Below are 65,572 nucleotides of genomic sequence, written 5' to 3'. Positions count from 1 at the left end.
CCCAGTGGGGCAAGGTCGACAGTAAAAAAGGTCGACATGGGGTTTTAAACTATTTTTTGAGCCGACGTGCTGACAGGCGGTATTTAAGACCTACCATCCACTAGGGCGTGGTGTTAGAATAAAATAGTGTGCCCGCAGCATTGCGAGCGATGCGAGGGGATGCTGTGCAAAACTGTGTCCATGTCGACATTCGGGCCAAAAAAAACAGAAAAAAACGCCATGTCGACCTTTTGACTGTCAACCTTGCCCATGTCAACCTAATGTCCTGTCGACCTAGACCCATGTTGACCTTGCTGCCTGTCGACCTAGTGGTGTCGACCCAATGCTTGTTGACCTAGTTGTTGTAGACCAATGATCCACACCCTAGAATACAACTCCAGGGAATATTACAACAAGAAGTACACTGTTATTTCTGTCATCACTTTCTACATACCTCCCAACTTCTGTGTTGGGGAAATAGGCGCCGCGCGAGCGCCCGAAAAGGGGGTGGGCGTGTACAAATGAGGGTGCGGCTTATGCTAATTAGCCGCGACCTCATTTTCATACGAGAATAGATGCTGTGCGCATGCGCACAGCGTCTATTCTATTAGATTGGGGGGTCTCCCAACTGCCACCCCCCGCAGCGGGACAATGCCTGCCGCGGGTGGGACAGCGGGACAGGACCCTAAAATCGGGACTGTCCCGCTGTAATTGTGACAGTTGGGAGGTATGCTTTCTATCATATAAACCTGTCACGTATGGGGCGGGGTGCCATCTTGTGAACAACAGAACGGATGAGCCATCTGCCCAAATTTCATGTGGCCTGGCACATTTATCTAGTTCCTATTGGATTGATACACCTCCATTCACACAAGTTTCCAGCCGTGAAAAAAAAAGTCTGTATCAACTATCAAGTCAAAAAGAAATAATGCTGAAAAGTTGCCAAAAGCTTCCAGTAAGATTCTAGCTGCCATTTGTATGATAAATGAGGAGAAGCTAATTGGTTTCTAAGGGCAACTTCTCAACCAAGGGTGTATGAATAAGTGCAGCAGCTATGGGGCCCAGAGCTGAGAGGGGCCACCTTCCCTGTTCCAGTTACATGTGTTATATACAGGGGTGTAGCTACCATAGGTGCAGGGAGTGCAGCAGCTATGGGGCCCAGAGCTGAGAGGGGCCACCTTCCCTGTCACAGTTACATGTGTTATATACAGGGGTGTAGCTACCATAGGTGCAGGGGGTGCAGCTGCTATGGGGCCCAGAGCTGAGAGGGGCCACCTTCCCTGTTCCAGTTACATGTGTTATATACAGGGGTGTAACTACCATAGGTATAGGGCAGGGGTGGGCAACTATTTTGGCTGGGGGGCCGCTTTACACTTCCAATAAATATTCAAGGGCCGCACACAAAATATCTGTCAATCAAAGCATAGTGCTGCCCCACAAGCCGCCCAGCGTCTTCCAGGACTGGCTCTTTGGCTCCGCCCCACCTGCCTCCTAGCATCTCAGCATGTCACTCAAATCACAGGAGGAGGGAGGAAATACCCCGGCTCTCCTTAGTGGCAGCACAGGTTGGCAGGGGCATTATGTGCTGCCCCCAGTGCAGTGGGGCCCCTACCTACACAACCATGTACATTATGTGTGTGTATGTATATACATATATATATATATATATATATAACGCTGCAGCACTGAGTTACTTTTACTGTGGTGGAGTCTGCCAGAGGGCAGTCAGGACAGGAGGTTCTGCCAGGCCATGCCTCATTTAGCCAGCTTCCCTTTTGCCCTCCTAGTGGCTTATATATAGAACGCATTGATGACTAGTACATAGGACAGGGGTGGGTAACAGGCGGCATTAGGAAATACCCAGCAACTACGAGGAGCCCATGGGTGCATATAAGAGTGTCCCCCACATCACAGCAGAAGGGGATGCTCTGTTTGTTAAAGGGTCCCTGTGAAGAGTCCCCCAAAGTATAATGGTAGCAGTGCTAAGAGATACGCATTGAGAGAAGGAGCCCCTGCAGAAGACAAGAGGGGAATGCATTTGGCTGTAGTGTACCTGCATTGAGAAGATCACAGTACAGTGTGATGTCCTGCAGCAGAACAGCGAGTACTGCCTGGTGCTTCAGTGGAAGGTGAGAGCTGTCCTGTGGACTGTGTGGAGAGACATCCATGTGTGCCAGAGGTTGAGACGAGTGTCTCCAACCAAGTATAGTGATGGATCCCTGATTACAAAGTCAGGATCCTCCTGTCCTGATCAAAGTGCCTTCGTTGCTGCTCTGTGCTCTCCTATCTAGTTCCGCTGCCGCTGATGCATGACAGCGCCGCGCGATCCCCGCACAGCACTACTGGTCACGCAGAAGCCGCCTCCCTGCCATTGGTTGGTGTGGCCACTGCGTGACCGCGTCCCCTCCCACACTCCCAGTAGTGCTGTGCGGGGATGGCGCGGCACTGTCATGCATCGGCGGCAGCGGAACTAGTTAGGAGAGCACAGAGCAGCAACGAAGGCACTTTACAAAGTCCCTGTGCTGTGTGGGGATGGTACAATCATGCAGGAGTGGCGGGCCAGATGCGAGCGTTTTGCGGGCCGCATGTGGCCCACCCCTGGTATAGGGGGTGCAGCTGCTTTGGGGCCCAGAGTAAGAGAAGGGCCACCTTCCCTGTAAAAGTAATATGTGCTATATACTTTTTTACCATTGGGTGGTAGAAAGGGACCCTTAAAAATCTGTTATGGGGCCAATGGTACCCATCTCCGACACTCATATGCAAAAGGGGGTGTCCTGCGCCCCTATCCAATAGCTCCCACAGTAAGCCACAGGACCCACCAGGAATGGGATCAATCCAGAGGGAAGTGGTGCAGAGAGCCGGCGGTACAGGGCTGGACAGAGTTGGGCGGAGACTTACTAGTTATCGATTACTATGTGCGGAATGTTACTGGCGACCTCTTACGGTTATGGGATACCAGCAGTCAAGATGCCGACGGGCAGAACACCGACTGGGACACAGAACTAACCCTAACTCTCCCCAAATGTGACAAAGGTTGGGCACCTCCTCCAAGCATGACGGCCCGTCTGTAGCCTTCGCTCCATGTATCTCTTACAGATGACCCTGTTGTTGCAGAAGACTTGGGAACTTGGGCACATGTAAGCGGAGGCCTTTTGAGCTGGGTACTGCTATTGTCACTATTAATATCAAGACTTCCCCGAATTCTATACTTTATAGTAGATAATACTCCTTTCACACATGAACGTGCCTCAACCTGGGATTTAGCTCAGTGTGAAAGGGTCTGGTCACCGCATCCCGTGTTGAGCATTCCGGAATTTCTACCCAGGTCCTGATTTTCGGAATCAACACGGCATGTGGCGAGTGTGAAAGAGTATTCCGTGTCAGCGTGACCCAGATCCCATTCACTGCAGTGAAAACGAGCCACTGGGAGGTGCTGACATCTCCCAGCGCCGCCCCGGCCAAGCCTCCAGATGACGCCACCCGCCCGACTTCATTCAGGGTCGGGTGGCCAGTGTGAAAGCACTTGCAAGCCGCGCAAGTGTGAAAGGGGTATCAGTGACAGGCTCCCCTACTATCTCTGAACTACTCATGACATTCCCAGGGAGGTTATTTGCGCACTGGATAGGCTGCACTCTCAGTGATGTCACTAGATACTAGAGACTGGATAAGCTGTACTCTCAGTGATGTCACTGGCTACTAGAGACTGGATAAGCTGTACTCTCAGTGATGTCACTGGCTACTAGAGACTGGATAATCTGTACTCTCAGTGATGTCACTGGCTACTAGAGACTGGATAAGCTGTACTCTCAGTGATGTCACTGGCTACTAGATACTGGACAGGCTGAACTCTCAGTGATGTCACTGGCTACTAGAGACTGGATAAGCTGTACTCTCAGTGATGTCACTGGCTACTAGAGACTGGATAGGCTGAACTCTCAGTGATGTCACTGGCTACTAGAGACTGGATAGGCTGAACTCTCAGTGATGTCACTGGCTACTAGAGACTGGATAGGCTGAACTCTCAGTGATGTCACTGGCTACTAGAGACTGGATAAGCTGTACTCTCAGTGATGTCACTGGCTACTAGAGACTGGATAAGCTGTACTCTCAGTGATGTCACTGGCTACTAGAGACTGGATAGGCTGAACTCTCAGTGATGTCACTGGCTACTAGAGACTGGATAGGCTGAACTCTCAGTGATGTCACTGGCTACTAGAGACTGGATAAGCTGCACTCTCAGTGATGTCACTGGCTACCAGAGACTGGATAAGCTGCACTCTCAGTGATGTCACTGGCTACTAGAGACTGGATAAGCTGCACTCTCAGTGATGTCACTGGGTCCTAGCGACTGGACAGGCCGCACTCTCAGTGATGTCACTGGCTACTAGAGACTGGATAGGCTGCACTCTCAGTGATGTCACTGGCTCCTAGTGACTAGCTAGGCTGCACTTTCAGTGATGTCACTGGCTCCTAGTGACTAGCTAGGCTGCACTCTCAGTGATGTCACTGGCTCCTAGTGACTAGCTAGGCTGCACTCTCAGTGATGTCACTGGCTCCTAGTGACTTGCTAGGCTGCACTCTCAGTGATGTCACTGGCTCCTAGTGACTAGCTAGGCTGCACTCTTAGTGATGTCACTGGCTCCTAGTGACTAGATAGGCTGCACTCTCAGTGATGTCACTGGCTCCTAGTGACTAGCTAGGCTGCACTCTTAGTGATGTCACTGGCTCCTAGTGACTTGCTAGGCTGCACTCTCAGTGATGTCACTGGCTCCTAGTGACTAGCTAGGCTGCACTCTTAGTGATGTCACTGGCTCCTAGTGACTAGATAGGCTGCACTCTCAGTGATGTTACTGGGTCCTAGCGACTGGACAGGCTGCACTATAAATAATGTCACTGGGTCCCAGTGACTGGATAAGCCACACTCCTAGAGACTTGATTTGCTGATATTACTCTACTAGACATAATGTATGGCTACATTTTTTTCCTGTATACAGACCCTTTGCAGAGACAGCATACACAAATATGACGATTGCAATACAGAGCTTCGGCCAGGTGAGGTATCTTTGTAACATCGTGTCCTGCGAGTACCATACATAAAAATGAATCAGCAATGAGACTCGTGCAGCTGTGTTTTCCTTTTATATATACAAGACACATTTATCCATTAAATTTAGAACACAGTACAAAAAAACACATCAACTAATGATTCGTACAATGCAGAATTCATAGCAATCCTTCCTAATGTATACAGAGGTGATGTGCACCCATCCCCTCTCTGACCTCTGCAAAAAGAGGTTAAAATAAAGGAGGGGGGGGGAGGAAGAGTGAGGGGGTATAACAAAACATTATAATAATAATAATAAGACCAGCCTTCTGCCAAAATAGGAAACATTTCATAATTCGAATGCAGAAAATGGGAGGATACAAATTCTATATTACATAAAAGGGAGAGGGGGGGCAGCACAGACGGATGGAGAGAGGGGAGGTTTATCAATGCTTTTGTGCCGATCAGTTCAGTTTTGCAATGTTCTTTGTTCGGGGAAACGTCCGTCACTAGTTGGTTCCCCAGCTATAGCTGTTGTAGGCGGACTTGCTGGCCTGAGACTTTTGCGGCATGGAGGCGCCTTGGGTTCGCTGTCCGGAGCCAGTCTATGGAGAGAAGCAATGCAAGGTGCCAGTAAGTAAGGTGTCAGTTCTTAAGGGCATCATCGTAACCCAGTTTGGTTGCAACTTGCAGAACGCTGCACTCTTAAATTAACCAAATATTTACTATGACACGAACAGCCAAGTGGAATTAAAATGCAATTTACACAGAATTTTACTGTACATGTATCCAAAAAAGGGGCCAAACTGGACAGCAACAAAAAAACAAAACCCTACAAAACACAAATTTGAAAAACAGCGCCAAATGCAAAATCTCTTATGCCCCAAAACAGCTAAAGCCAGGATAATGGGCATTTCCTATGACATTCGGATCTGCGCTCAACACTCCGTCCCATCACCAATGGCTCACCATAATATCACAATTCTAAATACAATAACGAACATTAATCCAAGATGTGGAGTACCATTATTATATACCCCTGAGTATAGGTCTGATCAGGCGAAACAACTGACAAGAGCATTCTGGGAAAGTGGGCTTCTTCCGCTAACAGGTAACTGGTAACACAACTCACGCACCTTTCACCAATCAGTGGCACAGAAGTGATTGTGAGTGGAGAGTGCACACTTCCCAGCATGTGAGTGGAGTGCCGCCATGTGCGGGCCATGTGCGGGCCTCGGTGTCACAATTACCTGTTCATCGTGCAGCAGCTGGTAGCACAATATCTGCAAAAACTGGTGCAAAGCGGCCGGATATGCAAAATAAAGGGATAGATTGATTTTTTTTTTAGCATGGGTGAGAGAGCACCAACCCAACAGTGGTGGAGGGGCTAGCACAAGTCTCTCGTCACTGTGATGGCATAACTATCTGTGCCACACAGGGAATAACAAGGGCATGGGAACCTCTTTAGACTTCAAAAGTGTACAACACTATGGGCCCGATTCGTGTGCAGGGTAAATACTGGCTGCTATGGCATGTAGCCCACAAGTTATACTGCTTTATGTGGGATCCGGTGTATAGCACTGATCACTGTACTGTAGGTGAGATATTACAGGTGACGTATACGGTGATCTCTCTCCCTCTCTGTGCCCTGGGGATCCGGTGTATAGCGCTGATCACTGTGCTGTAGGTGAGATATTACAGGTGACGTATACGGTGATCTCTCTCCCTCTCTGTGCCCCGGGGATCCGGTGTATAGTGCTGATCACCGTACTGTAGGTGAGATATTACAGGGGACGTATACGGTGATATCTCTCCCTCTCTGTGCCCCGGGGACCTGGTGTATAGCGCTGATCACTGTACTGTAGGTGAGATATTACAGGTGATGTATACAGTGATCTCTCTCCCTCTCTGTGCTCCGGGGATCCGGTGCATAGCGCTGATCACTGTACTGTAGGTGAGATATTACAGGTGACGTATACAGTGATATCTCTCCCTCTCTGTGCCCCGGGGATCCGGTGTATAGCGCTGATCACTGTACTGTAGGTGAGATATAACAGGTGACTTATACAGTGATCTCTCTCCCTCTCTGTGCCCCGGGGATCCGGTGCATAGCGCTGATCACTGTACTGTAGGTGAGATATTACAGGGGACGTATACAGTGATATCTCTCCCTCTCTGTGCCCCGGGGATCCGGTGTATAGCGCTGATCACTGTACTGTAGGGGAGATATTACAGGTGACGTATACAGTGATATCTCTCCCTCTCTGTGCCCTGGGGACCTGGTGTATAGCGCTGATCACTGTACTGTAGGGGAGATATTACAGGGGACGTATACGGTGATATCTCTCTCTCTCTGTGCCCTGGGGATCCGGTGTATAGCGCTGATCACTGTACTGTAGGTGAGATATTACAGGAGACGTATACAGTGATCTCTCTCCCTCTCTGCGCCCCGGGGATCCGGTGTATAGCGCTGATCACTGCACTGTAGGGGAGATATTACAGGTGACATATACGGTGATCTCTCTCCCTGTCTGTGCCCTGGGGATCCGGTGTATAGCGCTGATCACTGTACTGTAGGTGAGATATTACAGGTGACGTATACAGTGATCTCTCTCCCTCTCTGTGCCCTGGGGATCCGGTGTATAGCGCTGATCACTGTACTGTAGGTGAGATATTACAGGTGATGTATACAGTGATCTCTCTCCCTCTCTGTGCCCTGGGGATCCGGTGTATAGCGCTGATCACTGTACTGTAGGTGAGATATTACAGGTGATGTATACAGTGATCTCTCTCCCTCTCTGTGCCCCGGGGATCCGGTGTATAGCGCTGATCACTGTACTTTAGGGGAGATATTACAGGGGACGTATACAGTGATCTCTCTCCCTCTCTGTGCCCTGGGGATCCGGTGTATAGCGCTGATCACTGTACTGTAGGTGAGATATTACAGGTGACGTATACGGTGATCTCTCTCCCTCTCTGTGCCCTGGGGATCCGGTGTATAGCGCTGATCACTGTACTGTAGGGGAGATATTACAGGTGACTTATACGGTGATCTCTCTCCCTCTCTGTGCCCCGGGGACCCGGTGTATAGCGCTGATCACTGTACTGTAGGTGAGATATTACAGGTGATGTATACAGTGATCTCTCTCCCTCTCTGTGCCCTGGGGACCTGGTGTATAGCGCTGATTACTGTACTGTAGGTGAGATATTACAGGTGACGTATACGGTGATCTCTCTCCCTCTCTGCGCCCCGGGGATCTGGTGTATAGCGCTGATCACTGTACTGTAGGTGAGATATCACAGGGGACGTATACCGTGATCTCTCTCCCTCTCTGTGCCCTGGGGATCTGGTGTATAGCGCTGATCACTGTACTGTAGGTGAGATATCACAGGGGACATATACGGTGATCTCTCTCCCTCTCTGTGCCCCGGGGATCCGGTGTATAGCGCTGATCACTGTACTGTAGGTGAGATATTACAGGTGACGTATACGGTGATCTCTCTCCCTCTCTGCGCCCCGGGGATCTGGTGTATAGCGCTGATCACTGTACTGTAGGTGAGATATCACAGGGGACATATACGGTGATCTCTCTCCCTCTCTGTGCCCCGGGGATCCGGTGTATAGCGCTGATCACTGTACTGTAGGTGAGATATTACAGGTGACGTATACGGTGATCTCTCTCCCTCTCTGTGCCCTGGGGATCCGGTGTATAGCGCTGATCACTGTACTGTAGGGGAGATATAACAGGTGACGTATACGGTGATCTCTCTCCCTCTCTGTGCCCTGGGGATCCGGTGTATAGCGCTGATCACTGTACCGTAGTTGAGATATTACAGGTGACGTATACGGTGATATCTCTCCCTCTCTGTGCCCTGGGGGGATTCAGTATTGAATCCCGGCGTTCAGAATCCCGACGCCGGAATCCCGACAGCCGAAATGCCGACAAGGGGGGGACGTGGATCGCCCCCCCTTGCGGGCTCGCTGCGCTCGCCACGCAGCACTCGCCACGCAGCGGGCCCGGTGCCTCGCTACGCTCGGCACACTAATTTATTCTCCCCCAGGGGTGTTGTGGACACCCCAGGAGGGAGAATGTGTCGGCATTTCGGCGGTCGGGATTCCGGCGTCGGGATTCTGAACGCCGGGATCCCGACCGCCGGGATTTTAACTGCATCCCCCCTGGGGATCCGGTGTATAGCGCTGATCACTGTACTGTAGGGGAGATATTACAGGGGACGTATACGGTGATCTCTCTCCCTCTCTGCACCCCGGGGATCCGGTGTATAGCGCTGATCACTGTACTGTAGGTGAGATATCACAGGGGACGTATACAGTGATCTCTCTCCCTCTCTGTGCCCTGGGGATCTGGTGTATAGTGCTGATCACTGTACTGTAGGGGAGATATTACAGGTGACGTATACGGTGATGTCTCTCCCTCTCTGTGCCCCGGGGATCCGGTGTATAGTGCTGATCACTGTACTGTAGGGGAGATATTACAGGTGACATATACAGTGATCTCTCTCCCTGTCTGTGCCCCGGGGATCCGGTGTATAGCGCTGATCACTGTACTGTAGGTGAGATATTACAGGTGACATATACAGTGATCTCTCTCCCTCTCTGTGCCCCGGGGATCCGGTGTATAGCGCTGATCACTGTACTGTAGGTGAGATATTACAGGTGACGTATACGGGGATCTCTCTCCCTCTCTGCGCCCCGGAGATCCAGTGTATAGCGCTGATCACTGTACTGTAGGGGAGATATTACAGGTGACGTATACAGTGATCTCTCTCCCTCTCTGTGCCCCGGGGATCCGGTGTATAGCGCTGATCACTGTACTGTAGGTGAGATATTACAGGTGACGTATACGGGGATCTCTCTCCCTCTCTGCCCCCTGGGGATCCGGTGTATAGCGCTGATCACTGTACTGTAGGGGAGATATTACAGGTGACATATACAGTGATCTCTCTCCCTGTCTGTGCCCCGGGGATCCGGTGTATAGCGCTGATCACTGTACTGTAGGTGAGATATTACAGGTGACGTATACAGTGATCTCTCTCCCTCTCTGTGCCCCGGGGATCCGGTGTATAGCGCTGATCACTGTACTGTAGGGGAGATATTACAGGTGACGTATACGGTGATCTCTCTCCCTCTCTGTGCCCCGGGGATCCGGTGTATAGTGCTGATCACTGTACTGTAGGTGAGATATTACAGGTGACGTATACGGTGATCTCTCTCCCTCTCTGTGCCCCGGGGATCCGGTGTATAGCGCTGATCACTGTACTGTAGGGGAGATATTACAGGTGACGTATACGGGGATCTCTCTCCCTCTCTGCGCCCCGGGGATCCGGTGTATAGCGCTGATCACTGTACTGTAGGGGAGATATTACAGGTGACGTATACGGTGATCTCTCTCCCTCTCTGTGCTCTGGGGATCCGGTGTATAGCGCTGATCACTGTACTGTAGGGGAGATATTATAGGTGATATCTCTCCCTCTCTGTGCCCCGGGGATCCGGTGTATAGTGCTGATCACTGTACTGTAGGTGAGATATTACAGGTGACGTATACGGGGATCTCTCTCCCTCTCTGTGCCCTAGGGATCTGGTGTATAGCACTGATCACTGTACTGTAGGGGAGATATTACAGGTGACGTATACAGTGATCTCTCTCCCTCTCTGCGCCCCGGGCATCCGGTGTATAGCGCTGATCACTGTACTGTAGGTGAGATATTACAGGGGACGTATACAGTGATATCTCTCCCTCTCTGCGCCCCGGGCATCCGGTGTATAGCGCTGATCACTGTACTGTAGGTGAGATATTACAGGGGACGTATACAGTGATATCTCTCCCTCTCTGCGCCCCGGGCATCCGGTGTATAGCGCTGATCACTGTACTGTAGGTGAGATATTACAGGTGACGTATACAGTGATATATCTTCCTCTCTGCGCCCCGGGGATCCGGTGTATAGTGCTGATCACTGTACTGTAGGGGAGATATCACAGGGGATGTATACAGTGATATCTCTCCCTCTCTGTGCCCTGGGGATCCGGTGTATAGCGCTGATCACTGTACTGTAGGTGAGATATTACAGGGGACGTATACAGTGATATCTCTCCCTCTCTGCGCCCCGGGCATCCGGTGTATAGCGCTGATCACTGTACTGTAGGTGAGATATTACAGGGGACGTATACAGTGATATCTCTCCCTCTCTGTGCCCCGGGGATCCGGTGTATAGCGCTGATCACTGTACTGTAGGTGAGATATTACAGGGGACGTATACAGTGATATCTCTCCCTCTCTGTGCCCCGGGGATCCGGTGTATAGCACTGATCACTGTACTGTAGGTGAGATATTACAGGGGACGTATACAGTGATCTCTCTCCCTCTCTGTGCTCCGGGGATCCGGTGTATAGCGCTGATCACTGTACTGTAGGGGAGATATTACAGGTGACGTATACAGTGATATCTCTCCCTCTCTGTGCCCCGGGGATCCGGTGTATAGCGCTGATCACTGTACTGTAGGTGAGATATTACAGGTGACGTATACAGTGATATCTCTCCCTCTCTGTGCCCCGGGGATCCGGTGTATAGCGCTGATTACTGTACTGTAGGTGAGATATTACAGGTGACGTATACGGTGATCTCTCTCCCTCTCTGCACCCCGGGGATCCGGTGTATAGCGCTGATCACTGTACTGTAGGGGAGATATTACAGGTGACGTATACAGTGATATATCTTCCTCTCTGCGCCCCGGGGATCCGGTGTATAGTGCTGATCACTGTACTGTAGGGGAGATATCACAGGGGATGTATACAGTGATATCTCTCCCTCTCTGTGCCCTGGGGATCCGGTGTATAGCGCTGATCACTGTACTGTAGGGGAGATATTACAGGTGACGTATACGGTGATATCTCTCCCTCTCTGTGCCCTGGGGATCCGGTGTATAGCGCTGATCACTGTACTGTAGGGGAGATATTACAGGGGACGTATACGGTGATCTCTCTCCCTCTCTGCGCCCGGGGATCCGGTGTATAGCGCTGATCACTGTACTGTAGGTGAGATATTACAGGTGACGTATACGGGGATCTCTCTCCCTCTCTGTGCCCTAGGGATCTGGTGTATAGCACTGATCACTGTACTGTAGGGGAGATATTACAGGTGACGTATACGGTGATCTCTCTCCCTCTCTGCGCCCCGGGCATCCGGTGTATAGCGCTGATCACTGTACTGTAGGTGAGATATTACAGGGGACGTATAGAGTGATATCTCTCCCTCTCTGTGCCCCGGGGATCCGGTGTATAGCGCTGATCACTGTACTGTAGGGGAGATATAACAGGTGACGTATACAGTGATATATCTTCCTCTCTGCACCCCGGGGATCCGGTGTATAGCGCTGATCACTGTACTGTAGGGGAGATATTACAGGTGACGTATACGGTGATCTCTCTCCCTCTCTGTGCTCTGGGGATCCGGTGTATAGCGCTGATCACTGTACTGTAGGGGAGATATTATAGGTGATATCTCTCCCTCTCTGTGCCCCGGGGATCCGGTGTATAGTGCTGATCACTGTACTGTAGGGGAGATATTACAGGGGACGTATACAGTGATCGCTCTCCCTCTCTGTGCCCTGGGGACCTGGTGTATAGCGCTGATCACTGTACTGTAGGGGAGATATTACAGGGGACGTATACAGTGATCGCTCTCCCTCTCTGTGCCCCAGGGACCCGGTGTATAGCGCTGATCACTGTACTGTAGGGGAGATATTACAGGGGACGTATACAGTGATCTCTCTCCCTCTCTGTGCCCTGGGGATCCGGTGTATAGTGCTGATCACTGTACTGTAGGGGAGATATTACAGGTGACGTATACGGTGATCTCTCTCCCTCTCTGTGCTCTGGGGATCCGGTGTATAGCGCTGATCACTGTACTGTAGGTGAGATATTACAGGTGACGTATACGGTGATCTCTCTCCCTCTCTGTGCCCCGGGGATCTGGTGTATAGTGCTGATCACTGTACTGTAGGGGAGATATTACAGGTGACGTATACGGTGATCTCTCTCCCTCTCTGTGCCCCGGGGATCCGGTGTATAGTGCTGATCACTGTACTGTAGGTAAGATATCACAGGGTACGTATACGGTGATAACTCTCTCTCTACCACCCGTGGATATGGTGTAGTGTTGATCACTGTACTGTAGGGGAGAGATTATAGGTGATGTATATGGTGCCCCGGGAACTCGGTATATAGCGCTGATCACTGTACTGTAGGTAAGTTATCACAGGGGACGTATACGGTGATCTCTCTCTCTAAAACCCGTGGATATGGTGTAGTGTTGATCACTGTACTGTATGTGATTGATATTACCGGTGACATACACAGTAATTACCATTGTGTTGCTAATTAATCTAATTCTTCTACATGGTAATAATGACTTTGCATATCTCTGGAAACACACAATACAAATCACATTGGCCTGTTACCTCCCACAGTAAGGGGCCTGGGTTACCTGAACATCCTGCTGGAGGTGGTGGTGAAGTATCTGGGAGTGGGGCTGCTGATGTGGGGCCAGGATGTGCATGAATGGAGCCGGGGGATAGGCGGTTGCTGTGGCTGGGTTGATGGGGCCCCCACTTGCCAGCGCCGAGGGCAAGTTGAAGGACGTGGCCGGGGTACCAGTGTGGAAAGCCTGCTTCTCGAACGATTGCTGAAAGAGAAAGGATGAGAAGACAGAGGTGAGGGGACATTGGCAGCAGCCACTGCTGTGCTGTCACTAAACGCTGACCCTTCCTGGCTGCAGACTGAAAGGACAGTGGGAAGAATACGGAGGGGAAGCCGAATGCTAGTAAGATCCCATAAGCCTTGTGCAAACATGCGAGCCTCTGCCACACAGAAGTACATCTTGTGACATACCTGCGTCTTAGAATAGACGGAGCCCGAGATATCAGGAACACCGGTGTTACTGGAGGTGACGGACACACCTGCGGGGATAGCACAGCACATTTGCACATAGTTCTTGGCTGATTTTCCAGCGCAAAATTGAACCCAAGCCAGCTAGAAATAATTAGAATACTTTTTGGCACACCCCATGTTCTTCTACTCAGCCCATTGGGGTATGCTAAGGCAAACAGCAGCGTTTCAGGTAGGTACAAGACCTGTAGCACTTACACGTTATAGAGCTTGTCTGGCCAGCGAGCGGCTCCGTAGCCATTGTGAAACTTTACATCCCAGCATGCCTTGCCAGTTTTAGCCTTCCGTAAATGCAAATAGTGGTAAGACATGCTGGGACTTGTAGTTTCATTACAGATGGAGCGCCACACGTGGGCCAGACCAGCTGTAAAGGGAAAGTCATCCCGCAGATAGACCAAGGCTCCGGGGTACACAGCAGCGGACAGATCTAAAGGGAGATCCAGGAGCATTTCTAGTCTGTGCAGTTATGTGAGACAATGCAGCAGCAATACGAATCATTGCCTGCCAAGATAACAACCCTAAGGTGTCCGTATCCTTGGGGTGGGCCTAAGGGAGGTGATGGCCATTGGTCGCAGTTTCTCACAAGCTTACACCTCATTGGCGACACTCTAGGAGCAGAGAAAGAATCTTCCCTAAGTATAGGCTATTTAAATACTGTGTGTCGGGTTCTAAAACCTACTCTGCCAATCAGGTTAGTGCCAGCAATATATAAGGGAGTTATTTTTTACTAACAGCCTTTAGGCCAAGGAAATGATTGCCCTTTTACAGTTTGGGCATAAACTTTATCATTATCATCATGTTTAATACCTGAAGCCTCATGAAAAGAAACCCCTAAGTTTATTCCCTAATGCAATATATCCAAGTAATTAACATTAGAGCATCAGTTGGTGTAAGTAGGAAGAAGACATGGTGCAAGAGAGCATTAAAGCAGGTCACGGAGCAGGAATTACACACGAAGGGAGGGGGAGTGCAATAGAGGCAGGGGCAATGGAAGGGACATAGGGAAGTAAGGAAGGGAAGTGAGCAAGGGGGAGGTAAAGAAGTGGCAGACTTCAGGGAAGGAAGGGAGGTGGCAGTGAGAAAGAGGAGGAAGAGAAGTGGTAGGAAGCAGCTGGGAGAAGGAGGAAGGTAAGTGGCAGGGAGAAGGAAGGAAAGTGGGCAAGGGAGAAGTGGTCGGAATAGGCAGGCAGAAGGGAAGTGGCAGTGAGCAGCAGGGAGGAGGAAGGTTAGTAAGATTTAGGAGCAGGGGAAGGGAAGTGGCAGGAGGAAGTTAGTGGCAGGGGGAGGAGGAATACAGTGGCAGGAGGAAGGTAAGTCGGCAGCAGAGGGGCAAGGATGTAAAATGGAGCAGCAGAAGATATGGTAAAGGAAGTGGCAGTGAGCAGGCAGGAGGAAGGGAAGTAAGATGAAGCACAGAACGGGATGGGGTGAAGGGGAGATGTAGGGAGTAGGCAGGACCTGAAGTACATAAAAGACAAGGAAATTAAGCTGGAAGCAGAGAGAGCACTTACCAGCGCCTGGTCCATTGGTGCAAGCAGCAGCAGGTTTGATTTGAGCAGGAGAAGCCCCACTAAATGCACCCTTACAGAAATCCCCCACGCTGGAAACCTGGCCCAAGTCCTCAAAGCCTGTGAATAGACACAGCCCTCAGCATAGGAAGGGACCCCCAAGCTCATTCACTGACACATACCCAAGCATAACCACCAGGAGGAGCATTCTGTCAAACCCTCATCCACCCCCCCACAGTACACTGCTGGTATGTGAAACCTGACAAGTGGGATAGAAAGATTCCTGGGCCGGGTATCGCAGACATTGCTCCCTTTTCCAGGGGAATGAACAAACTAATCTTGTGCCTCTTGCAAGTAGAACCACGTTGGTGCCCCAGCTCCGGTTCTCATTTATTAACGCCTCCCAACAGTGACCCCCCTGGAATGGCTTTAAATGGACAGCTGCTGTCCTGCTGCTGCTCAGACCACCAGCGGGGGCAGATGCTCTGCTGTAGTGAAAAGTTAGGACAGAGGCAGGGAAGAGCAGGAGTGGAGGCAACTGGGGATGGGGGAGTGGTGGGGGGTGCACTGAGGAGTAAATGATTCAGTTCGCAGCTAGACCAGAGAGCCCGGGCCACAGGAGATCCCAAAAACAAAGCTTTGCATTGTCTGCTTTTAAGGTAAAACACTACATTGCTCAGCACCGTACAGACCACCAAGTGTGAGGCTACGGACCACTGTATTTATGTGTTTGCCTGATGAAAATGACCCCATCACTGACCCATAGTTAGCGTTTCCCTTACCAGTGTTGTAAGCGTGGGAGCCATAGCTGGGAGCTTGCTGGAAGGCCCCAGCCGATGTATTAACTCCGACATTCACCCCGTGCTGCTTTGTAGTGGTAGGCGCCACCTAGGGGGGAGAGAAGAGTGAAGTGTGAGCTCAACACCCACCGGATCAGCAGGACAAGTCTCTGTAGCTGCTAGACAACAGGTGACACTTCAGAGACATTGGCAGGCGAGAATGCGACAATTTGCAGCCAGGACTGTGTGTCCTCTTCACCCCAGCTGCAATGTCTGTGTCCTTACTGCATGCTGATCTGATACTACATAATGCTCTGCCCTCCCACTCCGGTCATCCGTTCTCATGTGTGGTGACATTGGCATGCCCGCAGTCCAGTGGTTATGGCAGAACTGTAAGTGTACATAATCAGTGTGGGGTCATTGAGGGAATGACTGACGTCTGCAGGACAAAAGCAGCGTGGCAGAGAGTGCCAAGACCACCAGTGAGAGGACCAATGCCAGACAAACAGAAGGCAGGCCGTGTTCTCACCTCAGCACGGAGAATTCGGGAACGTACCTGGAGAAGATCTCCAACATAGGGGAATAGAGTCCATAGCGGGCAGACACTCTCCCGGGTCTATAGCCGTGTGCAGGGAGACTAGAGTGCTGCAGTTCTAGCTACCAAACATGCCAGTCCTAGTAGACGCACAACTCCACCCACCATACGCCCATGTAGCAGGCACAGAAGGACCCCGCTGCCACCTTTTATCGCCCAGTCACTCTGAGTCTAGAATTTGAGTGTCAATTTGGAGAAACATCAACAGTCACAGACTTCGGACATGTCCTGGTACGACACCAAAACCACCTGGCAGGAGACTAACCCCTGTGTACAACCGCCAGGGGCCAGCGCCACGTCGGAGCCCAGAAGTAATAAGGAACGCTCAAGAGGAGCAGTTTGGCACAGTTTATTGAAAATACTTTTATTAAGTATTGAGATATTTACAATCAGGCAAAAAAATATATATATTTACCAAAACATGTTACAGCACAGGAAAACAGACAGCGTCAAATGGTCATATATACGGCTAAGAAATGGGGTGAGTTTAATTCGTAGTTTAAAAAAAAAAAAAAGGGGAACAGGATTCTCCATTGGTGTAACACAATCCAGGCGGTGACTGGCAGGTCAGGTTCTGTAAGGAAATCCTTTACATGTAAAACGCAGCCTTACGTAGGAGGTGTACCACGCAATATGCCAGGCTGACAAGCCTGCGCTCTCATAAGGAATATCTACAGTGTGCAGGAACCTAAACTATTACTGGTAAAACAAAGTCTTATTTGATGCCTGTGAGATTTTGAAGCTTTTATTGATTAAAATAAAGAAGAAGGATTCTCCCTTAAAAGTTCATGAAAATAAAAGGGCACCGGTTACTTAAGGCTGCGTTTCAAAACGGACTTCCCAGAAATACCGGGACCGGTCAGGGACCACAGTGAATAATGAATCGCTTTCCCTTCTCCAGGTGGGCCAAGGTACAAACCTTAAAAAAAAAAAAAAAAAAAAAAAAAAAAAAGACCCCCAACTACACTGACCCCCCCCCCCCCCCCCCTCCCCACACACCCACCAACGGTCGCTGCATGCAGAGTATCAGGTTAAATGGCGTCCTTTCCAAGTCTGACTGCAACAAGATCAAGACATGACAGTTTCGGAGCCCAGAAGTCCACAACCGACCCCTTAGGGTGGGGCCATCTTGTCCAAAAGAGAGGGGGAGGGGGTTTAAAAATAAATAAAATGATACTGTAAGGATTCGCTGCAAGGTCACATGTGTAAGGTGCTATGTTCAGGGCTTCCCATCTCCCCCTCCCAAGACAGTTATGTTCGGGTGTGACCGCTTACTAACGGAAATGCGCACTCACTGGGAACACGGCAGGCCCATACTGGAAAGTGCTGGGCAGGCCCGGTACCCCGGGGTAGTAGGGAAGACTGGTGTAGCTGTATCCAGGAGGCAGGGCCGGGTTAAGGAATGTTTGCTGCGTGGTGTGGTGGCCTTGGGCCTGGCTCTGCTGGGGCTGCGGCAATGTAGTGGCCGGAGCCGGGGAAGATGCATCGGCTCTGCCGAACTTGCTGAGGTCACCTGTGTGGAAGAAAGGATGGAAATATTAGTAATGTATAAGGTTACAAAGAACTGATGCTGAGAACCCCCCCCCCAAATCAGACTATAAGACACTCCTGCAGTCCGTGTGTCCCATATCCCCCACTGAGCGGGAGTGCCCTTGTGTCAGAGATGGATGGTTTAGAGACAGTTAGCAAATATGCCGCCAATCATCCGGTTGCACCTCTGTTACTCTCGCATGCTCTGTCCCCCTTCACTGCCACAGGATTGAGCGGGAAGGGTCAACTGGCATGCTACACCCCCCCCCCCCATGTAACAGGCTGAGCACTTACCAGAGTAAGGGTTACTGGTCAAACTGGCGTCTCTCCCGGTGAGCTGAGTGCTGGGCGTGGGGAACGGGATACTATAATAATCCTACAACACAGACACAATGAACACTGTAAGACATATGTTCTCCGTATGCAATCCATGGTCAGAGTGGAGTCCCAGTGACACAGCATTCCGGATCCACAGACCAGAACGTCAGTGACAGGTGTCAATCACATGCAAAGGATTCCAAACTCTGTTATTGTAGTCTAGGTGTTAAGGATATCACGCTTGAACACAGGTGATTTAAACACAATAGTCGGCGGTAACCACCTGGGCTCAAGCACTATTATCCTTAAAAGCTGAACTGCAGAGTTTGGTTCTAGACTTTTACTACCAGAGGTCCCAGAGTGACCGGAGAACTCTGTGCAGAACACACTGGTTCGCCTTTGGAAAGTCCACTCATCTCTGATTAGGGAACGCTATTAATGTGACACTCACCAAGGGGAACCGTGTCTGTAACATCTGTAAGTCATCGTAACCATAGACCTGCGGCTGGGGAGGAAAGAGAAACACCTTTACACTGCAAAGAACTCCTCAAATCCAGGGCTATCTTATCCATTACTGGTCAAATGCGAACGTTACTATGGGGCCACAGCTGGGGTAATAGCAAGGGAGCCCTATTTACGGAGGACATTGCTACAAGTATACATAGATCACACCCCACCCACCGACCCAGCTTGTACTTACGGGATAGGCATGTAACAGACCAGGAGCCATGATGTATGGGTTTGGTAACAGTGGGGCAACACCTGGGGGTAGGTTTGGAGGGGCTTTACCTGTAAGACACAAAAAGAGTCCCTTAGTTAAGTGCATATTACAGCCCCAAAGGCCAGGCCACAGCTGAAGTTATCGGATCAACATTTGGACTCTCCTTTATAAAAGGAAATAAGAAATATAAGTGTAACCTAGTAAGTCTATCATCCCAAGGGAATGATGACACCAAGATGTTGAGACGATCCGATACCACAAACATTGCAAACCTTTGCTACTGCCGCCACAACACCCTACCAAGACTGCTCTTCTAGAAGCTGTAATAAATACCCCTACTCCTTAGTGTCTAGGACAGGTGCCTTCTGTTCAATGCCCAGGATTCATCCTGGAAGGGGTCCGATCCATGTCTGCAAGATGAAGCTTGTGGTGCACGCCACTTTACATCCAGGATAGCGGGACACCAGCAGAAGCGGATAAGCCAATATCCTTTTCTGCATATTCCAGAACCAGATCAGGAATGAAGACAATCCAATAGCACAAACCAACCGCCAAAGCGGAATCTAAGGGATCATAGGAACATGTAACACCCAATTGTGTAGTGGTTGGTGCCTCACTGAGTCCCACCTCCCATTATGAACACTGAATGATGTCATTCCAGTTCCCATTCTTGGTGCCACGTGGATAATCACCAGTCAGTCACTTCGAACCGCAACCTCTCAATCCCTTCTATATCGCTTAACAAGATCAAGGTCACTGGCATCAAGTGCTGGGCATGGCAAGCTGCCTTGGCAGTATCAGCGGGGCTGTATTACACCAGCCGTGCATTATATAGGGCTGTGTCTGTTCAAGAGAAAGTGTTGTGCTGCGGATGGTGGCATCGGACTGGTTCCCTGCTGACACAGGGACCATGCTACCATGTGGAGCTAGAGCCGCGACTGTATGATGATCACAAGTAGCTGGGCTGCAGTCTACAAGACCTGTATCTTTATGTAAACAGATACCATCAAATTTTATTTAGTTATTGTACAGGATGGTTTGGGATAAATCATTAATATTCCAGAGCTGAAGGTCATTTCTGTGGGCGACATGGCACCACCAGTCATTCCCTAGTACCTTGGAATCTACATTCGGTACTGGAAGCATTGCAGCACCTCCCGCTCAGTCACTACGTCCCTGGCACACTGCACCGCGTGCCACTGGTCCCCACTTTCAGGAGGGTGGCGTCCTCTTTGAGTTGGTGCCAACATTACACTAGAACATGGTGATTCTGGTAACGCTTGGCTATTATTGGGCCCTCAAGCAACTTTCTAGGTTTGTTATTAGGATTTCACAGGTGTAATGTTTCTGCAGCCAGAAATGCCAGCTTTGGTCAGGAGGCGATGTGCAGTGTTTTATGGTACCACTGCTTTTGGCCAATACGCCCCACCCAAAATAACTAGCTGTACCCAGAGTAGAGAAGGAGACCAGATATCCAATATATTCTCATACAACACACACGCAGAAGACAAAAAGGCATGTACACAACACCGTAACCACCCCCGGTTCCCTGTACCTGACGTGGTAGCAATTGAGTTCCGGGTGGAAGGGGCAAGTGTGGAACTGGTGCCCAGGCCGAGCCCGAGGCTGCCAACGTTGAGGTTAGAGGAGGCAGGCGGAATGCTGGGTACAGTACTGGAGGCCATGGAGAAAGTGGTGACTGAGTGTAAGCTGGGATCACTCTCCACGCTGGTGTGCTGAGCAGAGGACAGAACAGAGATTAAGCATTCAGAAATCCACAAAGCCTTTGTAACATCAATACATCCATGGTGGGAGATTACAGCTAGATAATATACTGCAGACACACTCCTGTATATACCGCTACCCGCAGAGGCCGCCACACTCCTGTGTATATACCGCTACCCACAGAGGCCACCACACTCCTGTGTATATACCCCGCTACCCACATAGGCCGCCACACTCCTGTGTATACACCGCTACCCACAGAGGCCGCCACACTCCTGTGTATATACCGCTACCCACAGAGGCCGCCACACTCCTGTGTATATACCGCTACCCACAGAGGCCACCACACTCCTGTGTATATACCGCTACCCACAGAGGCCACCACACTCCTGTGTATATACCGCTACCCGCAGAGGCCACCACACTCCTGTGTATATACCGCTACCCACATAGGCCGCCACACTCCTGTGTATATACCGCTACCCACAGAGGCCACCACACTCCTGTGTATATACCCCGCTACCCACATAGGCCGCCACACTCCTGTGTATATACCCCGCTACCCACATAGGCCGCCACACTCCTGTGTATATACCGCTACCCACAGAGGCCACCACACTCCTGTGTATATACCGCTACCCACAGAGGCCACCACACTCCTGTGTATATACCGCTACCCGCAGAGGCCACCACACTCCTGTATATACCGCTACCCGCAGAGGCCGCCACACTCCTGTGTATATACCGCTACCCACAGAGGCCACCACACTCCTGTGTATATACCCCGCTACCCACATAGGCCGCCACACTCCTGTGTATATACCCTGCTACCCACATAGGCCGCCACACTCCTGTGTATATACCGCTACCCGCAGAGGCCGCCACACTCCTGTGTATATACCGCTACCCACAGAGGCCACCACACTCCTGTGTATATACCCCGCTACCCACATAGGCCGCCACACTCCTGTATATACCCCGCTACCCGCAGAGGCCGCCACACTCCTGTGTATATACCGCTACCCACATAGGCCGCCACACACTCCTGTGTATACACCGCTACCCGCAGAGGCCGCCACACTCCTGTGTATATACCGCTACCCACATAGGCCGCCACACACTCCTGTGTATATACCCCGCTACCCACATAGGCCGCCACACTCCTGTGTATATACCGCTACCCGCAGAGGCCGCCACACTCCTGTATATACCGCTACCCGCAGAGGCCGCCACACTCCTGTGTATATACCGCTACCCGCAGAGGCCGCCACACACTCCTGTGTATATACCCCGCTACCCACAGAGGCCGCCACACTCCTGTGTATATACCGCTACCCACAGAGGCCGCCACACTCCTGTGTATATACAGCTACCCACAGAAGCCGCCACACACTCCTTTGTATACACCCCGCTACCCACAGTATAGAGGCCGCCACACACTCCTGTGTATACACACTCCTGTGTATACACCCCGCTACCCACAGAGGCCACCACACACTGTATATACCGCTCCCCACAGAGGCCGCCACACACTCCTGTGTATACACCCCGCTACCCATAGAGGCCGCCACACTCCTGTGTATATACCGCTACCCGCAGAGGCCGCCACACTCCTGTATATACCGCTACCCGCAGAGGCCGCCACACTCCTGTGTATATACCGCTACCCGCAGAGGCCGCCACACTCCTGTGTATATACAGCTACCCACAGAGGCCGCCACACACTCCTGTGTATACACCCTGCTACCCACAGAGACAGACAAACTGTACGGACGATGGAGGCCATCAGTAACCACTAACTGATAAGACGGCCACCAAGCCCGCTTTAATATGGCATGTTCTGTCCCCCCTTGACGGCCATTGTAAGAAGGCTGGAAGGGTCTACGGACATGCAGATTATTGGGAACACGCTGCCTGCACTCACCATGGGAGCAGATGCTGAGGTCCTCACTGTGGACGCTACAGGCGCCTGGTGTTGGGAGGGTAACGAACTGCAGGAGGAGAAGACAGTCACATTACATGAAGTACCAGCTGGGGGCCCTGTGGGGCTCTCCCTGGCGTTATTATACACATACCTGCTGAGCTGAGTGGAGACAGCTGGGTTTGATAGTTCTTCGACGTGGCTCATACCACTCAGCTGCGAGGAATGCGGTCCAGCGGTGGCCAGCAAAGAGGAGCCCGACACAGGGTCGCTGAGTGAGGCCATGCTGGGAGCAGAAGACGAATCTGCTTTTATCGTGGGCGCCGACGGCACTGAACAAAAAGAGACAAGACACATGAACAGGGGAGAGAGAGAGTGTAGACCATCTTCCAACACCTGAACACAATGGAACCTGTGATGGCGTGAATGTTAATCACAGGTTTCTAATGATTCTAAATGCTCACACAAATGACATCAAGAATTCTCAGACCTTGAATTGCACAGGGAAGAAAGAAATGACGAACTCTGTACAGATCTGTCACTTATCAGATCACGGAAACATCTGATCATTTACACAGCTGTCTGGTTAGTGTAGCACACACTGTCCCCCCTTTAAGGCTACATGAAGTCTAAAAGGGTCTACGGGTGTGCTGGCGCCCTCACCTGGTGGACAGACTTACCTTCTCCTGATACAGGAGCCTGCATTGTGGAAGTTTGCGTGGAGCTGTAGCCGTTCTGCAGGAGAGGAGACGCCATTAGGAAAGGGACTGTTATAGTGACTCTTGTATGTTCTGCTCGCTGGTGTTAAAGAAAGAATATTGACTGGCTGTACCTTGGACTGGCTGAGATCCTTCTGTGGAGACGAGGTGGAGGAAGAGAGAGGATAGCGCCGGGTCTGAGTAGACCTCTGCTCATACATGGGGCCCTGAGAGTTGACCTGTGAGGTAAATGTTGCCGCCTGGATCCCGCTGCCTGGATACACAGCCTCTGGGCTCTGGCTGCTGACCGCATTGCTGGACAAGTCGCTGTGGAAAACAAGAGCGGATTAGAGGCGAACTCTTGTGACATCAGCTACGCTAGAACATGTGCGCTCACCAGGAAGAACCGCAGACACATCTGCAGCGTCGTTCGCAAGCGGCGTATTGATGTGGCACAAACTGTCCCCCCTTTGCGGCTATAGATGAAACTACAAAGGGTCTACTGTTGTGCATAAGGTGAGGAACGGAAGAGGCATAAGTAGATGACCACCTGACCAACCAGTACAACGTCAGATCACTAAACATCTACCCAACATTGAGCTGTAGTTTATTCCCAATCTCCACTGGCAACACAGTGTGCATCTATCACTGACCTACGGTTGTGAGGAAGCAGCACAGAGGAATACAGAGAAGTTGGGGGGAGTACTACCTGGCCGGGCTGGTGTACAGGCTGCTCTGAGACTGGCTCACTGCTGCATTCGTTGTTGGAGAGGGCTCGTACTCCTGGAGGACCGGTTCAGAGCCAAACTGCAAGGCCCCAAACTGCAGGTTCAGCCCAGCAATGTCAGCTGTCCCTGGCATCTCCACAGCCAGCGCTGGAATCTGGAGGCAGAACACAGAGCGTGAGACACACCGGACCCTGCAAACCTCACAGCACCAACGCCAGACCATAATGACACCAGACGCCAGTTACCTTGGACGTGAGCGACGCCTTCTTCTTCTGAACCTTCATTTTGTGGTGAGCCGGCTGAGGACTTCCAGACTGATTCTCAGAGGACACGGGTGACATCTGGGTGGGATGGCCGCCTTTGCCAGTTAACGGTGGCGATGGGCACACTTGCGTGGCAGATGGTGCACTTGCCACAGGTGCTTTCTCCTGTAGGTACACATCCATTGGAAAACTCTGGCGCTTGGTGAATGGGTCGGATGGGCTCTTTAGGTCTGGAGAGATAAAGCGACTCAGTCATCTACAGTATCTCCAACCCCTCATCCCATCGCTGTGTAGCAGATTTGGCCAGCGCTCTGGGTGAATGGAGACGCGGGGAAACATCTAGGCACAATCCTGCATATGTGCAGCCTCACGTGCCAGGGTTACACTTACGCTCGCTGTAGTAATGAATGCCACAGAGATGTCAGAATAAGCAGTCCTAGGAGAACTTACCAAACTGCCCCAGGGAAGGCGGCTGCGATGTGGAGCCCATGTCCCACGTGGTGTTACTGGAGGAGTCCGACTGGGAATGCTGGACAGCAAGATGTGCCAGAGCCTGCGCAGTCTTAAACTGCTCCAAGAACTGCGATCCGGTGGTGCTGCCACCCTTCGACTCCCCATCACCAAACCCCTTACTCAACATGCCGACCTGTGGAATAGAGGCCTTTACTAGGGATTTTCCAGAACTGGCGGGTTTAATGATTTAAGGCCATGGTTACAGTGTAGTTCCTGCACACAGATCCATCAGCCAGTAGAATAGACTGTTAGTCAGGACAGGAACAAGTAATCTGGCATGCGCTGTCCCCCCTTAGAGGCAACCAACAACGCCAGAAAGGGTCTACTGGCATGCCACAAGGCACGATAATACCCCAGGGTTCCTGGAGAGGAACCGCCTGGTCAAAATGCACATATTAAGATTTCAGATGTAACAATTATTATTCTACAGTTAAATATTCTCTAGTCAAGAAAACATGTAACATTTATTGGATAAGAGGAATTGAGAATATTGGTCTCTGCGATCTACCATGCTGTGGTGAGAGAAGGATGTGCTGTGACCGGCCTGGGACAGCGTGCCCTGCTTGGAGTTGCTGAAGACCAGGGGTTGGGACAAGGTAGGGTTCTGCGAGGAGTCCACATTGGCAGAATCATTCTCTATGGATGTAGGACTCTTCCCCAGTAAGACAGCCAGGTCAATCCTGTGGGGAGCAAGAACACACTGAGTCCGGGTTGAAGGTAAAGTAGCTGCAGAATTATGGGGGGCCGCCAAGTCCCATACACACCTTTGTCCTGCAGTGATGGTCACACTCTCCGACACCAGGGGTACGGAGGACACACTGGAAGCTGTGAAGATCTTGGTTTCAGAAAGCTGTAAATATAAGGAGTAGATAAGAAATAGGTGACCTCTAGGTGTCCGAAGTGGACACACCAGTCCTGCCACATAGGGGGCAGTAGAAAAAGTGTCTCAACCTCCTCCGTGGTACCTACATCTTCATTCCAGTCTTCTGTTCCCCACTCTTCTGTGGCGGTCCTCCAGGCACCTGGCAGACAAGAAGATGGAGCACAGGGTGTTACAAGGGGTCCCGAACACACAGTGGTTACTGACCATGACCAGTGATGGTCACATCTTATTTAGGATCACACCGATTCATATGCCTTCACCACAAGACCCATGAATACCTCACTATTACAGAACCGGCTTACTGGTATTACTGCTAGAGTTGTAACATTACGGCCAATGAGCACAGGGATGTACACGGATATACATCACAGGTCCCAAGCAGAATACAATCTATCTATGGACAATTAGGGTTTGAACAAGAGTGGTCTTCATAGATTACCGAGACCCCATACAAGGACGGGCCACAGAGCCCAAACCCAGTAACATCTCCGCAGCTGGTCATCCAGATCTATGTCAGGGTTTATACCTTTGCTGGTTGGTAGAAGCAATAGCTACGCAGAGTGTAATGGGATACTAAACGTAATATACATGATGCTGGAGACCGACTATAAGGAAGGAGTGACCATTATGGTGCTGCTCTCTGTTGTCAGCTAGACCACAGCACTGCAGGCTGCACCGATCATGGAAAGATGCACTCTCACTCCACAGTCTCCGCTCTCACCGGTACGGGAGGTTATCATCAGCTAAATAATGCATCTTGTCAGCCCATTACTGCCACTACATTACGGCAAGCTGATCTCCGGTCCGATCTCAGCACAGCAATTAAAATCTATAAAAGCAGATCACACAATAGATGACATTACAAGCTGGATTAATAGAAAGCAGTCGCCTACTTAGGAGCAGACACATAGGCTGGACAAGAGAAGCGATGCGGAGTGTGGCGGCCGCAAGGACAGGAGCCTAATGTTATTGGTTTATTCTTTTAATGAAGGAGTCATGAATGTAATTAGGCCGCCACAGCGAACCCGCTTATCCAGCCTAGGGTAGCGTTCCACAGCGATCAGGCCTCTCTCTGGACGCAGGCACCATGTGACTACATGAAGATATGGACCTTTACCATCAGTTCCAGGCAGTATAGTGGCCACCACATCCCCCCACCTCCCCCATACCGCACCGTGCAACCTCCCAGGCCAGGGGTTAGCTGTACACAACAATCAGATAGGAATAAAGGTTATCAGGGGAAATGTGAGCACCTGGATGTTTCATACCAGGAGCAGTGGAAATTTTTCGGGGATAATTTGACCCTTCACCCCCAATGTAATCAAGTCCTGAAACAAAAAGGGAAAACAAAACAATCACATTGAGTTAAAGTGCAGGCTGTCCCCGAACCTGCTCATACACCAAGTTTATCTATGCCCAGGAATAGCAGGTAACCCCGAACCAGGCACCCACAACCCTGTGGCCCAACCCAAAGCCCTTAGCCAGCCCCCAATATAACTCCCTGCCACTAGTGCGGACTAGAACAGAACAATGCATGAGGAAGGAAGGGGGGGGGGGGGGGGTGTTGGTTGGTAATCTGGATTGGTTGTGGCCTCTTATTACAAGGGGGGAAATACTATTTACATTAATCATTGCTGGCTAGGTGGGGTTAATGCCAGGATGCGAAGGGAACCTACTTGTTCCATCGTCAGGCTCGAAGCTAGCAGTGTTGTTCCATGTGCTGCTGTTGCTGTAATGGTCCTCGCCACTGGAAGGTTCTGCGTAGTCTGCAGGGTTAAAGGTTCTGGAACACAGGACGTGACAAAGTAAAGGGAAGGAACACACCAGCCAGTATATAGGAATATCAATTTTGTGTACCTACCCCATACCCTGTGCAGAGAAACGTCCACCTCTTCGTCCTGAACCCCCTGGAGGTCAAGAGGAACAAAGTCAAACTCCCATTGGATCATCAGCAGAGTTCTAATCGGCACCCGCCGTGCTGCAGGCTGGGCTGCTAAGCTCACATCACCATCTACAATTCCGCTGGTGAGACGCTTACCTCTGCCTCTCCCGCGCCCTCTGCGTCCCCTCTCTGTGCCTCTGCCGGAAGAGCCACCACTCTTACATCCTTCCAAACCGTTTTCCTGCGCCCGAACTGGAAGAGAAAGTCAGGGTGAAGATGAGAAATACAGACTCTGCCACCCCCCATATTAACGATGGACAGAAAGCAGAGGAAAGGGGCATCTTATCCCTGTAGGTCTGCGAGTACAATGTGGTGTAACATTGAAGCAGACAGAACAGAGGAACGACAGCCATGTGCACCAATCGTATAGAAGTTTCATTGGCTTACACTCTCTCCCGCGACTGCCCCCTCGGACCCTCCGGGTGGCTCCTCCACGTCTGCGGCTGAAGTCTCGCTCTCTGTTCTCCCGGGTTTCCTCGCTGGGTTCCGCTTGTCCCGTCTCCTTCTGTCCAGAAACCCCTTTCTTCTTACCCACCATCTCCCATGAGTGCTGCGGGCGAGAATGCAATTCTAGCACAAGCTGGTTGCATTTTACATTCTTTCAGAAGACCAGCAACACCACAAGATGGCCATACACTAGTATTAAGTATGTGTACCCGCGACCAGAGGAACACTGTTCATGGATAAACTCCTGTGCTGCAGACGCAAATCACAGAGAACAGTACTACCTAAAACAAATTGCACCCCCCCCCCCCCCCCCATGCATTGGGCACCGTGATGCCCTTAACCACCGATCAGCCGGTGGGCCGGGGAAATGAAGCATGGTGAAGATCTGAATTGTTATGCATGTTTTCTGTGTCTCCGTTGGGGATCATGTCATTGCTCCCAATACATCTGCGGCATAGGGGCCAGGATTCACGAAAAACATGGATTTCTCGATTCACCTATTCTAGAGGACATTGTGCAAATAGCATGTAGCCAGTAATTCAATCTGTTCCCTGAGGAACATTGTGTGCAATCCTAGTACTAAAGGAAGGAGGACTGGTCAGAGACATCGCTATGGAACAATAAGGAGGATTTCTGGGAGAAGCTGAATACAGGACACAATACCACCCTAGCTTAGCACCGCTTTGTTGGTAGGCTGCCAGGCTACAGGGTGTTCTAGAAATTAAACAGGAACACCATGCGGCCAGCTGTAATCTAATTAATCATGACCACTTCCTCAATTTCATATAACAAAATGGTGGCAGTCGGAGTTGAAGAACTTCACCATGAAAAACAGAGCAGAGATATAAAGTTACCTGTAAGTGTTATAAATGGGCTTATCACAAGTGGGAGCGGCCATGATTAAAAAGACGGCAGTACTGCACTGATTATGGACCGGCCTCTGCAGAGTCATGTCAGTCGCTCCTGTTCCTCTCTGGGCAGCCAATCAGTACGGTGTCATGCAAATCACATCCAAGCAGTCATGTGCATCAGCGAATTGTTTTATTATATAGATTTTAGCCAGTTGTGACGCACACACAAAAATATGGCAGTGTGAAGAGAGTCTAAAATATATTTATACCCAACAGCTGATTATGCTGTGCGCGTTATGGCACTTACGGTGTCTGGGTTCCCTTCCAACAAGACATTGATGGCTCGGTTGACATCCCCGTTACAGTCATGTAGCGCGATCACGCACTCATCCTGGTTCTTCCCTGTGATGTCAATCAGCTACAGAGAGAGAGAGAACACTCAGTGACGGAGCGGCTATTGGGCTACGTGACCTTATAATACACCCCTCATAGAATGTGTGCAGGAGTGGTAGATCTAGGAAAGGCCGCTCGCTCACCTGTTTAACTTTTTCTTCGAAGTCGGCGTCATTCTGGTCCGAGATCATCTGTGCCAGTCTGATCTGCTCAGCGGTGGCCTAGAGAGAAGACAGACAGAAACAGCATGAGCTCCACAATCGCCTCCTACCAACTGACTAGTCACTGCCCCAGGGGACCCATACCTGTGGCCTCTGCTTGTGCTGTGTCTGATTTTGTGTCTGTGTCTGTTCCCAGTTGCCCCGGGCACGGTTTGCCGCCACCGAGGTCATCATTTACAGTATATACAAATAACAGTATTTACAAGTTACAGCTCTGCAGAGAAAACAAAAGAAAATGATCAATGACGTTCACCATACGCACCTAATGAGATACAATACCCTGACACAGATCACTCGCCGAGACCATATATAAACTGGTGCAATACATATCTTTTAGGATCTAAGAAGCAATTCGGTAGCCAGTCACTAACCCGTTACCTTATGTACCTGTATTACTCAGCACTTGTTACAGTGTAAGCTCTTGTGGCCATGGCATATCAAGATTAATACTTTAAACCACGGTCCATTTACCCGGGTCCTATAGTAAACACAACCAGCTGAGCAAATAAGCTTTGTGTAGGATGGCAAAAGGGGCCTGGGCATTAATCAGTGAACAAGAAAAAAAAAAAAGACCCCAACTGAATGATGACTCCTAACACTGACACCTCAGAGCAGCTGCTCAGCATGCCCGACATGGGGGCCTCGTGTGTCACTGTGGGCTATTTCAGGGTATAATCTGTCCCTCTCCCTCAGTGTCACCGGCCATACTGTATATGAGGAGCAATAACGAAACAGCGCTGGATTAGTTACCAAGAAAACATGGCTGGCTGGGATATTAGAAAATGAGGTTTAGAAGATCATCTAGCATTCATTTATCAAAGAGAGGGGAGGGTGGGGTGGAATTAGGAAGAATTTATTGATCAACATGCCCCAAGCGGACACTAAAGTCCAAAATATATATATATATATATATATATATATATTTTTTTTTAATACCCCGTTGGAGGAACAGGGGACCCATAGCCCAAAATAAGTAGCCCAGGCTGTAAGACTACAGATGTGTTCCCTGGGGTCAATTCAGCAGATGAGGAAAGGCAAGCCCAGTATACTGCATGACCTGTGTGCCAGCAATAGGCTCCTACAGCGTGGCAGACATCAGATCTGGAAGACCGGCACAGTGACCGATTCTCACTACGCCGCGCCCCCCCCATCTGCTACACCTCATACAGCAAAAGCTCTGGGCCAAGGTTACAGAGGGGCAGGTTTTTAAGCCTGCTGGAAGTGACAAAGAGGCCAATCGGCTCCTGTCATTTGTAAAACACAGCCTGTAACAGGGCAGCTAGAAGCTGCTACTTCACCACTATCCTGATTAGAGTGCAAGCTCTGGAGCCCAGGTTACAGAGTCTCCGTGGTAACACCGCTTCCCAGATACATTGTGTAATGCACTGGAGGAAACATTAAGGAAGGGACCATCCTGTTCTCCTATGGCAGATGGGGGAACTACAAACCCCAGCATGCCCTGAGTATTGGAAGATGGGTTGGCTGGGACTTGTGGTTCTCCAGAGACTGAGATGGAGAGAATGGGCGGCTCAGACTACCCCTCAGTGAGCTCTCAGCCGGGCACTGCGACCGGCGGGAGTCCACGGGGCCAGAGGACACTAGCACCCGGCTCCCAGCACCCATCTGGCCAGCATCAGGCAAGGGAACACGCCCGGGATGGTGCTTACAGGTCGGGAGCCGGGCGACGGACAGAATTGCAGATAGACGGCGGGGACTCCTAATCGAGCCCGAGGCTTTGGCCGGCCCATAGGCCGCGGGGTGATATTGGCGCTGGGAGACCCTGTCGGACGCCATTCCGGTCCCCCAGCTGCTCTATGCCTAGCGGGACCCAACCCCATCCCGGATCCCCCCTCCACTCCCAGGGTTCCCCCCTCCCACCGTGCGGCAGCCGCGCTCCGTCCTTACCTGCGGCCCCTCCGCTCTCTCCTCACACCACGTGACCTCGCCGCCACTCCACCCCCTCCGTTCTCTGACGCACCACGTGACCTCGCCGCCGCTCCGCCCTTAGGCGCGCGCTGCGTTCCATCTCTCGCGCGGACGCTGATAGGCTGGAGTCGGACCATCGCCTCTGCGAGGTCACCTGACCTGGGGGGAACGCGGAAGCGCCGCTGTCAACGGGGAGATGGAGCCCAGTAAGAGCAACTGGCTGTCCGGTGTCAACGTGGTGCTGATCATGGCCTATGGAAGCCTGGTGAGGAGGAGGGAGTCGGGGGACCCCTCCATGTACACACACGTATGCCCCATACCATGCTCTGCTCCTGCCCTACCTCGCAGCATCACAGGAGCAGTGTATACCTGGGGCATGCTGGGTGGTAGGTAAACCGAGTACCCCAGCGTCCGCCTATACACTATATACAGGGCTCCCATGCAGTATATGGAGTATATAATGGGGCTATATACACAGAAAGAGAGACTCCCTTACAGAAATAGTCCCCACACAGACTATACAGGCCCCTCTCCATGTATCGATCCTCAGGCCCCCACACAGTGCATGTTTTCCAGGTCTCGTCACAGAATCACAAGGGAATAATTAGCTCCAACTGTGGATCTTTTAAAATGTGTCAGTCAGTAATGAGGGCACCTGTGCACCTGCCCGGTGACATGGACAATGTGAGGTGTGTGGGGTCCTGAGGACCGAGTTTAAGAACCCCTGTACTAGAGCAAGGGGTTCATACACTATAAATGGGGCACCCCGTTACAGTACAGTGTTCAGGTGGGCTCCCTTTAAGGCCCCCATCCACTAGTTCTATATGGTCACTATTAAGCCAATTCTAAGCTTCCGGATTGAGGGATTGGATGAAAAGTGGCCATATTGTATGTTATTTTCTTCCAACTCCGATCTGAGGCACATTCCCATTCACCTTGGATCGGAGTTGCAGATCATCATGACTGTCATGAATATTTATCAGATCCTGCACCCATGACTGGGATTGCATACGGTACCTTGCACTAATAGATGAGGGTCTTTACACTATACAGTGGGGCAGATATTCTATACAGCATCATATCTCACTCTGCCTGTCACATCCACCTGCTTTTAGATAACTGCTGAATGAGACATCGTGTGACTGGATATAAATGGTCTCTCCCTCACAAAGGACCCGATTCTCTACGCTTCAAAAGTGATAAAAGAGAGAGTGATAAGCAGCCAGCCAATGAGCTCCTTCCTGCCATGTCACAGACTGTGTTTAAGGAGCTGATTGGCTGGCTTTTTTTCACTCAACATTTTATACCTTTTGAAGCTTAGAGAATCTGGTCCAAAGGCTGGCTTCCCTTGGCTGAAGTGTGTGTCTCAGCACATCTGTTGGGGGGCCTCCCAAAAGCCTTTTTACACCACCGCAAAAACCCGGGATTTTCCCTCCTGGACCCGGGTCAGCGGCGGTGTAAAAGGGGTTAACCCATGTCCCTTTACACAGGTTTCTACCTAGGTCCTGGCAGTGTAAACGGGTAAGTCGGTCGGTACTTGTTTAGTTTCACGGCGGCAGCGCGAGACACTGTAGCTTGAATATTGGCAGCCTGCCAGACTGCCTTAAGCTGCGCTTGTAGCGTAGCGACTGTTTGATTTCTGGCAGCTTGCCAGCTGCCGAGCCGCCTTACATTATCAGGCTACTTGTTTAGTTTCAGGGCGGCAGCGCATACTGAGCGCCTCTCACACAGCGCTTGTGCCCACATGATATCCTCTCTTCTGTGGAGAGGGGATCATGAGGGCACCGGCGGAGAGGCGCTCCATGTGTGTGATACGTAGGAGCGTCTCAGACGCTACAGTAGCAATGCAATAATACGCTCCATGTGTGTTATACGTAGGAGTGTCTCAGACGCTCCCTCCTGCCTCTGACCTCTGAGTAGCTATTGCTCAGATGTCTGATATGGCAGGTGTGAGTGTGTTCCTGAAACACCCCCACCATCCCGAAGCGTGGCGAGTGCAGCCGTCCTACCGACCTTTTCATACCCCCACCATCCACGTCGGCGTGGAGTTGATTTTTTATAGTGTGGCGAGGGGACGCGGAATACATGTGAAGTTAACCACGGGCAAGCGCGGCGAGCAGTGTAAATTGTTCAAATACCAGATACGACCTGGCTTGGATCCGTGTTCCAAATGCTGGGTTGGATCCGGGATTTGGGTGTAAATGGGGTATAAGATGAAGGCAAGCAGGCAAATCAATTGGGCCAAGATGATCAGCATAGATTTTAGGGGGTGAGGCAGGAGTAACAAGGTTGCATAGTCCAGGCTGGAAGTGACTGGGCCTGAATGAGGTAAGTGGATGGGGCAGCAAGTAGGTTGGTTTCCCTGGATACACTATGGGCACCAGTGATGTGTCATATTACATTACAGGGGATCAGTGATGAGATAGCGGGGTAGATCTAGAGAGACTGAGCATTGTTATGTGCCTCTATTAAAGCCCTCCACCCCCTTCTCTTACTGCAGGTGTTTGTTCTTCTGTTCATCTTTGTGAAGAGACAAATAATGCGTTTTGCCATGAAGTCCCGCAGAGGACCCCACGTCCCGGTGGGACACAATGCCCCCAAGGTACACATACTGGGTGTAGCTGGTAATGGGGAGGGGGCTGCCATTGTTTCCCTGTCTTCTGTTCTCATTTTCTTCTCTTTTACACTCAGGGCTTGAAGGAGGAGATCGATAACCGGCTGTCCAAGGTCCAGGACATCAAGTTTGAACCCCGTCTCCTGGCAGAAGGGGATGACCGGATGCTCCAGCTAGACACACCAGGTCAGGACATTATAAGCCATTGCATGCGGTCCCCCTCCGTACACCGTGCGCGCGGTCCCCCTTCCGTACACCGCGCGCGCGGTCCCCCTCCGTACACCGTGCGCGCGGTCCCCCTCCGTACACCGCCCCTCTGTATACAGCACAATGTTTCTTCTGACCTAACCCCTGGTTTTGTTTTTCAGGCTGCTACAACTATCTGTACAGGATGAAGACGCTGGATGCTGTTAAAGATGCGGGTAAACGCCTTTGCGGTAAATGGGTTTGCAGCTCTTGGTGACACCTGTACAAAATAATGCTTGTTTGTTAATTCTGTACTTGCAATGTATAACCTAGCCATAGGGGGCACTGTTCTGTGGATACTGTCTCATCATGATGCCTTTGGCTCATCAGGTGTTGTGCTTGCATGTATTATCATAGACCCTTGATGGCTAACCTTGACACTCCAGCTGTTGTTGAACTACACATCCCAGCATGCTCTGCATCAGATTTAGCATGGCCAAATAGCAAACCTGAAGCAGAGCATGCTGGGATGTCTAGTTCAACAACAGCTGGAGTGCCAAGGTTAGACATCAAGGCCATAGACTCTCCAGAATCCTTCCCGATCCTGCTTCTCACAGGCCACTAGCTGAGCACCATAGAGAGTGAGGCAGATAACTCCTGAGCTATTATTTCTTAGTTACCGCCCCACTTGCCCTGTCTGCAGCATGCCCACAAGCCAATGGATGTAAATATAGTAAGTCCCCCCCATCTTTTAAGAAATTGTTCCCAACCCTTCAACCCCTACACTATCTCTATTGAGAGGAGATAACAGCATTGTCCCTACAACAGTGCACATTGTGTGTTGTCATTATGGAGATGGGGGCGATAGATGAGACATGGGGGCTTATACATATTAATTCGCAGCACGGGGGACCATTGGTGTGCATCTGTGTACACACGGCGTACCGTCTGAACCTGGTGCACGCACCGAGGACAGGGGGCGGAGAGGGGCGATGAGCAGCTCATTAGCATATGTAAGTGCCCTGAAAGTCACTTTTATATGTGTACACCTTTCACATGTTTCCAATTGGTCAGCGTCCCCCAAAACATATGAATGGATGTTTATGTTAAACATAAAGGGACAGAGGTTAGGAAGAGGGACAGAGATGAGAGACAGAGGAAGGGACAGATGAAGAGGGCCTATGTGGGATGGGGACAGAGAACGTGATAGGGACAGAGATGAGAGACAGAGGAAGGGACAGATGAAGAGGGCCTATGTGGGATGGGGACAGAGAACGTGATGGGGACAGAGATGAGAGACAGAGGAAGGGACAGATGAAGAGGACTTATGTGGGTTGGGGACAGAGTATGTGATGGGGACAGAGATGAGCGACAGAGGAAGGGACAGATGAAGAGGACTTATGTGGGATGGGGACAGAGAACGTGATGGGGACAGAGATGAGAGACAGAGGAAGGGACAGATGAAGAGGGCCTATGTGGGATGGGGACAGAGAACGTGATAGGGACAGAGATGAGAGACAGAGGAAGGGACAGATGAAGAGGGCCTATGTGGGATGGGGACAGAGAACGTGATAGGGACAGAGATGAGAGACAGAGGAAGGGACAGATGAAGAGGGCCTATGTGGGATGGGGACAGAGAACGTGATGGGGACAGAGATGAGAGACAGAGGAAGGGACAGATGAAGAGGACTTATGTGGGATGGGGACAGAGAACGTGATGGGGACAGAGATGAGCGACAGAGGAAGGGACAGATGAAGAGGACTTATGTGGGATGGGGACAGAGAACGTGATGGGGACAGAGATGAGAGACAGAGGAAGGGACAGATGAAGAGGGCCTATGTGGGATGGGGACAGAGAACGTGATGGGGACAGAGATGAGAGACAGAGGAAGGGACAGATGAAGAGGGCCTATGTGGGATGGGGACAGAGAACGTGATGGGGACAGAGATGAGAGACAGAGGAAGGGACAGATGAAGAGGACTTATGTGGGATGGGGACAGAGAACGTGATGGGGACAGAGATGAGAGACAGAGGAAGGGACAGATGAAGAGGGCCTATGTGGGATGGGGACAGAGAACGTGATGGGGACAGAGATGAGAGACAGAGGAAGGGACAGATGAAGAGGGCCTATGTGGGATGGGGACAGAGAACGTGATGGGGACAGAGATGAGAGACAGAGGAAGGGACAGATGAAGAGGACTTATGTGGGTTGGGAACAGAGTATGTGATGGGGACAGATATGAGCAGGAGACAGATGCGGGATGTGGACAAAGGTCATGGAGAGGGACAGGTGGAACAGAGATCAGAAGTAGAGGAAGTGACAGGTTAGGAGGAGGGACAGAGATGAGATACAGAGGAAAAGACAGATAAGGTGGACAGATGCAGGATGGGACTCTGGGGACAATGTCTAGCAACCTGTCAAATGACTGGTCCAAAATACTTAAATTGTTTGCCCCTGTTAATTTGTGAGGTGGTGAGGAATGTTATACGCAGATACTTTCTCTCAGATTCCCAATCCAGTTATTAGTTTGATAAAACAGTTTATTGCTATTGGATGAGTTACATCGGCACCACACAGTTGGGAGACCAGAAACCGAGTCGCACTCTCCGTTGCTGTCAGGGTTGGGTTTTTCTTCCTATATTCTTCTGCGCATGAGTCTGTTGCACCACGTATGCGTCCTAGTAGCACGTCCTGGAGCAGTGATGGAAGTGCATGGGAGACACACAGCCATAGAGCTGGTGCGACTAATGGTGCAGCACGTATGGATGCTGACAGCGGGCACCATAGTCCCTGCACATTCCACCACATGGCTGTACACCAGGCAAAGGCTCTGTAGCGGCATTAGCATGCAGTCACAGGATGGCAGATGCCAATAGACATATACGCAGCTGCGTCTGAATCAGGCCCTCAGTATTCATAATCATCAATGACCTGAATTACCAGAACAATCGGAGCATACAATTGTAACTACATTGTAAATAAACATCTGCTCTCCAGTTAGGGTTCCATTCGCCACATGGCCAGGGTGATCCGTACAAGCCACCAATTATTAGGATCCCCACATGGCCAGGGTGATCCGTACAAGCCACCAATTATTAGGATCACCACATGGCCAGGGTGATCCGTACAAGCCACCAATTATTAGGATCGCCACATGGCCAGGGTGATCCGTACAAGCCACCAATTATTAGGATCACCACATGGCCAGGGTGATCCGTACAAGCCACCAATTATTAGGATCACCACATGGCCAGGGTGATCCGTACAAGCCACCAATTATTAGGATCACCACATGGCCAGGGTGATCCGTACAAGCCACCAATTATTAGGATCACCACATGGCCAGGGTGATCCGTACAAGCCACCAATTATTAGGATCACCACATGGCCAGGGTGATCCGTACAAGCCACCAATTATTAGGATCACCACATGGCCAGGGTGATCCGTACAAGCCACCAATTATTAGGATCACCACATGGCCAGGGTGATCCGTACAAGCCACCAATTATTAGGATCATTAGAGAACCCCACATTAGCCAACTGGCAGCGCTGGAGTGATCGGTCACCCTTTCCATGTATTATATTGTACGGATGAAGACGCTAACGCTACAGAATTACATCCTTCTCTGTGTTGCAGACATCCCCATCCAGGAGAACCGCAAGTATCCCAAATCTTTAGTAGGAAAGAACTTCCGAGCATTCCTGCTGGACATGAGGAACGGTGGCTCGCCCTTCAGGAGCGTGCGAAAGACCTTGCTGGACACCTTGTTGGACCGCTACGACTCTGCCCGATACGGGACTGGGGTAAGCGCACCTGGAGGAGAAGTGGAGAAATGATAAAGTTCTTGGTGTTTTTCTAGCTTGCTCATTTGTATTCTCAGTATAACCATTTATCGACATTTACTATCTGGAGACTAGAGACTCGGTGTAACTCTTCCTTTTCTTACTAGGTGTATGGAAAAACTGATCATGAGAAGTTTGTGGAGGCATTGGCGGAGCTGTCTGCATTGTAAGAGGTCTTCCTCCTCCTCATGTGGTCTGAGATGTGGTCTTCATGATAATACAGATAATAATCTCTTTCCTGTCTTCTCTTTCCTCAGTGTGAAGTCCAGAGAGGTGGGAAGCCATAGGCAGCGCCAATCGGCAGCCAGAGACCTGTCCTCCTCCCCGGAGCCCTCTGGTAGCCCCACCATCCAGGTAACGTACCTGCCGTCCAGCCAGAAGACCAAGAGACCCAAACACTTCCTGGAGTTGAAGAGTTTTAAAGACAACTACAACACGTTAGAAAGCACTTTGTGATTCTGCTGTGTGGGTTCTGTGAGACCTTCCCTCCCCGGTTCCTAGGTCATAATAATACAAGCTGCTCACAAGAGGGTCTTTATCTCTCTGAGTGAGAGCGCTACAACTGGACAAAGTCTGTGGTCATCTCCGGCTCATATGAACTTCCCAGCAAGAGAAAAGCAGAACAGTATTACAGCATAGTTAGCGCAATGCGTGGCGATTATGACCAAGCGTCGGTGCCTGTGGCAGTGTTGTCTCTCGTTCTGGAAGAGTTGGATGACTATGAATTGGTACAAAGCCCTCAAATAAACCCTCCTCACGACTGACCAGTGGGAGATGGGGCTGGGTGCGCTAACATGCAGCTAAATGACATTTGCAACAATCCGCATGTTGCTCCCGCTGGTCACAGGCTCGGAGCCTTTAAGAAGTAATTACCGGTTTAGTTTAGCAATTGTACATATGGATCTGTAGATAAGTACTGTGCGTACACCCGGCGTTGGGGTGTGTGTATCTTTTGTATCTTTCATGTGCAGTATTAAATCGGAACATGAATTATCCCAACGTGTGCGTTCTCCATCAGAGCTAATCTTCCTTCCAGTGAGTGTATGTAAAGGCCCATACACACTAGTAGGATTTTCATTTCAAAAGACTTTGCACCCCAGGCAAAAATTCATTTTAATGTGCAAAAAGAAGCCAAGGAAAACCTCCAAAAGGCATCAAATTACAGATTAGACATTCTTATAACATGTCAAAAAAAAAAGTCTGATTTTATTTCCATTTACACTTTCAAAATAACAGAAAATAAAAAATGGCGTCTGCAAAAGTTTGGGCACCCTGCAGAGTTTATAGCATGCACCGCCCCCTTTGGACAGCTGAGACCTGGCAGTGTCATGGATTGTTCTCATTCATCGTCTGGAAAGACCAGGTGATGTCAATCTCAAAGGTTTTAAAAGCCCAGACTCATCTGACCTTGCCCCAACAATCAGCACCATGGGTTCCTCTAAGCAGTTGTGTAGAACACTGAAACTGAGAATAGTTGATGCTCACAAAGCAGGAGAAGGCTAAAAAGAAGATAGCAAAGCGTTATCAGATGCCCATATCCTCTGTTAGGAATGTAATTAAGAAATGGCCGTCATCAGGAATCTGGAAGACCAAGAAAAATATCAGACAGAACAGCTCGCAGGATTGTGAGAAAAGCAAGACAAAATCCACGATCCCTCCAGGAAGATCTGGCAGACACTGGATTTGTGCTACACTATTCCTCTATAAAGAGATACTTGTACAAATATGGTCTTCATGGAAGAGTCCTCAGAAGAAAACCTCTTCTACGTCCTCACCACAAAAATCAGCGTTTGAAGTTTGCAAATGAACATATAGACAAGCCGATGCATTTTGGAATTAAGTTCTGTGGACCGATGAGGTTAAAATAGAGCTTTTTGGCCAGAATGAGCAAAGGTACGTTTGGAGAAGGAAGGGCAGATAATTTAATGAAAAGAACCTCTGTCCAACTGTTAAGTATGGTATTGGATCAATCATGCTTTGGGGTTGTATTGCAGTCAGTGGCTCAGGGAACATTTCACAATTAGAAGGAAAAATGGATTCAATAAGATTCCAGCTAATATTGGACGCTAACTTGATGCCATCTGTGAAAAAGCTGAAGTTAAATAGAGGCTGGCTTCTACAAATGGGTAATGATCCTAAACACACCTCAAAATCCATGGTGGATTACATCAAGAGGCGTAAACTGAAGGTTTTGTCATGGCCTTCACAATCTCCTGACCTCAGCATAATTGAAAATCTATGGATAGACCTTAAAAGAGCCGTGCGTCACAGGCAGCCCAGGAATCTCAAAGAACTGGAAGACTTTTGTAAGTAAGAATGGACGACGATACCGCAAACAAGAATTGAAAGACTCTTGGCTGGCTACAAAGACCATTTACAAGCTGTGATACTTGCCAAAGGGGGCAGTACAAGGTATTAACTCTGCAGGGTGCCCAAACTTTTGCAGACGCCATTTTCTGTTATTTTGAAAGTGGAAATGATGGAAATAAAATCAGACTTTTTTTGACATGTTATAAGAATGTCTAATCTGTCATTTGATGCCTTTTGGAGGTTTTTCCATCTTTCCATTGCTTCTTTTTGCATATTAACATTTTAGCAATTGTCCACACATGCAGCCGTCCGACTCGATCAGAATAAGGGCCAATGTAAGAGCTATGAGATGAACCAGATAAAAGATCAATACTATGTGTTTAGAGTTAACAAAACATGATCATTATAACATTATGTAAATACCTATAAAATCACTGGAGAGTCCTGTGTAGGTGATAAGTATACTAGTATAAGAAGGTACTTACAGTAGGAGGCACTTACAGCAGGAGGTACTTACAGCAGGAGGCACTTACAGTAGGAGGTAGGAAGAGCATCCCCAACGCGTTTCGTCTTAAAACCATCAAGAAGGAAGAGTTATTGGATTTATACCCCTTTCACTCGGAACATCAAATTACCGGGTAAAGCAGTTCTACCCAGTAATTTATTCTGTGTGAAAGGGTCAACCAGGGTCTTAACCCTTTGATTGCCAACACCTCTGAGAGAAGTGCCAGCGTCGCGCGCATTTATTATATAAATTTAAATAAAAAAAAGATGTTATTTCCTAAATAAGGTAAACGTTACAGATTATGATGAATAAAAATGTTTGCTTGCCAATTTTCACACCTAATTTGACATTTCCTTGGCACTCAAAGGGTTTAATCCCGGGTTGCCGACCATGGTCTGTACCAGGTTCGGTGATCTGGGTTGACCCTTTCACACTAAAGAAATATCTGTGTAATTCAGCAAATTACCGGGTTGACCATTTTTACCAATTTGCTGCTCTGTGTGAAAGGGTCTCAGAATGTACCCGGCAAAATGACCCGGCATGCAAAATGCCGGGTCATTATTTATTTATTAACAGTTTGTTATATAGCACACACATATTCTGCAGCGCTGTACAGAGAATATTTGAACACTCACATCAGTCCCTACCCCAGTGGAGCTTACACTCTATATGGACCTAATTCGCGTTAATACGCTGCCATGTGAATTTGCAGGGAAGCACGATGTTTTGCATCTGCAAACGCATTTATGCACATGTGCAAATGCCAGGTGCGAACGGGCGTGGGGCGGCAGTGGATAGAGGAGTTCCCATTAAATTGCTGGGCGTTCCAAGGGAAATAAGGCGGTGACACAACGGCAGGGGGCGGGCAGCTGCCAGGACAGGATGGCAGCTGCCCGCCCTGTACTCGCACAGGGCGCACACAAAGCTACGCCACCTGACAGTATCTTTGTTTTGCGTGTACGTTTCACATCTTTCGATGGTCGGCGACCATCGAATGATATGGGTCTCACCCACCCCCAAGGCTCCGAATGGATGTTTATGCAAAACAGCCATGCTGGCACATTCGCCATGAGAACGGCCCGTGGGCTTAAAAAACAGAATAAGGTCCTATATTCCCTACCACATGTACACGCGCACACAGACATTCTAGGGCTAATTTTGTTGGTAGCCGATTTACCCACCAGTATATTTTAGAATTATGGGAGGAAACCAGAGTACCCGGAGGAAACCCACGCAAGTATGGGGAGAACATACAAACTCCGCACATATGGGGTCATGGTGGGAATGGAACCCGTGACCTCAGCGCTGTGAAGCAGTAATGCTAACCATTACGTCGGGTCTCATGTGTGGAAGTGGTACTAGAGGAATAATGACATTTTTACTTTTACCGCGTACTGACAACATAGCGGCCTCCACGACGAGCTTCAGCCTCCTGTTGTGTCCCATTGCACAATTTAGGCAGATTATTATTGGCACCGACATAGAAGGATATAAGAGGTGTGGGTAATCCTGACGCTGATGGAGTGAGCTGCAGTGTCTCATAGCTGTAACCTCCCCAGTATGTGACAGAACTTATATATATATATATATAGTCTCATAGCTGTAACCTCTTATCTATCCCGGGAACCTCCCCAGTATGTGACAGAACTTATATATATATAGTCTCATAGCTGTAACCTCTTATCTATCCCGGAAACCTCCCCAGTATGTGACAGAACATATATATATATATATATATATATATATATATATATATATATATATATATATATAGTCTCATAGCTGTAACCTCTTATCTATCCCAGAAACCTCCCCAGTATGTGACAGAACTTATATATATATATATATATATATATATATAGTCTCATAGCTGTAACCTCTTATCTATCCCAGAAACCTCCCCAGTATGTGACAGAACTTATATATATATAGTCTCATAGCTGTAACCTCTTATCTATCCCGGAAACCTCCCCAGTATGTGACAGAACTTATATATATATATATATATATATATATATATATATATATATATATATATATATATAAAATAGTAGTCCAGAGCACTCACCACTTTTGCAGGTAAAAAAAGTTATTTATTCATTCCAACATATAGATGTGCCAACGTTTCGGACCTCTATGGGACCTTAGTCATGGCAATGTTCTCACATCCAGCACCAAACAGCGTCTGACACCAAGCCACCACCTTCCCACTCTTATAGTACCAGTAATGTGTGATCAACCACACCTGTGGTCATCCTATTAGTGACCCAAATATCTCAATAATGTGTTAGTATCGGAGATTAAACTTACCCAATCCTACATAGTGTAAAGGTATGCTTACCATTATATTTTAGTGCCCATCCGGATCTCACAAAACATCATAAAGTGCTCATATGCATGATCGCGGCTGTGCGTTCCACTGCAGTGGAACGCACCATGGCGCCGCTACTTCCGCCTTACCCCTCACTTCCGGCGGGTACAGCCTGTACCGACGTCTAACCTGCGCGCTCATCCCCTGGAGCGTGCATCGACGTCCCTTCACATGCGTTCCAATTCATTGGTTACTAGGTGCTGACACGCACGCTTGTATAATTCAGCGCACGTCACTGTTCAGTATACCGGAAGGCAATATATCATGCGTTCCAGCGCTCCGGAGCGCACACTACCTCCTGTTGTACTACAATAAGGGACTTGTGGTGGATAAGTATCAGAACGCCCCCAAGTGCAACACATAACATATATCAAATATACTTCACAGAAAATGGAAAAATCTAAAATTTGAAAAATTGTATGTGTACAATACATATGTATATACACCAGAAAAAAACACAAAAAACACACAAAAAAAATATACACAAAAACAATTTAAAATGAGATCTCTCTTCATAGATCTAATATGAACAATATATGCACAGAGGTGTTTTTCACCATATCTCTCTCCAAAATTATCTAGTTCAATGTACTATTATATACATATATTTTATATCTTTTATATTTTTATGTTTTTAGATACCTTCAGTATGGACTTGCACATGTATCCAGACCTATGTTTCTCAGAGAAAACATTTTAATGAGTTGTACTCATTGAGTCCTCTCGGATTAATCGTATCCAATTTGAATATCCAACGGGACTCTTTTTGGAGCAACAATCTTGCTCGGTCTCCTCCTCTCATCAACTTAGGGACATGATCTATTATCATACTTCTCAGGGATGACAGTGGATGTTGGTGTAGTAAGAAGTGACGAGCTACTGGCTTGTCTGACTGACCCGTGTTGTATGCCGCTCGTATGCTTGTTCGATGGTTTGCCATTCGCTCTTTGAAAGAGCAAATGCTCTTTCCCACGTAAATTAATCCACAAGGACATTTCAACAAATAGATCACATACTCAGAAGAACAAGATAAACGATGTCTTATGTCCAATTTGTGTCCTTTATGTGGATGTGTGAAATAACTTCCTGTGAGCATCGATTGGCAAGTTGTACAACCTGTACACTTGAAACAACCTAATTTCGGTTGTGTCAACCAGGTTTGTTTCTGTTCGTCTTTGAAGTTTAACATTGGTCTCATGAGATGATCTCGAATTGTTCTGCCTCTTTTATAGGAGAATAATGTTTTTTTCTCCTTTAGGCCCAGTTTAGGGTCTGTAGACACAATGTCCCAATGTTTCATTACATTCTTTTTAAAAGTAGTAGCTTTGGTGTCATAGGTTGTGGTCACAATCATACGCGGTGGTGATTGGGTAGTATTGCTCATTTCTCTACCCCTTGTGCTCAATCTTCTTGCTTTTTTTAGGTTAGCCTGTACCACTTCAGTGGGATACCCCCTTTCTTGGAACTTATTCGTCATTTCCCTGATTTGTACCTCGGCTTTTTGGGAGTCTGTGTTTGTTCTTAGTACACGTAGGAACTGTGACACCGGTAATCCATCTTTTAATGGCCTCGGATGAAAACTGGTGTAGTATAATAAAGAGTTCCGATCAGTGTCCTTTTTATATAGAGTTGTGCATAACTTCCCCTCCTCCTTGTAGATTGTCACATCCAAAAAATCGATTGATTCCTTATTCACAGTATGAGTGAATCTAATGGGGGTGTTCAAATTGTTCAACTCTTGTATCATATTTTCAAATGACTCCAAGGTGTTTTGCCATATAATAAAAATATCGTCGATAAATCGAAAATATTTTTTAATGTCCCGTCCATAGGTCTGGTATATGTGCATTTCTTCAAATTCTGCCATGAAGATATTGGCGTAAACCGGGGCTAAATTCGAGCCCATAGCGGTCCCTTTCTGTTGAATATAATAATTCTTTCCATACTGAAAATGGTTTTGGGTCAACACTAGCTCAATGAGGTCACAGATAAACTCAATCGGTGGACCAATAAACTCAGTTTCTATCAATCTCTTCCTCACAGCATTTATCCCCTCTTTATGTGGTATCACTGTGTAGAGTGATGAGACATCAAGCGTTGCGAATAATGTCTCATCCTCCGTTATATCCACCATTTCTAATTTGGATAAAAAATCCAACGTGTCTTTGAAATAACTGGGGATATTCCTCACAGTGGGTTGTAACAACTGATCGATAAATTGTGCAATTGGCTGGAGTACAGACCCCCTGGCCGATATAATCGGTCGACCAGGAGGCCTGTCTAACCGTTTATGCACTTTTGGCAAAGAGTACATAATGGGGCAGATCGGTTCATCTACTTTTAGATAATTTTTCAAGGTATCTTCTATCCAACCTGCCGTATGGGCCTGGTCTATGTATAGATCAACCTTTTTTTTGATGTTATGTATCGGGTTTTTCTCAATACGGGTGTATATGGAGTCATCACTCAATTGGGACCTGATCTCGTCGTCATAATCCTTATAGTTCATGACCACCACCGCCCCGCCCTTATCTGCGGGGCGTATCACGATGTTGTTGTTAAAGTGATTTAAGGGCCATTCGTTGTGAATAATCTAAGTTATCGAACTCCCGTTTTGGCGATCTAGATGATTGATTGTCGTGGTCAATCATTCGCAAGAATGTTTTGATATTTGGGTTGTTGGAGTTAGGATCGAAAGTACTAGGCTTTCTCAAGATCTGTTTTTTATCTGTTTCATCAACGGTTTCTACTTCCTTAAAATGATCTCTCAATCTAAGTTTCCTACCCAATCTGTATTGATCAATTGTGTTATCAAATTTATCTCTAGTAAAGATCGGTACGAATCCAAGTCCCATATTGAGTAATGACTCCTCTCCAGCAGTCAATTGATGGTCTGATATGTTAATAACCGTATTTATTGGAAGCGTGTTCTTCCCGCTCTTTTTGTACCCGCCCCTCCGCGTGTGCGGTCTGGGGCGTTTCTTCTTCGATTGTATGTACCCCTGCGGCCACCCTCCTCTAAAAAATTATGTGAACCTGTTCCACTGGGTGGTAATCTGCTCCCTTCTGCTTCTGAGGAAGATTGTGAAGAATAAGTATCTACCGTATATATCGGTCTTGAACGATAATTACGTCGGGGATACCTCTGTGTATCACCCGATAACCACCGGTATACAGTGTGCTGTTTGTAATCCAAATTTACAGTTTCTAGTTTTTTCCTTTTAAATGAAATTAATTCATTTCTGTAATGATCAATGCTTGAATTTAATTTATCAATCCATTTTTCTGTTTTATCTTCTATTAAAACTGGATGGACTGCTATTTTCACATCCTTAAGTTCTAATCTGACTTGGTCCAGTTGTTTCAAGTGTACAGGTTGTACAACTTGCCAATCAATGCTCACAGGAAGTTATTTCACACATCCACATAAAGGACACAAATTGGACATAAGACATCGTTTATCTTGTTCTTCTGAGTATGTGATCTATTTGTTGAAATGTCCTTGTGGATTAACTTACGTGGGAAAGAGCATTTGCTCTTTCAAAGAGCGAATGGCAAACCATCGAACAAGCATACGAGCGGCATACAACACGGGTCAGTCAGACAAGCCAGTAGCTCGTCACTTCTTACTACACCAACATCCACTGTCATCCCTGAGAAGTATGATAATAGATCATGTCCCTAAGTTGATGAGAGGAGGAGACCGAGCAAGATTGTTGCTCCAAAAAGAGTCCCGTTGGATATTCAAATTGGATACGATTAATCCGAGAGGACTCAATGAGTACAACTCATTAAAATGTTTTCTCTGAGAAACATAGGTCTGGATACATGTGCAAGTCCATACTGAAGTTATCTAAAAACATAAAAATATAAAAGATATAAAATATATGTATATAATAGTACATTGAACTAGATAATTTTGGAGAGAGATATGGTGAAAAACACCTCTGTGCATATATTGTTCATATTAGATCTATGAAGAGAGATCTCATTTTAAATTGTTTTTGTGTATATTTTTTTTGTGTGTTTTTTGTGTTTTTTCTGGTGTATATACATATGTATTGTACACATACAATTTTTCAAATTTTAGATTTTTCCATTTTCTGTGAAGTATATTTGATATATGTTATGTGTTGCACTTGGGGGCGTTCTGATACTTATCCACCACAAGTCCCTTATTGTAGTACAACAGGAGGTAGTGTGCGCTCCGGAGCGCTGGAACGCATGATATATTGCCTTCCGGTATACTAAACAGTGACGTGCGCTGAATTATACAAGCATGCGTGTCAGCACCTAGTAACCAATGAATTGGAACGCATGTGAAGGGACGTCGATGCACGCTCCAGGGGATGAGCGCGCAGGTTAGACGTCGGTACAGGCTGTACCCGCCGGAAGTGAGGGGTAAGGCGGAAGTAGCGGCGCCATGGTGCGTTCCACTGCAGTGGAACGCACAGCCGCGATCATGCATATGAGCACTTTATGATGTTTTGTGAGATCCGGATGGGCACTAAAATATAATGGTAAGCATACCTTTACACTATGTAGGATTGGGTAAGTTTAATCTCCGATACTAACACATTATTGAGATATTTGGGTCACTAATAGGATGACCACAGGTGTGGTTGATCACACATTACTGGTACTATAAGAGTGGGAAGGTGGTGGCTTGGTGTCAGACGCTGTTTGGTGCTGGATGTGAGAACATTGCCATGACTAAGGTCCCATAGAGGTCCGAAACGTTGGCACATCTATATGTTGGAATGAATAAATAACTTTTTTTACCTGCAAAAGTGGTGAGTGCTCTGGACTACTATTTTCTGGATTGTGTACCACGGAGTTACCAGTGGGATATGGGAGCACCCCATGACTAAGATCTACAGAACTGTGAGTGCATATTGGACTGACTTGTATATATATATATATATATATATATATATATATACAGTATATATATATATGTCTCATAGCTGTAACCTCTTATCTATCCCAGAAACCTCCCCAGTATGTGACAGAACTTATATATATATATATATATATATATAGTCTCATAGCTGTAACCTCTTATCTATCCCAGAAACCTCCCCAGTATGTGACAGAACTTATATATATATAGTCTCATAGCTGTAACCTCTTATCTATCCCAGAAACCTCCCCAGTATGTGACAGAACTTATATATATATATATATATAGTCTCATAGCTGTAACCTCTTATCTATCCCGGAAACCTCCCCAGTATGTGACAGAACTTATATATATATATAGTCTCATAGCTGTAACCTCTTATCTATCCCGGGAACCTCCCCAGTATGTGACAGAACTTATATATAGATATATATATATATATATACAGCCAGGGAGTTCAGCACTCACATCCAAAAGTGTTGAAGATAGGGGTGCACAACAAGGGTCATCCAAGCCAGATGGCCAAATAATAAATGCAGGTGCTTAATGAAAAGCGGAGGCACTCACCAAAATGCAGAGGAGTCAGTCACTTTTATTCAGTGGTCATATCATGATATGACCACTGAATAAAAGTGACTGACTCCTCTGCATTTTGGTGAGTGCCTCCGCTTTTCATTAAGCACCTGCATTTATATATATATATATATATATATATATATATAATATATATAGATATTTCTAGGAGTTTCAGCTTCACAGTGATGCAGTTTTCATGCAAATCGGTTAAGTCGTTTTTGTACCAACTTAGGGGGTAATTCAGCTTCACTGCCCAGACCGAGACACCCCTCCCTCATTCGTGACTCACAAGTCTCTTTCCACCAACGGCACATTTTGCAAACCTGTTTTTCAAACCGTGTCAATAAAGTTTTTTTAAATTATATAGACACAACCCCTGTTGCTACGGAAGTGATTACAAGATGGGTGTTTGTGTGTTGACAGTATCCAAGGCAACAGTCCTGGAGGCAGAAGCACGTGTGCCTGGCTGCAGGGTGGGTGCTACATTTATTTCTTTTTATTAGCCATCACTTGCATATATTATTTATCGTAACCCTTATTTGTACAGAGTACACATATGCCATAGCACTGTCACATCAGTTCCTGCCCCAGGGAGCTTACAATCTATAATCCATACACACTAGAGCCGTGGTTCCATACCTCCCAACATGATCCATGCCAGGAGGGACAAGATGCTGTTTCTGGACATCCATGCCAGTGGCAGCTGCAGGGCTGCAGCACAGTCCACAATTTAGAGAGGGGAGCCCCACCAACTGCCACCCTAAACAGCACAGTCCGGACTCGCTGGCAGGTGTGGCTCCCCTATATTAATTTGCGACAGTGGTGCAGTCCCACCTCTGCAACTGCAGCTGGCAAGTGGCAAGGAAGCCCAGGAGCAGAGCATTTCGTCCCTCCTGGAATGGGTCATGTTGGGAGGTATGTGGTTCTCAAACACATTCCTCGGGACCCCGCATAGTTCATGGTTTCCAGGTCACCCGGCAGCTGCACAGGTGCACTCATTACTGGCTAACACATTTTAATAGATCCGCAGGTGGAGGTAATTTACCTTGTGATTCTGTGAGACCTGCAAAACATGCACTGTGCGGGGTCCTGAGGACCGAGTGTGAGAAGCTGTGCACTAGGGTTAATGTCTGTCGAAGCCAGTAACCTACCAGTACGGTTTCAGAGTGTGAGTGGAAGCCGGAGCACCTGGGGAGAGTACATACAAACCACACACAGACAGGGCAATAGATAGACTCAAATCCATGGCCCCCACGCACGCTATATCTGGATATATGTCAGCCTATTAGCCTATTAGTAGGCCTCATGTACTCCACAACTATAGATCACCTATCCGGTTATCGCGGTTTATATTAACGCTATACATTGACCTGTACATTGGCCGACATGCATCTTGTTCACAATGACGCACTGAGGTGTATAAACCAACATCCCTGTTGCTGGTCACTGGTGTATTCTACAGGACAGATGTATCAATAAAGAGGATAGGGGAGGTTGCCCGTAGCAACCAATCCACTTCTACCTATCTTATATAGAAAGATCATGGTTGATAAAGGCTGAGTGGTTGGGTACCTAACCTGTGACCTTTATTAGGCTGACAGCATATGGCCGACATGCTTAGGTTGACAGATTAAAAAGGTCAACATAAAAGTAATTCAAACATGGTGGACGCTTTTTGGGCTTGTCACACATGGCCATTTATTGGGAATAGTGGCGAGGAGCCGCATATGTATCATAGAAACCTTTTTTCAACCATTTTTGTGTCAACCAATGTCCTGTCAACATTAAGAACTGTCTACCTAGGCAGTGTAGATTATACCACACCAAATTGGTTGCTATGGACAAATTCCCCATCTGTTCTCTGCAGAAGGTTTGATGCATCTCCCCCTGGGCCACATTTATCAATCTTCAAAAGGTGATAGAGTGGACAGTGATAAACAACCAGCTCCTAACTGCCATGGTACAGGCTGGGTCTGAAAAATGACAGGTAGGAGCTGATGGGCTGGCATGTTTACTATTGGTGGAGCCACTTCCCCTCTAACCTCTTTCTCCTCAGACACCGATGATGACGATGATGATGACCACCAGGAGGCTACAACACACAAGAAGCATGACACAGGTGTGTATGCCCCCTCCCCTCCGTCCCCATCTGCCCCCCTCCCCAGGACATTTTGTGATTTGACCGGCTGTGTTTCCCTTGCAGAGAGACGACCTGCTGCGGGCTGCGGAGATGGAACTACAGCGGTATACCGGCAGCACACACCGCTATACCGTCTGAGTGGCGGACCTTTTATTGTTCATAACGTTATATGTGATAAAGTATTACATCTAGGGCGGCGATTTCCCGAGGGGCGTTTTATGGAGGGTGGACGTGGCCTATACATGTAATAACGTATAAGTACTAGTGTACAATGCGGAGATTATGGCTAACATCCGCCTACACGGTTATTAGCAACCGCTGCGCTGTCCTTGTGTCACATATAACTTCTATAATGGGTGCAATGATCTGCAGCAGGGATCTGTAATACTCTGCAGCTCCGCTCAGCAGTCACATGTCTTCCTTATAACCAGCTCTCCGTGGTGAATTACACGCCATCTACTCAAATGCCCTTATTCAGATCTCATCGCAGTACAAATTTGTTCTCAAAATTGGCAAAACCATGAAAACCATGTGCTTATTTTTACACTGCAAGTTAGATTTAAGTTTCAACACACCCCACCCAAGTTTAACTCTCTCTGCACATGTTACATCTGCCCCACCTGCAGTGCACATGGATTTGCCCATTTTGAGAACAAATTTGTACTGTGACCAGATCTGAACAAGGGCCAAAGACACATGTACTAACCCTTGGAGAGAGATAAAGTATCGGCCAATCAGCTCCTGTCAATTTCAAACACAACCTGTACCCTCCCTAACCCCACTCTCTCCCTCTCTAACCACACTCTCTCCCCAGCGTTCTCTCCCACACTGTACATCTACCTCTCTCTTTTCCCTCCTTCCCCCGCCTCTCTCCCCTGGCTTGCTGTCCCTCAGTTTCACCTCTACCCCTCTCCCTCGCACTCTCTTTACCTCTCTAACGGCACTCCCTCCCTCCTTCTCTAACCACACTCTCTCCCCAGCGTTCTCTCCCACACTGTACATCTACCTCTCTCTTTTACCTCCTTCCCCCTCCTCTCTCCCCCGGCTTGCTCTCCCTCAGTTTCCCTCTACCCCTCTCCCTCGCACTCTCTTTACCTCTCTAACCGCACTCCCTCCCTCCTTCTCTAACCACACTCTCTCCCCAGCGTTCTCTCCCACACTGTACATCTACCTCTCTCTTTTACCTCCTTCCCCCTTCTCTCCCCCCCGGCTTGCTCTCCCTCAGTTTCCCTCTACCCCTCTCCCTCGCACTCTCTTTACCTCTCTAACGGCACTCCCTCCCTCCTTCTCTAACACACTCTCTCCCCAGCGTTCTCTCCCACACTGTACATCTACCTCTCTCTTTTCCCTCCTTCCCCCGCCTCTCTCCCCTGGCTTGCTCTCCCTCAGATTCACCTCTACCCCTCTCCCTCGCACTCTCTTTACCTCTCTAACGGCACTCCCTCCCTCCTTCTCTAACCACACTCTCTCCCCAGCGTTCTCTCCCACACTGTACATCTACCTCTCTCTTTTACCTCCTTCCCCCTCCTCTCTCCCCCAGCTTGCTCTCCCTCAGTTTCCCTCTACCCCTCTCCCTCGCACTCTCTTTACCTCTCTAACGGCACTCCCTCCCTCCTTCTCTAACACACTCTCTCCCCAGCGTTCTCTCCCACACTGTACATCTACCTCTCTCTTTTACCTCCTTCCCCCTTCTCTCACCCCGGCTTGCTCTCCCTCAGTTTCCCTCTACCCCTCTCCCTTGCACTCTCTTTACCTCTCTAACGGCACTCCCTCCCTCCTTCTCTAACACACTCTCTCCCCAGCGTTCTCTCCCACACTGTACATCTACCTCTCTCTTTTCCCTCCTTCCCCCTCCTCTCTCCCCTGGCTTGCTCTCCCTCAGTTTCACCTCTACCCCTCTTCCTCGCACTCTCTTTACCTCTCTAACGGCACTCCCTCCCTCCTTCTCTAACCATACTCTCTCCCCAGCGTTCTCTCCCACACTGTACATCTACCTCTCTCTTTTACCTCCTTCCCCCTCCTCTCTCCCCCGGCTTGCTCTCCCTCAGTTTCCCTCTACCCCTCTTCCTCGCACTCTCTTTACCTCTCTAACCGCACTCCCTCCCTCCTTCTCTAACCACACTCTCTCCCCAGCGTTCTCTCCCACACTGTACATCTACCTCTCTCTTTTACCTCCTTCCCCCTCCTCTCTCCCCCGGCTTGCTCTCCCTCAGTTTCACCTCTACCCCTCTCCCTCGCACTCTCTTTACCTCTCTAACCCCACTCTCTCCCTCTCTAGCCATACTCTCTCCCCAGCGTTCTCTCCCACACTGTACATCTACCTCTCTCTTTTACCTCCTTCCCCCTTCTCTCCCCCCCGGCTTGCTCTCCCTCAGTTTCCCTCTACCCCTCTCCCTCGCACTCTCTTTACCTCTCTAACGGCACTCACTCCCTCCTTCTCTAACACACTCTCTCCCCAGCGTTCTCTCCCACACTGTACATCTACCTCTCTCTTTTCCCTCCTTCCCCCTCCTCTCTCCCCTGGCTTGCTCTCCCTCAGTTTCACCTCTACCCCTCTCCCTCGCACTCTCTTTACCTCTCTAACGGCACTCCCTCCCTCCTTCTCTAACCACACTCTCTCCCCAGCGTTCTCTCCCACACTGTACATCTACCTCTCTCTTTTACCTCCTTCCCCCTCCTCTCTCCCCCGGCTTGCTCTCCCTCAGTTTCCCTCTACCCCTCTTCCTCGCACTCTCTTTACCTCTCTAACCGCACTCCCTCCCTCCTTCTCTAACCACACTCTCTCCCCAGCGTTCTCTCCCACACTGTACATCTACCTCTCTCTTTTACCTCCTTCCCCCTCCTCTCTCCCCCAGCTTGCTCTCCCTCAGTTTCCCTCTACCCCTCTCCCTCGCACTCTCTTTACCTCTCTAACCGCACTCCCTCCTTCTCTAACCACACTCTCTCCCCAGCGTTCTCTCCCACACTGTACATCTACCTCTCTCTTTTACCTCCTTCCCCCTCCTCTCTCCCCCGGCTTGCTCTCCCTCAGTTTCCCTCTACCCCTCTCCCTCGCACTCTCTTTACCTCTCTAACGGCACTCCCTCCCTCCTTCTCTAACACACTCTCTCCCCAGCGTTCTCTCCCACACTGTACATCTACCTCTCTCTTTTCCCTCCTTCCCCCTCCTCTCTCCCCTGGCTTGCTCTCCCTCAGTTTCACCTCTACCCCTCTCCCTCGCACTCTCTTTACCTCTCTAACGGCACTCCCTCCTTCTCTAACCACACTCTCTCCCCAGCGTTCTCTCCCACACTGTACATCTACCTCTCTCTTTTACCTCCTTCCCCCTCCTCTCTCCCCCGGCTTGCTCTCCCTCAGTTTCCCTCTACCCCTCTTCCTCGCACTCTCTTTACCTCTCTAACCGCACTCCCTCCCTCCTTCTCTAACCACACTCTCTCCCCAGCGTTCTCTCCCACACTGTACATCTACCTCTCTCTTTTACCTCCTTCCCCCTCCTCTCTCCCCCGGCTTGCTCTCCCTCAGTTTCCCTCTACCCCTCTCCCTCGCACTCTCTTTACCTCTCTAACCGCACTCTCCCTCCCTCCTTCTCTAACACACTCTCTCCCCAGCGTTCTCTCCCACACTGTACATCTACCTCTCTCTTTTACCTCCTTCCCCCTCCTCTCTCCCCCAGCTTGCTCTCCCTCAGTTTCCCTCTACCCCTCTCCCTCGCACTCTCTTTACCTCTCTAACCGCACTCCCTCCCTCCTTCTCTAACCACACTCTCTCCCCAGCGTTCTCTCCCACACTGTACATCTACCTCTCTCTTTTACCTCCTTCCCCCTCCTCTCTCCCCCAGCTTGCTCTCCCTCAGTTTCCCTCTACCCCTCTCCCTCGCACTCTCTTTACCTCTCTAACCGCACTCCCTCCCTCCTTCTCTAACCACACTCTCTCCCCAGCGTTCTCTCCCACACTGTACATCTACCTCTCTCTTTTACCTCCTTCCCCCTCCTCTCTCCCCCGGCTTGCTCTCCCTCAGTTTCCCTCTACCCCTCTCCCTCGCACTCTCTTTACCTCTCTAACGGCACTCCCTCCCTCCTTCTCTAACACACTCTCTCCCCAGCGTTCTCTCCCACACTGTACATCTACCTCTCTCTTTTCCCTCCTTCCCCCTCCTCTCTCCCCTGGCTTGCTCTCCCTCAGTTTCACCTCTACCCCTCTCCCTCGCACTCTCTTTACCTCTCTAACGGCACTCCCTCCCTCCTTCTCTAACCACACTCTCTCCCCAGCGTTCTCTCCCACACTGTACATCTACCTCTCTCTTTTACCTCCTTCCCCCTCCTCTCTCCCCCGGCTTGCTCTCCCTCAGTTTCCCTCTACCCCTCTTCCTCGCACTCTCTTTACCTCTCTAACCGCACTCCCTCCCTCCTTCTCTAACCACACTCTCTCCCCAGCGTTCTCTCCCACACTGTACATCTACCTCTCTCTTTTACCTCCTTCCCCCTTCTCTCCCCCCCGGCTTGCTCTCCCTCAGTTTCCCTCTACCCCTCTCCCTCGCACTCTCTTTACCTCTCTAACGGCACTCCCTCCCTCCTTCTCTAACACACTCTCTCCCCAGCGTTCTCTCCCACACTGTACATCTACCTCTCTCTTTTCCCTCCTTCCCCCGCCTCTCTCCCCTGGCTTGCTCTCCCTCAGTTTCACCTCTACCCCTCTCCCTCGCACTCTCTTTACCTCTCTAACGGCACTCCCTCCCTCCTTCTCTAACCACACTCTCTCCCCAGCGTTCTCTCCCACACTGTACATCTACCTCTCTCTTTTACCTCCTTCCCCCTCCTCTCTCCCCCAGCTTGCTCTCCCTCAGTTTCCCTCTACCCCTCTCCCTCGCACTCTCTTTACCTCTCTAACGGCACTCCCTCCCTCCTTCTCTAACACACTCTCTCCCCAGCGTTCTCTCCCACACTGTACATCTACCTCTCTCTTTTCCCTCCTTCCCCCTCCTCTCTCCCCTGGCTTGCTCTCCCTCAGTTTCCCTCTACCCCTCTCCCTCGCACTCTCTTTACCTCTCTAACGGCACTCCCTCCCTCCTTCTCTAACACACTCTCTCCCCAGCGTTCTCTCCCACACTGTACATCTACCTCTCTCTTTTACCTCCTTCCCCCTTCTCTCCCCCCCGGCTTGCTCTCCCTCAGTTTCCCTCTACCCCTCTCCCTTGCACTCTCTTTACCTCTCTAACGGCACTCCCTCCCTCCTTCTCTAACACACTCTCTCCCCAGCGTTCTCTCCCACACTGTACATCTACCTCTCTCTTTTCCCTCCTTCCCCCTCCTCTCTCCCCTGGATTGCTCTCCCTCAGTTTCACCTCTACCCCTCTCCCTCACACTCTCTTTACCTCTCTAACGGCACTCCCTCCCTCCTTCTCTAACCATACTCTCTCCCCAGCGTTCTCTCCCACACTGTACATCTACCTCTCTCTTTTACCTCCTTCCCCCTCCTCTCTCCCCCGGCTTGCTCTCCCTCAGTTTCCCTCTACCCCTCTTCCTCGCACTCTCTTTACCTCTCTAACCGCACTCCCTCCCTCCTTCTCTAACCACACTCTCTCCCCAGCGTTCTCTCCCACACTGTACATCTACCTCTCTCTTTTACCTCCTTCCCCCTCCTCTCTCCCCCGGCTTGCTCTCCCTCAGTTTCACCTCTACCCCTCTCCCTCGCACTCTCTTTACCTCTCTAACCCCACTCTCTCCCTCTCTAGCCATACTCTCTCCCCAGCGTTCTCTCCCACACTGTACATCTACCTCTCTCTTTTACCTCCTTCCCCCTTCTCTCCCCCCCGGCTTGCTCTCCCTCAGTTTCCCTCTACCCCTCTCCCTCGCACTCTCTTTACCTCTCTAACGGCACTCCCTCCCTCCTTCTCTAACACACTCTCTCCCCAGCGTTCTCTCCCACACTGTACATCTACCTCTCTCTTTTCCCTCCTTCCCCCTCCTCTCTCCCCTGGCTTGCTCTCCCTCAGTTTCACCTCTACCCCTCTCCCTCGCACTCTCTTTACCTCTCTAACGGCACTCCCTCCCTCCTTCTCTAACAACACTCTCTCCCCAGCGTTCTCTCCCACACTGTACATCTACCTCTCTCTTTTACCTCCTTCCCCCTCCTCTCTCCCCCGGCTTGCTCTCCCTCAGTTTCCCTCTACCCCTCTTCCTCGCACTCTCTTTACCTCTCTAACCGCACTCCCTCCCTCCTTCTCTAACCACACTCTCTCCCCAGCGTTCTCTCCCACACTGTACATCTACCTCTCTCTTTTACCTCCTTCCCCCTCCTCTCTCCCCCAGCTTGCTCTCCCTCAGTTTCCCTCTACCCCTCTCCCTTGCACTCTCTTTACCTCTCTAACCGCACTCCCTCCCTCCTTCTCTAACCACACTCTCTCCCCAGCGTTCTCTCCCACACTGTACATCTACCTCTCTCTTTTACCTCCTTCCCCCTCCTCTCTCCCCCGGCTTGCTCTCCCTCAGTTTCCCTCTACCCCTCTCCCTCGCACTCTCTTTACCTCTCTAACGGCACTCCCTCCCTCCTTCTCTAACACACTCTCTCCCCAGCGTTCTCTCCCACACTGTACATCTACCTCTCTCTTTTCCCTCCTTCCCCCTCCTCTCTCCCCTGGCTTGCTCTCCCTCAGTTTCACCTCTACCCCTCTCCCTCACACTCTCTTTACCTCTCTAACGGCACTCCCTCCTTCTCTAACCACACTCTCTCACCAGCGTTCTCTCCCACACTGTACATCTACCTCTCTCTTTTACCTCCTTCCCCCTCCTCTCTCCCCCGGCTTGCTCTCCCTCAGTTTCCCTCTACCCCTCTTCCTCGCACTCTCTTTACCTCTCTAACCGCACTCCCTCCCTCCTTCTCTAACCACACTCTCTCCCCAGCGTTCTCTCCCACACTGTACATCTACCTCTCTCTTTTACCTCCTTCCCCCTCCTCTCTCCCCCGGCTTGCTCTCCCTCAGTTTCCCTCTACCCCTCTCCCTCGCACTCTCTTTACCTCTCTAACCGCACTCTCCCTCCCTCCTTCTCTAACACACTCTCTCCCCAGCGTTCTCTCCCACACTGTACATCTACCTCTCTCTTTTACCTCCTTCCCCCTCCTCTCTCCCCCGGCTTGCTCTCCCTCAGTTTCACCTCTACCCCTCTCCCTCGCACTCTCTTTACCTCTCTAACCCCACTCTCTCCCTCTCTAGCCATACTCTCTCCCCAGCGTTCTCTCCCACACTGTACATCTACCTCTCTCTTTTACCTCCTTCCCCCTTCTCTCCCCCCCGGCTTGCTCTCCCTCAGTTTCCCTCTACCCCTCTCCCTCGCACTCTCTTTACCTCTCTAACGGCACTCCCTCCCTCCTTCTCTAACACACTCTCTCCCCAGCGTTCTCTCCCACACTGTACATCTACCTCTCTCTTTTACCTCCTTCCCCCTCCTCTCTCCCCCGGCTTGCTCTCCCTCAGTTTCACCTCTACCCCTCTCCCTCGCACTCTCTTTACCTCTCTAACCCCACTCTCTCCCTCTCTAGCCATACTCTCTCCCCAGCGTTCTCTCCCACACTGTACATCTACCTCTCTCTTTTCCCTCCTTCCCTCTCCTCTCTCCCCTGGCTTGCTCTCCCTCAGTTTCACCTCTACCCCTCTCCCTCGCACTCTCTTTACCTCTCTAACGGCACTCCCTCCTTCTCTAACCACACTCTCTCCCCAGCGTTCTCTCCCACACTGTACATCTACCTCTCTCTTTTACCTCCTTCCCCCTCCTCTCTCCCCCGGCTTGCTCTCCCTCAGTTTCCCTCTACCCCTCTCCCTCGCACTCTCTTTACCTCTCTAACCGCACTCTCCCTCCCTCCTTCTCTAACACACTCTCTCCCCAGCGTTCTCTCCCACACTGTACATCTACCTCTCTCTTTTACCTCCTTCCCCCTTCTCTTTACCCCGGCTTGCTCTCCCTCAGTTTCCCTCTACCCCTCTCCCTCGCACTCTCTTTACCTCTCTAACGGCACTCCCTCCCTCCTTCTCTAACCACACTCTCTCTCCCCAGCGTTCTCTCCCACACTGTACATCTACCTCTCTCTTTTCCCTCCTTCCCCCTCCTCTCTCCCCCGGCTTGCTCTCCCTCAGTTTCCCTCTACCCCTCTCCCTCGCACTCTCTTTACCTCTCTAACGGCACTCCCTCCTTCTCTAACCACACTCTCTCCCCAGCGTTCTCTCCCACACTGTACATCTACCTCTCTCTTTTCCCTCCTTCCCCCTCCTCTCTCCCCCGGCTTGCTCTCCCTCAGTTTCCCTCTACCCCTCTCCCTCGCACTCTCTTTACCTCTCTAACGGCACTCCCTCCCTCCTTCTCTAACCACACTCTCTCCCCAGCGTTCTCTCCCACACTGTACATCTACCTCTCTCTTTTACCTCCTTCCCCCTTCTCTTTACCCCGGCTTGCTCTCCCTCAGTTTCCCTCTACCCCTCTCCCTCGCACTCTCTTTACCTCTCTAACGGCACTCCCTCCCTCCTTCTCTAACCACACTCTCTCTCCCCAGCGTTCTCTCCCACACTGTACATCTACCTCTCTCTTTTCCCTCCTTCCCCCTCCTCTCTCCCCCGGCTTGCTCTCCCTCAGTTTCCCTCTACCCCTCTCCCTCGCACTCTCTTTACCTCTCTAACGGCACTCCCTCCTTCTCTAACCACACTCTCTCCCCAGCGTTCTCTCCCACACTGTACATCTACCTCTCTCTTTTCCCTCCTTCCCCCTCCTCTCTCCCCCGGCTTGCTCTCCCTCAGTTTCCCTCTACCCCTCTCCCTCGCACTCTCTTTACCTCTCTAACGGCACTCCCTCCTTCTCTAACCACACTCTCTCCCCAGCGTTCTCTCCCACACTGTACATCTACCTCTCTCTTTTCCCTCCTTCCCCCTCCTCTCTCCCCCGGCTTGCTCTCCCTCAGTTTCCCTCTACTCCTCTCCCTCGCACTCTCTTTACCTCTCTAACGGCACTCTCCCTCCCTCCTTCTCTAACCACACTCTCTCCCCAGCGTTCTCTCCCACACTGTACATCTACCCCTCTCCCTCTCTTTGGGGTACATTTAGTAAGATGGGAGTGCTGTTGAAGATGGGATGTTGCCTACAGAAACAACTAGATTATACGTCTTATTTATTTAGCACCTTCTAGAAGATAATAGATATAATCTGATTGGTTGCCAATAGCAACATCCCATCTGCAATAGAACTCCTATCTTAGTAAATGTCCCCCTTTCAGTTATCCTCTTCCCCCATCTCTCGCTTCCTTTCTCTTCTCTGTCCCTGACTCTTTTTTCATCATTTACCTCTCAGGGGGAAATTTACTAAGATGTGTATTCTACTTCACATGCGATGTTGCTATGGGCAACCAATCAGAATCTACTTCTTATTTATTTATCTAGAAGGTAGTAGACAGGATCTGATTGGTTGCCCATAGCAACATCACATGTGAAGTTAAATACACATCTTAGTAAATTTCCCCCAAAGTCTCTCCCCCTCGCTCTCCTCTTCTCCCTTTGTCTCTTCCCCCTTTCTACCTCTTACTCTCTCCCCCTCGCTCTCCTCTTCTCCCTTTGTCTCTTCCCCCTTACTACCTCTTATTCTCTCCCCCTCGCTCTCCTCTTCTCCCTTTGTCTCTTCCCCCTTTCTACCTCTTATTCTCTCCCCCTCGCTCTCCTCTTCTCCCTTTGTCTCTTCCCACTTTCTACCTCTTATTCTCTCCCCCTCACTCGCCTCTTCTCCCTTTGTCTCTTCCCCCTTTCTACCTATTATTCTCTCCCCCTCGCTCTCCTCTTCTCCCTTTGTCTCTTCCCCCTTTCTACCTCTTATTCTCTCCCCCTCGCTCTCCTCTTCTCCCTTTGTCTCTTCCCCCTTTCTACCTCTTATTCTCTCCCCCTCGCTCTCCTCTTCTCCCTTTGTCCCTTCCCCCTTTCTACCTCTTATTCTCTCCCCCTCGCTCTCCTCTTCTCCCTTTGTCTCTTCCCCCTTTCTACCTCTTATTCTCTCCCCCTCGCTCTCCTCTTCTCCCTTTGTCTCTTCCCCCTTTCTACCTCTTATTCTCTCCCCCTCGCTCACCTCTTCTCCCTGTCTCTTCCCCCATTCTACCTCTTATTCTCTCCCCCTCGCTCTCCTCTTCTCCCTTTGTCTCTTCCCCCTTTCTACCTCTTATTCTCTCCCCCTCGCTCTCCTCTTCTCCCTTTGTCTCTTCCCCCTTACTACCTCTTATTCTCTCCCCCTCGCTCTCCTCTTCTCCCTTTGTCTCTTCCCCCTTTCTACCTCTTACTCTCTCACCCTCGCTCTCCTCTTCTCCCTTTGTCTCTTCCCCCTTTCTACCTCTTACTCTCTCCCCCTCGCTCTCCTCTTCTCCCTTTGTCTCTTCCCCCTTTCTACCTCTTACTCTCTCCCCCTCGCTCTCCTCGACTCCCTTTGTCTCTTCCCCCTTTCTACCTCTTATTCTCTCCCCCTCGCTCTACTCTTCTCCCTTTGTCTCTTCCCCCTTTCTACCTCTTACTCTCTCACCCTCGCTCTCCTCTTCTCCCTTTTTTTCACTTTCCCTTTTCTATCTCTTTCTCCCTCGTTCTCCTCTTCTCCCTTTGTCTCTTCCTCTTTCTACCTCTTATTCTCTCCCCCTCGCTCTCCTCTTCTCCCTTTGTCTCTTCCCCCTTTCTACCTCTTACTCTCTCCCCCTCGCTCTCCTCTTCTCCCTTTGTCTTTTCCCCCTTTCTACCTCTTATTCTCTCCCCCTCGCTCTACTCTTCTCCCTTTGTCTCTTCCCCCTTTCTACCTCTTACTCTCTCACCCTCGCTCTCCTCTTCTCCCTTTTTTTCACTTTCCCTTTTCTATCTCTTTCTCCCTCGTTCTCCTCTTCTCCCTTTGTCTCTTCCTCTTTCTACCTCTTATTCTCTCCCCCTTGCTCTCCTCTTCTCCCTTTGGCTCCCATTTATCATTGATCGCATTTACAATGCGATCTGGGTGGAATATTACCGCCCAGGATCGCATTGTAAAATGTGATCACATCACCTAAATGTATTATTCTGCTAGGTGCAGGGACAGGGCTCCGAAAGGAGCCTGTCCCTGCGAAGTCCTGACCCAGAAGCCGGGGGGTCTGCGTATGCGCGGTTATGCACTGACCCCCCGCGACCCCACTGCCGCTTGGACAGTGCGGTATGTAGCCATAGGCTACAACGGGCTAATGGCGCAAATATTGCTTGATAAATGGGCCCCTTTGTCTCTTCCCACCTCTTACTCTCTCCCCCTCGCTCTCTTCTTCTCCCTTTGTCTCTTCCCACCTCTTACTCTCTCCCCCTCGCTCTCCTCATCTCCCTTTGTCTCTTCCCACCTCTTACTCTTTCCCCTTTGCTCTCCTCGACTCCCTTTGTCTCTTCCCACCTCTTACTCTCTCCCCCTCGCTCTCCTCTTCTCCCTTTGTCTCTTCCCACCTCTTACTCTCTCCCCCTCGCTCTCCTCTTCTCCCTTTGTCTCTTCCCACCTCTTACTCTCTCCCCCTCGCTCTCCTCTTCTCCCTTTGTCTCTTCCCACCTCTTACTCTCTCCCCCTCGCTCTCCTCTTCTCCCTTTGTCTCTTCGCCCTCTCTCCTCCCCTTTTCTGAGCTATCTAGATGACAGTGACATACCAGCTCTATGGAAAGTATGGTGCATTTGGTAACCTACATCCTCCTCCTGTCTCCTTCCCGGATGGTAGAGAACAGGAGCTAAATATCCACAATGCATGGAAGGAGGACGCCAGGGGCACGATCGCCGGCCGGATCCAGAGGCAGCAGAGTGCACAGATGTGTCAAGAACTTAGGATGGCCAATAAGGAACTAGTATTGGTGAGTGTCCAAATCTATTCATGCTGGGTATAACAGGACAGTCAGTCTGTCATAATGTAGTCAGGTTGTGTACAGCAGGAGAGTCATTCTTTCATCCTGTAATCAGGCTGGGTAGAGCAGGAGAGTCATTCTGTCATCGCGCAGTCAGGCTGGGTACAGCAGGAGTGTCATTCTGTCATCGTGTAGTCAGGCTGGGTACAGCAGGAGATTAATTCTGTCATCGCGCAGTCAGGCTGGGTACAGCAGGAGAGTCATGCTGTCATTGCGCAGTCAGGCTGGGTACAGCAGGAGAGTCATTCTGTCATCATGTAGTAAGGTTGGGTACAGCAGGAGAGTCATTCTGTCATCATGTAGTCAGGTTGGGTACAGTAGGAGAGTCATTCTGTCATTGTGTATTCAGTCTGGGTACAGCAGGAGAGTTATTCTGTCATCATATAGTCAGGCTGGGTATAACAGGACAGTTAATGCTGTCATCATGTAGTCAGGTTGGGTACAGCAGGAGAATCATTCTGTCATTGTGTAGTCAGGCTGGGTACAGGAGTGTCATTCTGTCATCATGCATTCAGGTTGGGTACAGCAGGAGAGTCATTCTGTCATTGTGTAGTCAGGTTGGGTACAGCAGGAGAGTCATTCTGTCACCATGCAGTCAGGTTGGGTACAGCAGGATAGTCATTCTATCATCGTGTAGTCAGGTTGGGTACAGGAGAGTAATTCTATCACCGTGCATTCAGGTTGGGTACAGCAGGAGATTAATTCTGTCACCGTGCAGTCAGGTTGGGTACAGCAGTAGAGTCATTCGGTCATCGTCAGGCTGGGTACAGCAGGAGAGTCATTCTATCATTGTGTAGTCAGGCTGGGTACAGCAGGAGAGTCATTCTATCATTGTGTAGTCAGGCTGGGTACAGCAGGAGAGTCAGTCTGTCATCATTTAGTCAGGTTGGGTACAGCAGGAGAGTCATTCTGTCATTGTGTAGTCAGGCTGGGTACAGGAGAGTCATTCTGTCATCATGCATTCAGGTTGGGTACAGCAGGAGAGTCATTCTGTCACCGTGCATTCAGGTTGGGTACAGCAGGATAGTCATTCTGTCATCGTGAAGTCAGGTTGGGTACAGCAGGAGAGTCATTTGGTCATTGTGTAGTTACGGTAGGCTGTGTACAGCAGGAGAGTACTTATGTCATCACCAGGCTGGGTACAGCAGGAGAGTCATTCTATCATCATATAGTCAGGCTGGGTACAGTAGGACAATCAGTCTGTTATTGTGTAATCAGGCTGGGGACAAAGGGACAGTCTACCATCTGGTAGTCAAGCTAGGTACAGCAGGGGAGTCAGTCTGTTATTGTGTAATCAGGCTAGGTATAGCAGGACAGTCATTCTGGGAAGGAAACAGGTTAAAGAAGGTGAAAAAAAATACATGGGGGGGGGGGGGGGGGCAGTTTTGCTGCATTCTGTAAGGTGTACTGATGTCTTCCTCAGGTTCGTAGAGCTGCTCTACAGCACCTCCTGCAGGAGGAACACCAGCAGTACCAGGCGGAGCTTATCAGGCTGGGAAAGACCTTCTTTGGACAGAGACTGTGAGATGCACAGCTTCCAAGATGCCAAGTAGCTGTTAGCACAAGACTATGAATAAAATACCATCCACAACAGCATAGCTGCATTCATTCTCCAGTAGTTATCTTACCCTGGGCATCCCTAATCAGGGAAGCCTGTGCCCAGGCTTACTGAGCATTGAGGACCATGTACTGTATAATAAAAAATGGTGTCACTGCGTGGACATGGGTAAAGCGAAGAGTCCTTTATCCCAGACCAACTACAAGGTCACTGTGCAATATAGTAAAGGTCACATCCTTCACCCAGGCAACTTCACAGCATATATAGTCCAGTTTATTCCTTACAATACTGCTCAGTATATGGCTTATATCAATCATAAGAAAAATGGCAGTGCTACTCAGCGCACAGCAATGATGGCAGTGCTACCCAGCGCACAGCAGTGATTACAGTGCTACCCAGTGCACAGCAGTGATGGCAGTGCTACTCAGCGCACAGCAGTGATGGCAGTGCTACTCAGCGCACAGCAGTGATTACAGTGCTACCCAGTGCACAGCAGTGATGGCAGTGCTACCCAGCGCACAGCAATGATGGCAGTGCTACCCAGTGCACAGCAGTGATGGCAGTGCTACTCAGCGCACAGCAGTGATTACAGTGCTACCCAGTGCACAGCAGTGATGGCAGTGCTACTCAGCGCACAGCAATGATGGCAGTGCTACCCAGCGCACAGCAATGATGGCAGTGCTACCCAGCGCACAGTAATGATGGCAGTGCTACCCAGT

At 49.6% G+C, this 65,572-nt stretch overlaps 3 protein-coding genes across 12 annotated transcripts; 2 read left to right on the top strand and 1 right to left on the bottom strand.

The window, feature by feature from the left end:
• Positions 1 to 5,101: 5,101 nt before the first annotated feature.
• On the bottom strand, positions 5,102 to 32,039 carry UBAP2L (ubiquitin associated protein 2 like). Of its 6 annotated transcripts, none has more exons than XM_083165987.1 (29): positions 31,927 to 32,039; positions 30,106 to 30,235; positions 29,944 to 30,021; positions 29,715 to 29,825; positions 28,497 to 28,659; positions 28,206 to 28,301; positions 28,029 to 28,074; positions 27,844 to 27,950; positions 27,421 to 27,495; positions 26,254 to 26,306; positions 26,049 to 26,134; positions 25,793 to 25,964; positions 25,222 to 25,417; positions 24,754 to 25,001; positions 24,490 to 24,662; positions 23,915 to 24,107; positions 23,763 to 23,817; positions 23,237 to 23,414; positions 23,086 to 23,152; positions 20,992 to 21,172; positions 19,416 to 19,504; positions 19,167 to 19,220; positions 18,692 to 18,773; positions 18,163 to 18,380; positions 16,276 to 16,381; positions 15,497 to 15,613; positions 13,929 to 13,996; positions 13,525 to 13,722; positions 5,102 to 5,628 (listed from the first exon to the last, which is right to left on the bottom strand). In XM_083165987.1, exons 2-29 carry the CDS (start codon positions 30,193 to 30,195, stop codon positions 5,533 to 5,535), a joined length of 3,396 nt encoding a protein of 1,131 aa, XP_083022113.1. In that variant the 5' UTR covers positions 30,196 to 30,235; positions 31,927 to 32,039; the 3' UTR covers positions 5,102 to 5,532. The 6 variants fall into 6 exon arrangements, with proteins under 6 accessions (XP_083022113.1, XP_083022114.1, XP_083022115.1 ...); XM_083165988.1 differs by having other exon boundaries at positions 27,436 to 27,495; XM_083165989.1 differs by lacking the exon at positions 13,929 to 13,996.
• LTAP1 (lipid transport auxiliary protein 1) lies at positions 32,023 to 39,588 on the top strand. Of its 2 annotated transcripts, none has more exons than XM_083165994.1 (7): positions 32,023 to 32,212; positions 34,448 to 34,549; positions 34,639 to 34,747; positions 34,930 to 34,983; positions 38,388 to 38,554; positions 38,701 to 38,759; positions 38,851 to 39,588. In XM_083165994.1, exons 1-7 carry the CDS (start codon positions 32,144 to 32,146, stop codon positions 39,047 to 39,049), a joined length of 759 nt encoding a protein of 252 aa, XP_083022120.1. In that variant the 5' UTR covers positions 32,023 to 32,143; the 3' UTR covers positions 39,050 to 39,588. The 2 variants fall into 2 exon arrangements, with proteins under 2 accessions (XP_083022120.1, XP_083022119.1); XM_083165993.1 differs by having other exon boundaries at positions 32,030 to 32,212; positions 34,930 to 34,998.
• A 10,038-nt stretch (positions 39,589 to 49,626) lies between these two features.
• Positions 49,627 to 65,014, top strand: CFAP141 (cilia and flagella associated protein 141). 4 transcript variants are annotated; one of them, XM_083166577.1, is made up of 5 exons: positions 49,627 to 49,731; positions 51,315 to 51,377; positions 51,462 to 51,502; positions 63,115 to 63,244; positions 64,719 to 65,014. In XM_083166577.1, exons 1-5 carry the CDS (start codon positions 49,660 to 49,662, stop codon positions 64,818 to 64,820), a joined length of 408 nt encoding a protein of 135 aa, XP_083022703.1. In that variant the 5' UTR covers positions 49,627 to 49,659; the 3' UTR covers positions 64,821 to 65,014. The 4 variants fall into 4 exon arrangements, with proteins under 4 accessions (XP_083022703.1, XP_083022705.1, XP_083022704.1 ...); XM_083166579.1 differs by lacking the exon at positions 49,627 to 49,731 and adding an exon at positions 50,037 to 50,173; XM_083166578.1 differs by lacking the exon at positions 49,627 to 49,731 and adding an exon at positions 50,166 to 50,247.
• Positions 65,015 to 65,572: the final 558 nt, after the last annotated feature.

The sequence above is a fragment of the Crinia signifera genome, chromosome 12, assembly GCF_055691185.1.
Source record: "Crinia signifera chromosome 12, ASM5569118v1, whole genome shotgun sequence".
In the NCBI taxonomy this organism is placed as follows: Eukaryota; Metazoa; Chordata; class Amphibia; order Anura; family Myobatrachidae; genus Crinia; species Crinia signifera.
This window is presented reverse-complemented; position numbering and strand designations above follow the sequence as displayed.

Bases quoted from the DNA above. Each gene is read 5' to 3' on its own strand.
- CFAP141 (XM_083166577.1), top strand. From the start codon at position 49,660: ATGGGTGTTTGTGTGTTGACAGTATCCAAGGCAACAGTCCTGGAGGCA. The intron at 49,732-51,314 runs GTGGGTGCTACA...CTTTCTCCTCAG, and splicing joins CACGTGTGCCTGGCTGCAGG to ACACCGATGATGACGATGAT. The intron at 51,503-63,114 runs GTATACCGGCAG...CCCGGATGGTAG, and splicing joins GCGGAGATGGAACTACAGCG to AGAACAGGAGCTAAATATCC.
- UBAP2L (XM_083165987.1), bottom strand. From the start codon at position 30,195: ATGATGACCTCGGTGGCGGCAAACCGTGCCCGGGGCAACTGGGAACAG. The intron at 19,505-20,991 runs GTACAGGGAACC...TGTGTCTTACAG, and splicing joins CTCAATTGCTACCACGTCAG to GTAAAGCCCCTCCAAACCTA. The intron at 15,614-16,275 runs GTAAGGGAAACG...GTCTATTCACAG, and splicing joins CTCCCACGCTTACAACACTG to GCTTTGAGGACTTGGGCCAG.
- LTAP1 (XM_083165993.1), top strand. From the start codon at position 32,144: ATGGAGCCCAGTAAGAGCAACTGGCTGTCCGGTGTCAACGTGGTGCTG. The intron at 32,213-34,447 runs GTGAGGAGGAGG...CTCTTACTGCAG, and splicing joins TCATGGCCTATGGAAGCCTG to GTGTTTGTTCTTCTGTTCAT. The intron at 38,555-38,700 runs GTAAGCGCACCT...TTTTCTTACTAG, and splicing joins CTGCCCGATACGGGACTGGG to GTGTATGGAAAAACTGATCA.